General features: G+C 35.0%; 2 protein-coding genes across 5 annotated transcripts; one reads left to right on the top strand and one right to left on the bottom strand.

Annotated features, from left to right (window-relative positions):
* Positions 1-7093: 7093 nt before the first annotated feature.
* Positions 7094-32676, bottom strand: LOC141399427 (kelch-like protein 5). 4 transcript variants are annotated; one of them, XM_073978132.1, is made up of 8 exons: positions 31388-32676; positions 12003-12366; positions 11554-11931; positions 11185-11486; positions 10918-11125; positions 8247-8369; positions 7950-8180; positions 7094-7380 (listed from the first exon to the last, which is right to left on the bottom strand). In XM_073978132.1, the coding sequence occupies exons 1-8, from the start codon at positions 31645-31647 to the stop codon at positions 7303-7305; spliced, it is 1944 nt and encodes a 647-aa protein (XP_073834233.1). In that variant the 5' UTR covers positions 31648-32676; the 3' UTR covers positions 7094-7302. The 4 variants fall into 4 exon arrangements, with proteins under 4 accessions (XP_073834233.1, XP_073834231.1, XP_073834232.1 ...); XM_073978130.1 differs by having other exon boundaries at positions 11548-11931; positions 31388-32662; XM_073978131.1 differs by having other exon boundaries at positions 7094-7377; positions 11548-11931; positions 31388-32662.
* Positions 32677-39321: 6645 nt separating this feature from the next.
* LOC141397427 (transmembrane protein 17A-like) lies at positions 39322-43155 on the top strand. The gene is made up of 5 exons (XM_073973581.1): positions 39322-39461; positions 39536-39639; positions 39698-39811; positions 39868-40059; positions 40133-43155. The coding sequence occupies exons 1-5, from the start codon at positions 39446-39448 to the stop codon at positions 40187-40189; spliced, it is 483 nt and encodes a 160-aa protein (XP_073829682.1). The 5' UTR covers positions 39322-39445; the 3' UTR covers positions 40190-43155.
* Positions 43156-53240: the final 10085 nt, after the last annotated feature.

The raw sequence follows: 53240 nt of genomic DNA, 5'->3' as shown, positions 1-53240 counted from the left end.
ACTAATGTGGAGGCATAACAAATATAATTTGCATATTGCAAGTTAACGGCAAGAAGCTCCTCCCTGAAATTCAATCATCACATTTAACTTTAACTTAACCGGAACGCTATAAATCTGTTCGGTAAATCCAAACTATAACAAAAGAAGACTTATAATAATGGGGGTTAATGTACTATTACCAACATTAATGTCATAAAATTTTATCAAGAATTAAATTAATAAAAACCATCAGAAAGGAAGTCAAATATATGTATAGAAAAGAAGTTACACATAAGTAATTTAAATTACAAAATTATATATGGATAAGATATGAATCTTGAAAGGCACAAATTTACAGTGTTTTGTACGTAGCATAGAAATGATATTTAGAAAGCGGTGCCCACAGTAGCTTGAAGACAGATGGTCCGATCGTCATATGTTTTGTGGGATTATTATTAACTAAAAAATCGAGAGAGGGACTTTTATTAATTTTTTTGACGCTTTTATGACGAAATCGACATTTTCAGTTTCGCTTAAGGACATGAAATTGATCCCACAAAATATAATCTTATCCGTTTATTTGCTTTTGAACTACGTTGGGAATCGCAAACATCTTAGGTAAAAAGAATGTTTTGTAGGCGGGCATTCGTCAGAAAAATATGCAATATTTAGATTTCTTTTATAAAAAATCATGAATAATGAATTTTTTATTGCTTAATAAGTGTCTATAACCCCTTAACAATAGTAAAAAAAACGGTGCCACTTTTTGTGCTACTTTTTCAAAAAACTTGTGCCACTTTTTTCCAGAAACGATACTTTTTGTGATACTTTTTCAAAATTTCCAACGGTCACGCTGGTTGGATTATTGAAACAAAATACATCGTTGACGACTTGGCTCTCTCGGAGAGAACAATAACAGAGCAGAAAACTACTGTGAAATGGATTGTAGAATAAATGAAGTAGAACGGAATGTTAAAAAAGACGGGGAAGTTGCCACTTTTAAATGTTCTTAGAACCAACGAATTTACTATATGATTTCCGTGTAAATCTATAGACATGTTACCATATTGTATAATTAAAAAAATAACGTTCGGGAAAATTTCTATAAATACGCAAAAAAATTGTAAAAATTAGTAGATTCTTGGAGTTCTGGATTAGATTTTTTGGGACTTGCCCACCAAAATATACATATATATCGTTGTAATCAGAATCACATGGACGACCTACCTTCGATGAATATTTTAAAACAATACTCGAACAGTTTTGTCCCGGTCCACACTAAGAATAATTTCACTGAAATTTTGACATGGAAGTAAAAGAAAATGTAAAATAAAATGGTCTGATTGTTTCATATGAATATTGCAACAAAGCAATCTTGCAGAACACATGAAAGTGTGTAAACTAGTTCAAAATTTCATTGAAATTACTTTAGTGTGGACCAGGACTTTTGAAATGCACCTAAGAAAAGTTTTATATTTCTTGACGTTTGAACATCGGTGCGTATTATTCATTTTACTTATAAAAACTATAATGAGAATAATACGCTCTCGTGTTCTAACGTTAAGAAATACAAAAACAACTAAAATCAAATAATGATTTGGAGAGTATATTAAGTTTATCATTCCATCTGTAACTGCTGGAAATTATCATTTTAGATCCCACGTACAATTCTACATCAATATAGCCATGTCTGTGCGTTTGGAGAAATCACTCTAGCGTCCGAACGGATTGAAGTAGGTGGATTGGTCAAATGTATTGTAGGTCCGTTGAAGTTTTGGTATGGAAAATGGGCTATATGACCTATACACGCTTAGCCTGTGTACAAAGTGACGTGTTATACTTCAGATTAAGAAATGTAGAAAGTGTTATTCCCATTTGCCCACTGAATTGGTTGTAATGTGGGATTTTGTATTTCCGTAGCTCCCATATAACGCACCACATGACATGAAAAAATCGATGTCGGCTCATCTTAAAGTACAGGTAGAATAGAATATGTGGAAAAAAAATCGAAACGATTCGAGAGCAAGTCTTAACCTGCACTTTTCTGAAGAGGTGAAGACTGAATATGGACTATATTCGAACATGATCTATGTCTGGTAGAAATATTACGATTCACAAAGAAATATTACGATTCAAATAGATAACTCACTTCGAGAGTTATCGTGTGTATCATTTTTGCGGAAAAATTTTGAACTATTGTAGGAAGGTGTCAGCCTGTGTACAAAGTGACGTGTTATTCTTCACATTAAGAAATGTAGAAAGTGTTATTCCCATTTGCCCACTGAACTGGTTGTAATGTGGGATTTTGTATTTCCGTAGCTCCCATATAACGCACCACATGACATGAAAAAATCGATGTCGGCTCATCTTAAAGTACAGGTAGAATAGAATATGTGGAAAAAATTACGAGTCGATTGGACAAAAATTAGCTGAGATGTGAGCGTTAAAAAGAGAAAATTCATCGTGACTTGTATGTAACATCGGAGTTTTAAACGCGGTTTACTCTAAATGTAATTTTTAATGCGAAAACGGATGATCCAATCTATATGTTTTTGTGGAATTACACATAAAAAGTATGTCCTTATGCAAGAGATTTTTCTTAAAAAATTTTTTGACGGATTTAAGGCTTAATTTGTTGTGGGATTATAATACACATAAAAAGCTTGTCCACAAGCGAGAGATTTTTCTTAAAAAAATATTGACGGATTTATGGCTTATACCCTCCACCATAATATGGAGGGTATAATTAAATTTGTCATTCCGTTTGTAACACATCGAAATATTCATCGGAGGCCTTATAAGGTATATATATTCTTGATCAGGGTAAAATTCTAACCACATTATTATAAGTCTTCTTTTGTTATAGTTTGGATTTACCGAACAGATTTATAGTGTTCCGGTCAACATAAAGTTAAAAGTGATGATTGAATTTCAAGGAGGAGCTTCTTGGCATTAACTTTCAATGTAAAAATTTCATTTTTAATGCCTCTAAATTGGTTTATTTTGCGTTTTCAAATTCATCAGATAGTTAAAGAACACATATAATAATGGCCCTAAGTCGATATAACCATGTCCATCTGTCCGTCCGTCTGTTGAAATCAAGATACAGCTCCCAATTTTTAAGATAGAGCGGTATAGAAGTTTCTATTACTCCTAGAATGTTTGGTATTGCAAATGGGCAATATCGGTCAACGTTTTGACATAGCCCCCATATAACGGTACGATTTTCGGTATTTTTAAGGTTTTAGCTTCATTATCACATCGAAATGACCGAAATTTGGTACTTAGTCTTCGTTGGGGGTATACAACTTTCCCCCCGAGTTTTGTCGGTATAAGCATACGCCTTCATATAGCCCCATTGAACGGTACCTTCCGATTTTCTATATTTTGCAGGTTGTGGCCTCATTATCACATCGAAATGACCGAAATTTGGTACTTAGTCTTCACTGGGGGTATAAAACTTTTCTCCGGAATTTTGTCGGTATAGGTCCACGCCTTCATATAGCCCCCATAGAACGGTACCTCCCGATTTTCGATATTATGAATTGGCTGAAATATGGTGTTTAGTCATCATTTGGGGTATTAGGCCATGTTTATATTATAGCCTTTTGCAGGGTTAACCTTCTTTATGAGGATTTGTTTGACGTATATGTAATGGAATTGACATTTAAAACCCAGTGGGTTTGTTAAATCGGGTTATATATAAACGTACTATAAAACTTCCCATATTAAATTTGTTTTCGTTGGGGGTATTCAATTTTTCCTCTAATTTTGTCGGTATAGGTCCATGCCTTCATATTGCCCCCATTGAACGGTACCTCCCGATTTTCGTTATTTTGAAGGTTATTGCCTCAATATTCCACCGAATTGGCTAAAATTTGGTGTTTAGACATCATTTGGGGTATAAAACTTCACATATGAAATTTGTGGATATAAGTCCACGCCTTTATATAGCCCCCACAGAACCGTACCCAAAAAAGCAAAATTCAATGTCAAAATGTCAATGAAATTACTCTAGTGTGGACCGGGACTTTTGAAATGCACCTAAGCAAAGTTTTTTATTTGTTAACGTTAGACCAACGGAGCGTATTAGTCATGTTACTTAGAAAAATTATAATAAGAATAATACGCTCCCGTGTTCTAACGTTAAGAAATACAAAAACAACTAAAATCAAAAAATTAAGTGACCCAAAGAAACCAAATTTATTATTGTCTTTCAACCGAATTGGAATTGGTACATCCCAGCATAATTTGTATGTACATACATATGTATATATTTGTATATAATTTGGAGAGAATATTAAGTTTGTCATTCCATCTGTATCTGCTGGAAATTTTCATTTTAGATCCAACGTGCAATTCTACATCGATAAAGCCATGTCTGTGCGTTTAGGGAAATCACTCTAGCGTCCGAACGGATTGAAGTAGGTGGATTGGTCAAATGTATTGTAGGTCCGTTGAAGTTTTGGTATGGAAAATGGGCTATATAGGTTCACGCTTAGCCTGCGTACAAAGTGACGTGTTATACTTCACATTGAGAAATGTAGAAAGTATTATTCCCATTTGCCCACCGAACTGGTTGTAATTTGGGATTCTGTGTTTCCAGAGATTAAAAAGCATTTCTACCAAAAATTGTTTATATAAGCCCACGTTTAGCTCCCATATAACGCAGCACATGACACGACGCCTCCCTTTAGGGGATCGAGAAATTAGTTTATTTTAAAGTTCGCAAAACATGTTGAAGCTTTTTGGAAGAAGTACCGAAAGGAGTTGACCGATATGGCCCATTTTCGAACTTGATTTAAGTTTAGACAAAGATAATTTTGGACCACATCCTATGATCAGTTCGACAGTTATTGTGTTCCCCATCTAAACAGACGGACAGGATTAAATCGCATCCAAATTGCCAGAAATGGTTTCAATATGTCGATGAGACACATTTTTAATCGTATCAGCAGGTATTATTAGAATCGAATATAAGAGAAGTTTCCCCTTTACACGAGAATTTTACTTAGAAATTTTATATCGTCACCTGAAATTCCAAAAGACGTAACACTCAAAGGGTTACGTTGAGGGTTACGTCTTTGGGCATTTCAGTTGACGATATACACCTTTGGTATCAAAGGCCCGTTTTTATACCCTCAGCCTTTAGGCTAAGGAGGGTATATACACTTTGATACGATGAAAACGTGCCTCATCGAAATAATGGTTTTAGACCCCAAGTATGTTTGGACAATTTGGAGTCGATCTAGCCATGTCCGTCCGTCTGTCTATCTGTCCTGTTGGCTGGAGCGCACGATAACTCTCGAACGGATGAACCGATTCGGTACAAATTTTGGCTTTCGTAATATTTTGCCCAAACTTAGTTTAAGTTCGAAGATGAGCTACATCGGTCCACTCCTTCCGGTACCTCCCCCACAAAAGTTCGAAAATGTTCGGAAAGTTTGTGCGCACGATAACTCTTGAAGGGGTGACCGATTTGGTCCATACTTTGTATAGTGTAAACTTTCTACCAGAGTAATATGAGGTTCCAATATGGTCTCAATAGGTCCACTCCTTCGGGTACCTCCCACACAAAATTTCGGAAAAATTCAGTTTAGGGCCATCTCTCGAATCGCTTTGATTTTTGTTTTAGCAACTTGTATTCACTGCCCTCCATACCACGGTACAAGTTTCATTAGGGGCAAGTCCATCCTTCCTGAGAAAATAGCCTAAAAGTTGCAAAAACCCCTGTGACACCGTGTAAGGTGGTTGGAGCGCACGATAACTCTCGAACGGATCTGCCGATTCGGTCCAAAATAGGGCCTTAGTAATATTTTGTCCAAACATAGTTTAAGTTTGAAGATAAGCCATATCGGTCCATTGCTTCAGGTACCTCCCCCACAAAAGTTCAAAATTGTTCGTACGGTAACTCTTGAAGTGGCCGAATTGGTCTATACTTTACACATCCTAATATATCTACCAGATATAGATCAGGTTCAAATATAGACTATATTTGTCCACTCTATCCGGTACCTTCCACACAAAATTTTGGATAAGTTCACTTTAAGACCTGATATTGAATCACTTTGATTTTTGTTGAAGCAACTAGCATTCGCTGCCTCATTTACGATGGTAAAAGTTTTTTTAGGGGCAAGTCCATAATTCCTGAGCAAACAGCCCGAAGCGTGTAAAAACCCCCTGTGCGGTCAATGTCGATCCATTCCTTTTAGTATCTACTCCGCAAAACTTTTGATCTTTAATCCTAATCAACATTTTTGTCTTTTCAAAGCCCAAAATTTTTAAAACCCCCTAAATACATACGTATTTTGGGAAAAAATTGTTTCAATATAAACAGGCTGAGGGTATATCTCTCTCGGCAAAGCCGACTGATACTTTTTTACTTGTTCGTACGACTTTTAGATGCTAATTACTTGATTTAAGTCGAAAACACAAACGTTTCAGTAAAGTTTTGAGTCACTTCTGAGAATAAAGCAAAATTCGAACTTTCCCTTCCCTTTTTTTACCAGAAATGACGCAAAACTTAACTCTGGCGTTGTGTTTTCGACTTTAGTTTTGCACATAGTGTTGGGGTTGTCAATTGTATAATTGCGATACACATATAGTAAACAAAAATAACTGTCATCCCAGATCTGTCTCTGGAGGCCTGTCGGTGGCAGTATTGAGCGAAGTGTTGTTATCCAAAACATCACTGGTGTGCATTTGAAACGCAGAATATACACAAAATAACCATCAGGTAGAAAACTGATGCATTAGATAGATTTTGCAATAAAAACGCTTTTACTATGTATGAGCAATAACTGAAACAACGTATCTTTATGACGTTTCGGAAGTCAGTCGTAGTAAGTGAATGTCTGTTTTGAGATTTTCTGATAGAGGTAAGAGAATATATCGATTCTTTAACAGATTTTGAATGATATACATAAATAAGAATGAAGTTCTGCAGAGGTTCTGCATTTAAAAAATCACAACTTCACATCAGATACTCGCCTAAAATATTGTTTTCAAAACAACCCCAATACACAAACAAATATTTAAATGCAGCATATATGTATGTATGTTTGTGGGTCACCGAAATAGGAATCATCTTAAGCAAAAAAGAAAACCAATTTCATTTCCGTGTATAACGTTCGTTCGTTATCTTATAATTGCATGTGTATTTGTTTCTTTATTTAAATTTAAAGATTAAAATTATAAAATATTTTTTTGTTTGTTTGATATATTGCTATAAATATAATACGTATGTATGCTCTCTCGGCTAATACTAAGATAAAATTTTAGAAAAATATCAGCTGCAAGTGAACAAAACTATTCACATTCTTCTTATAGATGATAATAATCCACAAATTCCACATTACGGCGGTAGCAAATGGGGTTCAATCTAACGGGTTTCCATACCTTCTAATGAATTAAAACCCAAAAATATGGTGTAGAAAGCGGAAGAAATACGAGAAAGGAAAAAACGGTGTATTAGATATAAAATTGTTTTGGATCGACTGTGGATAACTCAGGGTTATATACATTCAATAAAAACGAGTGATGATAAATAAAATTATGGAATGTTTGTTTTTTTACGTCCTTTCGTCCATTCTGTTTCAAGTGGTCTGCAAGGTCTGCAATAAGAAAGCACCTAAAGCAAGACATGCCAAATATAATGTTATAAAAAATATATAAAATAAAGCAACAGCAGTGCTATATAACGAAATAGGAAAGCAGCCAGCAAAGTGAGCGAGCGTGTCAATGACCTGTTTGTCTGAATGGGGAAAAACAACACCAAAACATTGTTCTATGGAATTTAACATGCTCGCCTGATAGATTGATTGATCGGTTGTAATATAATGATGAATATATATAAAAACAGACAGAAATGTAGGTATGGTAGACAGTCAGGCGGATAGAGACAAAAGACACAATACAAAGTTAACATTTCAACACAAAACAAAATAAAGATTCAAAACAATCCACTAAACTGTTGAACTGGCAAGAGGCGGTGTCGAAGGAATAATATTTGGAATTGCCACAACGCAGGCTCCGGCGCGGCTATAGGTTAATGAAGAAACTTGAGTCCATTCATTGGCCTCTGGATCGTATTCTTCAACGGTTTTCAAATAATGATTACCATCATAACCACCCACAGCCATTAATCGATCACCAAGTAATGCACAACCAATGGCATCTCTGCCAATGCTTAAGGAACAAATCTGTGAGAATAAAGATTTTAATAAGATATAAAAGGGAAAAAGTCATATTTGCAAAATTGTACTTACTAAAGTCCAGGTATCAGTGCTAGGATCATACCGTTCAACGGTATCAGTACGACATACAGATGGATTGCTGGCGGGACAATCGTGGCCACCCAAAGCATAAATAAAACCATGAGCTACGGCAACCTAGAATAATAAAGCAACGTTTTGTATTGAGATGAAAATTAAAATTCCGTATGATTTTAGAGCAAATGTAATGAAATAAATAAATGTATGTACACGTTTTTGGCGTTTGATGGCGTTTTTATTGGAGTAGCTATTACATTTTGTTTTTCAAAATATCTTTTTTTCGGAAATATAAGAGTGATCAAAGAAAGTTTTCTTTAGCAACCTCATATATCCCGAACATTCGTGTTTGCAAACATGTGAGAGGACGCTTTTTGGGTATAAACAGTTTTTTGTGAAAGATGTTTTTGAAAGATAACTTCGACGGAATGCATTCGCAAATTAAAAACAAGGGAAGTGATTAGAGCCCGAGGCGAGTTCATTAGTTGTTTTAAAAAAATATTCAAACAACGACAATGGGATTAAATAAGACTATTTTGAAAAACAAAATCAATAATGTGCTTCGTGTAGATAATGGTTTTAGACGCCACATAAGTTAAGACCAATTCTGTTTCGGACAATTTTGAGACGCACAAAAGTTTAAAATTCTGACAATTATGGGCACTATAAGATCAAGTCTCGAATAGTTTTGAAATGGTTTTGTCATCAAAATCTGCTTCATCAAAATAATGGTTTTAGAGCCGATTTAGCTATGTCCATCCTTCAGTCTGTACAGTACTTGGACGGCGAACTTAGTTGGTCCAAACATTTGTACAGTCCAAATATGCACCATTTAGACGTTTTGGCAAAGCTTACATGTATTTTGAAGGTAATTTGACATTTCCGGTTATCTATGGACAGAAAACCTCTTCTCAAAATATTTTTCTTACTGATCCATTTTTTAGTGTAGGCGAAGAAGGTTCGGAATTTGAGCTTTTAATTCGATTTCCATGGTAAGTTCCTGTCATTATGAAGATTTCTAGAAACTCGCAAAAATCATGGGTATTATGAACTTTATGACGAATGTTATTTATACCTTTTACCTTTAGGCTAATCCCAAGAATGTTTGAACAAAATTCGTTTTAGATAATTTGGAGTCGATATAGTTATGCCCGTCCGTCTGTCTGGCTGGAACGGATCAACCAAATTTTGCACTTCGTAATATTTTGCCCAAACTTAGTTTAAGTTCGAAGATGGTCCATATCGGTCTACTCCTTCAGGAACCTCCCCCATAAAAGTTCAAAAATGTTTTGTGCGCACGATAACTTTTAAAGGGATTAACCGATTTGGTCCATACTTTCCACATCGTAATATTTCTACTAGACATAGATAAAGTTCGAATACGGACTATACCGGTTCAATCCTTCGGTTACCTCCCACACAAAATTTCGGAAAAGTGCAGTTTAAGACCTTCTCTCGAATCGTTTTGATTTTTGTTGTACCAACTTGTATTCGCTGCCCTCATTACGACGGTACAAGTTTTTCAGGGGCAAGTCCATACTTCCTGTGAAATGACCCGAAAGCTATAAACCCCACTAAGGCACCATGTGTAGTGATTGTACGCAAGATAACTCTCCAACGGATAAACCAATTCGATCCAAAATTTGACAGTCGCAATATTTTGCGCAAACTTAAATCAAATTTTAAGATGAGCAATATCGGTCAACTCCTTTGGGTACCTCCCCCACAACAGTTAAAAACTTTTCGCTAAAATGGTGCGCACGATAACTCTCGAAGGCAGTAACCGAAGGCAGTCATAGATCAGGTTATTATATATCATATATATCCCACATACAATTTCGGGAAAGTGTAGTTTAGAGCCTCCTCTTGAATCGTTTCGATTTTTCTTGCAACAGATTGTGCTCAAGGCCCCTATTACGATGGGTTTTTTGATTGGCAAGGCCATACATCTTGCGAGAATGCTGTAAAAGAACCCCTAAAGTGGCTGGATCGCAGGACAACTCTCGAACCGAATACTGCGTTGGTATTCACTTTGCATATCGTAATATTTCTTCGAATATTAGACAAAATTCAAAGGCGGTGCTTATAAGTCCACTTCTTCCGATACCTTCCCACACAAAATTTCGGAAATATTCCGTAAAATGGTCTGCGCGATATCTCATAAACGGAGCAACAGATTTGGTCCAAACTTTGGATATCGAAATATTATGTCCCAACTAAATTTATGTTCAAAACTGGGTCCTATCGCTCCACTGCTTGGGGTACCACCCACACAAATGTTCATCATCTTTGTTTAAGTACCGTTCGAGGATCCTTTGGAAATTTTTACCGAAAGTACTCCTAGTGTCCCTGTTTACGATTATATGTTTTTCGTGGGCAAGTCCATATGGTGACCAACTTCAATGACTGGTAGGCGCGATATCTATGGAGAGGAATGTCTCCCAAAATAAGACCCACTTACTTTAGGTACCTCACCCGCAACACTTTTGAACTTTACTCTAAATCATTATTTTTATCGGCAAGTTCATACGCCCAAAATTCTGAAACATCCTATATATATTTTTTGGAATACCGATGGCTGATACTTGTTTACTTCTTTTCAGCTCACTCTGGCCAAGCGTGCTTATTTTGAAATTAGAAAAATGAAGTTAGAAAGACTTATACTTACACCCACACCACCTCTTCGCTTATTCATGGGTGCACGCATGGTCCATTTGTTGGTGTGAGGATCATAACATTCAATTGATCTGTGACATACAGAACCGTCACGTCCACCCACTACATATAAACGGCCACCTAATACAGCCACACCAGCTGTGGATCTCATTGAATACATCGGTGCTACATAACTCCAGGTGCGGGCAACAGGATCCCATCTGTAATGTATATTGAATTTAATTACTTTCGAAGTTTTTAAATTAACCTTTTTCAATACCTTTCAACTGTATTCAAATAACTCCAACCATCATGACCGCCCACTGCATATAACGGTCCCTCGAGAACAGCTACACCCAAACCATGGCGGTGTGTTCCCATTGGATTCAATGGTGTCCAAGCTAAAGTATTCAAGTCTAAACTCTCCACAGTGTTGAGGGTTTTAAGGCCATCACGGCCACCCACAATAATTAGTTTATCATCCATGACCGCTACACCAAACTGTAAACGTCTGGCTGACATATTCTTCCAGGCAGTCCATTTATCCAGTCGAGGGCAATAGCTTTCTATGCTTATGGCACCCTGAAATTATGTTCCAACCATTCCAATCACCACCTATGAACAAATCCACAATAATATCTACCTTTACCTTATGGGCATCCATTCCACCAACTGCCAACAGCCTACCTACTGTTGACTTTCGAGGTTTTGTGCGTTCCGAAGAGATCAGAGATCTTCTTTCAGGTAATAAATGCCATTTGAGTGCCTCCATTACCAACTGTTGGCATTCATTGGAGGCACATACACTCTCCACATGATCCATAATGAATGAAGGCGGTAATAGCGGCAGTCTTACCAATGCCAATAGTTCGGGAATGTGTTTTTCACGATTATTGGGATCGTGTTGTATCCATGACATTAAACTATGGAAGACATCCTGTTCAGATGGAACATTGAGATCATCACTTGCCAGTAATTTAGCCAATTGATCGGCATTTAATTGGAAAAATTCCTGATTTTTGCAAACCTATTTAAATGAAACAATGTGACACACATTAATACCGATTATGCTAAAACTCTCCATTTATTTCTACTTACCTGCATAAAATGTTGGCATGTGTAGGCTGTGGCCAACTGCAACAATGTATTACAACTTTGCTGTTCCGCAAAAAATGCAAATCCCAAACAATTTGAGGGATGTAATTGTCTGGCTAGGAAATTACAGCAGGCAGTGACAACGGCATTCAATTGCAGTAGGCAAGCAGTGGCGAGCAGTGTTTCGACCGTGTCTTCTCTCAGTTCTATAAAACCCGTATAACAATACTGCACCAATATTTGCAATGCATCACCATGAACTTCACCCAAGGTGACTTCTTCCTCTTTTGTTTCTCTCAAAGATCCCGTGAACATTGCTGAGAAATATGCACTCGATGCGGACAATACCAAGCGGTGTGCAGGCACGCTACAAAAAATATATTTTTATAATAAAAACATTCAGAGCCAAGCCTAAAGGCCTTATGTGGCTAATATAAAACTATATTACATAAATAAATTAAAATTTTAAAAATTAAAATAAATAGTTAAAAACTAAGAAATAATAAAATATGAAAAAATAAGACTTGTGCTTTAACTATACCAAATTTTTCGTTATTCCTTCAGACTTAATCCTTGTTTAAACAACTTAGTCATTCTTATATATTACTATAGGGGAAATGTGATTGTTTACCAAGATGTTAGGCTGGAAAGGTATATAGTATGGGCACTAGGCCGGGGCGATTTGAAAACCTTAATGGGCCCTTCGCGTTTCTGATTCCTGGGATTGAACTGAGCAAAAAAGTCTACTGGACCATATGTCTACGATGAAAATCGAGCCTCCCGATTTTGACTTTAAATTTTTTATTGACGTTTTTGGGATATTTTGGCATATAACAGCCAAACCATTGGGATTTTCGATCCAACACAAAGACAAACATTGTAGCCAAGACAGTAATTGAAAACTTTCTAATACATTGCAAAAGCATTGGAACGCTCCTTCAGGGAGTTTTGGCCTTAAGAATGTGCAAACTTTTCGGAAAATGTCGATAAATGACATTGTGCTACAAAATTTGACCCGAAAAATATTCAAGTGTTCTGATGCAAAATTATATCGTGTTGGGATCCATGGACAACGACAATGCCTTTATTTCGTTTAGGTCACTTCGTTTTATTTTTTTATGACGGTAAAAGTAGTGCACATCTGGGTTTCTTACATTTTCAAATTTAAACGGGTATATCTTATTTTTTCCACAACGGATTTCTTTTGATCCTTCTTCCTTTTAAAGGGGTGAATAATGTCTTTTGAATAAGCTATTATTGTTTTAAATCGGTTAACTAATGGCTAAGTTATAGTGGTTTATGTCTGAAAACCCCCACAAAAAACCTATAAAGGAATTTCTCATAATTTTCAAAAATATAATGTTTTTTTGTCTTGTTCAATATTTATTTTGAAAATTATGAGAAATTCCTTTATAGGTTTTTTGTGGGGGTTTTCAGACATAAACCACTATAACATAGCCATTAGTTAACCGATTTAAAACAATAATAGCTTATTCAAAAGACATTATTCACCCCTTTAAAAGGAAGAAGGAGCAAAAGAAATTCGTTGTGGAAAAAATAAGATATGTCCGTTTAAATTTGAAAATGTAAGAAACCCAGATGTGCACTACTTTTACCGTCATAAAAAAATAAAACGAAGTGACCCAAACGAAATAAAGGCATTGTCGTTGTCCATGGATCCCAACACGATATAATTTTGCATCAGAACACTTGAATATTTTTCGGGTCAAATTTTGTAGCACAATGTCATTTATCGACATTTTCCGAAAAGTTTGCACATTCTTAAGGCCAAAACTCCCTGAAGGAGCGTTCCAATGCTTTTGCGATGTATTAGAGAGTTTTCAATTACTGTCTTGGCTACAATGTTTGTCTTTGTGTTGGATCGAAAATCCCAATGGTTTGGCTGTTATATGCCAAAATATCCAAAAAACGTCAATAAAAAACTTAAAGTCAAAATCGGGAGGCTCGATTTTCACGGTAGATATATGGTCCAGTGGACTTTTTTGCTCAGTTCAATCCTAGGAATCAGAAACGCGAAGGGCACATTAAGGTTTTTTTGCTTCCACACAAATCGCCCCACCCTAATGGGCACCCACACCAGATCCTCACATCGATCCATTAAGTTTTTTTGTTTGCGAATATATTTCTATCTACTTTGCAATAGCATCTTGAACAAAAAACCTGTTTGTTCCATAGTGTCAATTGTTTTATTGAAAGAGCAACAAAAACAAAGAAATCTTTTCATTACCAAATTTCTCTGACATTCACCCAAAACCGAAATCAAGTCAAACATGTATGCAAGTCTTTTTTATTGTTTTCTGTCAAGATTTCAATCATTGTAGATTCAAGTACTGCAAATGTTGCTAATTATGTAATTAAGATATTAAATGGTTCATGGAGGCTTTTGCAGGGTTGTTGACTGTGCAATTATAGAGAAAATTATATTAAAATGTTTATTGTTAGCATATCGTAGAATATATTGGTCAGGTCCAGATTGCAATAATTTATAAATTTTTACTATTATTTCGACATCATAAAGGTACAATTTTTATCGTAGTAAACATTTGTAGATTCTTCAGGATCTGGAATATAATGTCTTTGTACTAGAAGATTGTTTAATGACTGCTGATATCATTGATACCCCAAGAAGCGAATTATTTTCAGCTATTTCAGATCCAACTTCTTCCTTCTTGTGGGAGCATAAGTACTCGTTATTGAGCGATTATTATATCATAATTTAGAATTATTAAAAATATATTAAGGCCCGTTCTTACATCTTTTCTTTAAACTCAATTTTTGTTATACCTTACTTTCAGAAAAGTAAGGAATAAAGTTCGCATTACAAAGGATTTGTTATTACATCTTCCATTAAAACTAAATGTTATATTTTGTAAATATATGGCAATATCAAGCAAAAAATCTGTATACCTCAAGTTTTCTCAAATCGGATTGGTTGATTTGAATTTGCTGACAATTGGTCTGTTCCTTTACTTCTGAAAATGGTAAAACCGGCAAAAGTAGTAATAGTTGTAAAATGCTCCCATATGAATTGTATTGTGTCTGAAGTAAAGGAACGTTTTTCGAGTAAAAAGTGGTAAAACTTGAAGATTCTTGAACGTAAAGGAACAGAGCTAAGATTTTCTTGCTTTTGGTGCAGCATACTCTCGGGCGCAGTTTAAATTTTCAAAGGAACACAAACAGCCAGTTTCTGTATGTTGAATGAAGAATGTGTGCGAATGAAACACGCCCGAACTTTAGTTTTCGAAATAATTTTACCTTTGCTTTTGCTTCCGAACAAAAAACAAATTTGAAAAACACACAAGAAATTGGACGTGTTTCTTTCGCACACATTCTTCTTTCGACATACAGAAACAGGCTTTATGTTCCTTTTAATTTATCTGACACTTATTCTTTAAGCAAGCATGTAAGAATAAAAAATAGGTTATCTGACCGATACCGGCCAATATTTAACTACAGAAAGGATGTAATAACGGGCCTAAGGGTAACATATTAAATACTTAAGGCAACCTTTTAACTCTATATATGAGAGATGGCGCCGAAGTTATTAATCTGAATATACTATAAAATAATATTTACCTTTTAGAAGGAAGTGAAAGCTAAGAACCTTTCCCCATCTTCACCCAGCAACGAAAATGAACATATCTAATCTCGAATTAATGGGCTCTTGTCGATTAATCCCTGTTTCTTTGGTCGTTACACACACAGAATGCATGAGTTCAAGAACCAGTAAAGAATCACATTTTTCAAGAGCAGTCTTATATCCCAAGTATTTCTGGCATGTAAAGCAAAAAAGGATCGGACACTCGGAACTGCGCATAAGGTATTCGTATTATAGTGGATATTAACATCAGGCTCCTCTTAAGTGTAAATATAGTTTATTTCTGTTCGACAAGGAAAATCTTCGTTCATTTTTGTCGAATCTGTATCTGGTTCAATATCCAGGTCTAGGAATGTGGATGTCTCCACAGGCTGCGACCACCAAGGTTCATAACATAGTTGAGCAGTTGAACAGGTCCATCGCGTCTTGCAGACTTGTGCCGAATGCTGCATACATATTTTGCATCATTATTCCTTTTGAATTGAGACGGCTGTATTATCCGCACCGTCGTTGAGCCAACACTACGTTGTAGAGACAGTTGACATTCTTCTGCTAAGATAGATGCGTAAAAATAAATCCTGTCTTATTGTAATTTGATTTGTACCTCTCTCTAAAGCCACTTTACGACACATCTAAAATCTAATCTCCCAACTGATGAACAGCATATTATTTAGCTGACGTACGGGAGAATTTTCTAATTGGTACACATGAGTCATACGAAGTCACCCTATTTCACTTTCCTCTCCTTTATTTTTGCGTTGCACCACACTGACACCGCATATCTTAATACAGACCGATTTTAGTGCAATCATCAGCATATGTAACGAAATTAAGAGTGGGCGAGATTAGGTGGAGAAAAAACTTATGAAACCCTTTCTACGGAACTTCAGACTTCTTGTTCCTGTACAGATTTCCCCTAAAAGGACGAGGAATCTGCAATTTTGACTTAAATTACGGGCGTAAATTAAGGTCAAGTAAATCGTTGTTGGCGGGAAATGCAACAACTAAACAAAACAGCAAATACACAGAAAGGACACCACAAGTATTTCAAATATACTTACGTGGTGTAATTCAAATGCAATTTAAAATTGCCACACAAGAATAAAAACAAACGTTTCAAAATATGGACGCAGGCGGTCACTAATTAAAACTTTTATTTTTTGGTTTTGTGTTGACGATCAAGACGATCTTGCTTATCCCCAATTAGGTTGACAAGTAGTGATGGTAAATTATCGATAAGGCAGCCATGTAATAGTCGAGTTTGATAACATTCAATATCGATATACTAGTTTGGTATCGGGGTGGCTCAAACCTCGACATGCTCCCCCCCCTTGCACGGGTGCAAAATTATTGATTTGTTAGGGCGGGGTATTTGGAACTTTCATCCAGGCTTTTCCGTTGTTGACCCTTCTGTCGCTGCGATCTGATTTTTGACTTATTTCCACTCTTCACCATAACTTTTCTGCAGTGGTCATGGATTTCTGATAAGTATTCTTTTCCTAATTTTGCCGGGTTCTTCGATATGAACTCAGCCAACATAGTGTTGTACTTGCAATAAACAGCATATCCCACGTGAAATCCATGAATATTTCTGAAAAGATACTTAAGGAACAAAGAAACAGAAATTGACCATACGATATATGGCCCGTTAGTTATGTTTTGTTCGTCTTTGCACCATACATATGCAATAATTCGAACCAAATTAACAAATTTCGTGGATGTTATACCACAGACTTGTTCCTTGTAGGTATTTCTATTCGACTTAGAAGCCAGCTGATCCGCTGGAACAGTTGATTTGCTTTGTGTTGCGATTGCAACAGTGATGACATCATTATCATGCAATTCAGCATAGAACGAATAGTGAGGATAAATATCAAATGGAACATTTATCAAATTTTTCTTCAACGGAAATTCGTTTGATTTCCTCGTAAATGTCAAAAATATAAATTCCAGCCGATTTGCGGAATCGAATAGTATTTCTTTTGCAAGATCAGACGAAAGATGTTTGTTCAATTTGTCATAAAATAAATATTGAGAATATATATTAAGAAAATGAACGATCGTTATTTTCTTTAACGGAAATCCGCTCGATTTCCCCGTAAATGTCATATATTCTAGTGCCGTTAAAGCTAAATATCTTGTGTGACCGCCTGCTAACATGTCAACCACATATTTTTTTCGAAGTATATTTGCTGCTAGCAGCCGGTCAACTTGCCATTCTGTGGCCACCTGCAATAACGTCTTTATTGCCAGAAATGACTCACAGTTAACACCAAATTTAAAATTTCCATAATCTACCGAGGGACCGTGCATGTCCTTTCGATACAAAATACTCTGACACGGAATATCAGATTCGTGTGTTAATTTTTGGTACATCTTCTCGATGTCACCGTTATATGCGCACATGTAAATGTACTGTTTTAAATTTGCTGAAATCAGTTCGTTGCTTTTAATTACTTTAGCATTGAGTGAGTAAGAACGTTTTGATTGGTATAAGTCATTAATAAACATACATATTTTACTGGTACTTTCCACGTTCGTACTGTGGAGTCTTGTTCTGAATCGGGACGATTCTAAAAACAAAAATGAAAATTTTACTTCAGGCTTTTCGTCAGGTCGACGGTTCGTGTTTTCATCGTAAAATTTTTCCACACATTCTTCATTATCATTAGGTAACATTTCGAATCGAGGCGATTCTGAAAACGATAATGGCATTTTAGCATCTGATTTTCCGTCCTGTCGACGGTTGTTTGTTTCATCGTAAAGTTGTTTACGGGATTTTGTTAGAATAGGAGCCCGTTTGACTTCCTCTTTTTCACAGAATTTGATTGATTTTATATTTGTATTGTCTTCTTCTATCTTTGAATATTCCTCGTTTGGGGCCGACACGATACTGTCGTATGTTATTGGTCCGAAAATAAACCAACCGTAAACTGAATTTTGTGCTATCATTTTTCCGAGCACATTCTTTCTTATACCATTTAGTATTAAGGAGGGGAGTATGTCACTTCCAATTAACATATCCACCTGTGCTGAAATGGCAAACTCTGGATCAGCAAGATTTAAATCTACCACTTCACTTAAATTCAAGTTAGGGAGTGATCTTGTTGGCATTAAACCAGTCAGATTTTGAACTACTATCACCTCGGTGTGGAGTTCGAAATTGTGTTTGTCGGCACATAATGCTAGTTTACAAGATTTGTTAGCATCAGCCACCATTGTGCCACATAATCCACTAATGTGGAACTCGGCCTGTTTAGTTTCTATTTTCAAGCGCTCTGTTAATTCATTCGTCAAATACGATCGTTTAGAAGCTGAATCAAAAATAGCTCTTATAGTAGAAATTTTACCACGATGTTTAATTTGTACCAACGCAGTTGGCAACATAACATCATCGTTACTCAAAGTCATGTACGTTTGAGTATTGGTTTCGGATACCGAACTGGAGGAGCAAGGCAATTCATTCTGCTGTTCACCAGTCGTGAAGTGTGTTTCAGTTTGTCGACTCATTCGTGGTTGAGGAAAACTGTTTATTTCACGCGCTACGGCATTAGCAGTCGATTGTTCTTGTGATGCGTTTGTCAAATGAAGCTTCGTATGATGTTTCTTGCTGCAATGCATACATCTATGCATGCTGATACACTCTGGAGTAATATGTCCACTTGTTAGACAATTATTACATAGTCGGTTTTCTCTTGCCACTTCAATCCTTTGGAGTGTGGCCATGCTATTGAACTTTGAACAATTTTTCAACAAATGATTTTTTCCACATAGGACACATCTATTTGAATTTTGGTATATGGAAGTTTGTTGAGTTCCGTAATCAAATCTAGAAGGTTGAGGAACTGTCTGACTTTTGAGGCGATCAATTCTTTCCAACACCTGATGCCTATTAATAAGAAACTCTTCCATTTGAGACCACTTTGGTAACTCGGAATGAGATTCAAGAGATTGTTCCCACAATGTCAATGTCTCTATAGGAAGCTTCGTAGAACATAAATAAATTAATATCGGATCCCACTGACTCACACTGATTTCGTGAGCCTGAAGAATTGCGAGACAATCGCTAATAGTTAATTGGATCCGTTTTATATCTTCACTGTTCTCAGATTTTGCAGGTGGAACTTCAAACAAAAGTTTGAGTTGATTGTCTACTAACACCCGTTTATTTTCGTAACGTTTCTTTAATGCATCCCATGCTAGGGTAAAATTTAAATCTGTCAAAGGAAATCGATCAACGATTCTCCCAGCTTCACCTTTTGTTTTACTTTTTAGATAATATAATTTTTGCGCTGATGTCAATCTGGCATGAGTACCATATATGGCCGTAAACATATCCCTAAAAGTTGGCCATTCTTCGTAACTTCCGTAGAAGTCTTTCGTATCACAAGGTGGCACTTTAATGCACACCTCCGACAAATCAAAAGTTGTGGTTGGGGGAAACATGCTTGAACTATGAAACATTGAGGGATTTGTAGTGTCTTCCCCCACTACATTATTGGAAAGATTTCTTCTCTTTTTTAAAATTTCCATTAAATTGGCTTTGGTTGTTTGATATTGTTCCCGAGCGGACGCAAAATCTTCCTTTGCTTTCTTTTTATATTCACAGTTTACTGCCATGTCATCGGCAAGATAAACGCTCTCGAAAGCGGTACGGACGTTATGCCAATCCTCATCGATTGACTCTAACTTAGTTTCTATCAACGATTCAGATAGATCTTTTTCCGGGGTATTTAATTTCTTGGCACATGATCCCACCAAATTATCCCGTTCGTATTCGAAACGTGTGCAAATTGTTGATCCCATTTCAATATTTGTTTATTATTATGTTATTATACAATTATTTTTTATTTTATTATTTGTTATTTTATATGTAATTTATATTAATTTTTATATATTTTATATTATTATTATTATCACTATTTGCCTTCTTTAACTATCAAGTTTCTTTCAAGATAAAGAGACTGAAGTTATTTAATTTATTTTATTTTGGCTTTAATAGCTTTTTATAAATATACTCCTCGAAAGTTTATTTTTTAAACTTTGGGAGTAAAATCCACTATTTATTTATATTTATTATTAATTATTTATATTTTTATTTTATTGATATATTTTAATTTATTTTTTACCTTTTAATTTTATTTGTGATATTATTTAATAATGAAATGGAATACAATGAAATGCAATCACCATATCGAATTACGTTATGTTACGTGTGTTCTGTTACGTTAGGTTACGTTTTCACTAACTGACCTGTTATTTTAATATGATCACTGATATTCAGTAATCGTTACTTATAATGTGTATAACACTATGTAAACAAACTGACCGTCTGTCCGTGTTATTTATTCACAAAATAAAATAGAAAAATACGAAATTTAATGTGAAGTGGTGATTTTGTTATAAATAGGAAAATTTTTAAATATGTTTTTCGCAATTTGTTTTATTTTTATTTGTAAATTATAAACGAGCAATAAATATTGCAAAACCAAATGTATGTTTTTTTGTTCTTCTTCTTGACTCAATGATAGTGTTGAGATTTGCCGTACTTTTTGCATAAATTAGAAGCAACTGGCGAAATGTTTCAACACTGATGGCAAACAAAATGATTTTTATTTTTTGGAAATTTTTTAATTTAAGTGTTAATAATTAATGGCAAGTCTAGGCCGCTAATTTGTTTAAAAGGCTCGAAGGACCATGTACAGATTTCCCCTAAAAGGACGAGGAATCTGCAATTTTGACTTAAATTACGGGCGTAAATTAAGGTCAAGTAAATCGTTGTTGGCGGGAAATGCAACAACTAAACAAAACAGCAAATACACAGAAAGGACACCACAAGTATTTCAAATATACTTACGTGGTGTAATTCAAATGCAATTTAAAATTGCCACACAAGAATAAAAACAAACGTTTCAAAATATGGACGCAGGCGGTCACTAATTAAAACTTTTATTTTTTGGTTTTGTGTTGACGATCAAGACGATCTTGCTTATCCCCAATTAGGTTGACAAGTAGTGATGGTAAATTATCGATAAGGCAGCCATGTAATAGTCGAGTTTGATAACATTCAATATCGATATACTAGTTTGGTATCGGGGTGGCTCAAACCTCGACAGTTCCAATTAAGGCATAATTGAGTATCCTGCGTTTCATACTAGAGTGCAAGATGGTTTGCCCGATGTCGTCACTGTGTAACTTCTGATGGCATCAAATGCTTTTGTTGGACCTGATCCACCAGCACTGTTTGTGCCACAATCTAACTCCTCTATGACATACATATCTCTTTAGGATGAAAAATCAATATTATATTAACTTTTTTTTATAAATAGGCCTTTTATTAGTGTTGTGCGGTTGTTGGACTGTGGATAGGCAAATAGATATATCTCGTACTCTATACACATCGAATGTTCTTGTAACCACGATATTTAACAAGTAAAAAAGTGTCAGTCGGATTTGCCTACAGATATATACCCTCAGCCAATGTGAAGCGAAACTTTTACCTCTAGACAGATCGAATGTATTTATGGTCTCTTCAGAATTGTGTGTCCCTTTTTGGACATTTGAACTTGCCGACAATAATGTGGAATAGGAATTAACTGCACTAACACACAAATGTTGGACTTTTGTAGGGCTGGTACCCTTAGGGAGGACCGATATGGGCCATTTTAGAAGTTAAACTAAATTTTGATAAAATATTAGGAGATTCAAAGTTTGGACCAAATTGGTTGCCCCATTCAAGTGATATCGTCCTAGCATTTTAGTGACATTTTTTAAATATTGGGGAGAAGTAACGAAACTTATGGACCGGTATTGCCCATGTAACTAAGTTTGGATATAATATGACGAAGACCAAATGTTGGACCAAATCGGTTGAACAGTTCGAGAGTTACCGTGTTCTCCGACCGCCACATATGGTGACATAGGGGTTTTTTTACACCTTTCGGGCTTTTTTTCCCAAGAAATATGGACTTGCCCCTGAAAAAACTTTTACCGTCGTAATGGAGGTAGCGAATGCAAATCGCTTCAACAACAATCAAAGTGATTCGGGAGCAGGTCTTAAAGTGAACTTATCTGAAATTTTGTGTGAGAGGTACCAGAAGGAATAGACAAATATAGTCCATATTCGAACCTGATCTATATCTGGTAGATATATTAGGATGTGCAAAGTATGGATTACATCGGTCACTCCCTTCAAGAGTTATCGTGCGCAGAATTTTTCCGAACATTTTTGAAATTTTGTGGGGGAGGTACCTGAAGGAGTGGACCGATAAAGCCCATCTTCGAATTTAAACTATGTTTTGATAAAATATTACGAAGGCCAAATTTTGGATCGAATCGACAGATCCGTTCGAGAGAGCTCCAACCGCTACAAAAGGTGTCACAGTGGCTTTTTGAACCTTTCCGGCCATTTTGTCAGGAAGTATGGACTTGCCCCTGATGAAACTTGTACCGGCGTGTGGGGGGAAGTGAATACAAGTTGTTGCAACAAAAATCAAAGCGATTCGAGAGCAGGTCCTAAACTGAACTTATCAGAAATTTTGTGTCGGAGGTACCCGAAGGAGTGGGCCTATTGAGTCCATATTGGAACCTTATCTAAGTCTGGTAAAAATTTTACGATGTGCAAAGTATGGACCAAATCGATTACTCCCTTCAAGAGTTATCGTGCCCACAAATTTTCCGAACATTTTGGAATTCTTGTGGGAGAGGTGCCCGAAGGAGTGGACCGATGTAGCTCATCTTCGAACTTAAACTAAGTTTGAACAAAATATTACGAAAGCCAAAATTTGAACAAGCCAAAAAATATTATTATTTATTTATTTATTTATTTTGTTGTTGCGAAGAAGCCATTTGGCCTATTAATATCACAACATGCAATAACTACAAATGTGGTCTTCGAATCAGGAAATGTATCTTAAAATATTACAATTCAAATCTTATAACTATAAGTATAATTAAATGTACATATGTGTGAGCGCTAAAAAACTACAAGGCATGAATAAGGCTCCCCAGCCAAAATAAAAAAATAGTTAATATATACCTGTTGGTAATAACAAAATGAATCAATGCACCAGAATTCCAATACAGTAGACTCTACAAAACAAATGACAAGTTTTATTCGTGACAATAATATTACATCAGCCCAACGTATTATTAACTGCAAAGCTTTCAAACCTTTGTCGAAATATACTTCTGGAAAACGAAAACTTTCGTAGCTCTGCAGGAAGATGATTCCATAAACGAAGAGAGCGAACAATAAAAGATCTTTCGTATAATGATGTTGAAAAACGTGGAAATATAAGTTGTGTGTTTCTAGTAGATCTAGAGAAAGCAAGCCGATCTCGCAGGAGACCGGGAAGTTCAAAAATTACCGATTTATAAAGAAATGAAACAACTCGTTGCTGAACAAAAGTATTAAACGGGACTCCTAGGAAAATCATTGCCTGCTCCGAAATATGGTCATATCGGCGCATGTTATAAACATATCTTACAATCATATTGAACAGCTTTTCTACTTTTCCAAAATGTTCATGCGTTGTACCCGATATAACTTCTATGCCATAAGAAATGATAGATATTAACATAGAATAAGCAAGATTTTTCTTGACAAAGAGAGGCAAATACAATTCAGTAGAATACAATTTCCGGAGAATATTAACTACTCTAGGGTATAACGCGTCTATATGCGCTGAAAAATCAAGTTTTGTGTCGAGTATAACTCCTAAACATTTTAAATGATCAACAAACTCAATCAACATTCCATTAAGTTGTATATTAATACCATTATTTAGGCGACATAAGGGACCCAGAACTATATCACAATTTACTCGTACATATTTTTCCGCATATGTTCCGCGAGCGTTGATTTCTACTGACAGGTTTCCCGGTCGCCGGGGTCCTTTTAGTTGATATGGCGAAGCTCATCATGCTCATTTAATGAATTTGAATACATTCTAACAAACTTTTCGCTGAAATAGCTGTTCCAAACACAACGCAATAAAATTAAATGTGGCGAATGAGCAATACGTTGTTAATACGCCACAGGTTCCGCTTATAAATATTTCACAAACAAAAACAGCAATATGAATTCTAATTTATACAATTCTCTCTCATACTGGTCGACCCGGAACCGATCGTTGTCAAGTGGTTTATGAGAGATTTCTGATATTACAAAAAACATGTAACCGTTCTTTCAGTGTAATAAAACCATCTAAATAAAAATACAGTACTCATTGTTGTGATACGGAAATAATTTGTATTTAACTTCTCAATTCAGCATCACAAAATGTTATTGTAAAATAATCTATGATTATGGATATTGAATATCCCTTTGAAATGTTGCATACAATGATATTGATTGAAGCGTGACATTTAAAAACATTACATTCAATATTTATTTTGCATTACCTTCAGATGGTTCAAAAATTCGACGATTTTTAAAACCCCACAACAGTTAATGCTTTAGACTTTATATATTTTCACCTTCCTCCATGTCTGTGGAAATTGTTCTTAATTCTACTGACATAAAATTGTAATTCGCAACGCAAAAACGAAAAACAATTCGATTCCTATTATGGTAAATAAACAAATATATATCCATAAATTCAATCTATAGATGATGATGGTACACCTCTACTAGTCGGTCTTTGTTTGAAAAGCATGTGCAAAAGTTGTCTACAAGAATTACAAAAACAGCAGCAGCAACAACAACAAAACCTCTCGACAAAGAATTAATAAAGTGAATGAACGACGACGATGACTACAACAAGCTAATTGATCATTCCTAACACGATGGGGGGAATGGATGGTAGGTAGTAGTGGCATACAACAGCCAGTGGACACAGACAATATGTGAATGTTTGTGGTGCGGTGGCATGCATATCTAGCTGAATGTCTGCTGTAATAAGTCTCAGAGCAACCAAAAACAACAAATGAAATAAAATAAAAACTGCGACATCAAGTACACACCATCCAGCGACCCCAAGCGACGAACATCATGCAAAGTTCTCCAGCAGCAGCAACAGCCCGTAATAGTAGTAGTACCACAATTCATTTTTGTCGTTGTTGCTGTTATTGTTAAAGTACAACAACTACAATTCACTTTCTACCGATGATCATAGTCTCTTTTTCTCATTGTTGTCAATAAAAACAACATCGGCAACTGCCATTCGAGCGGCTGCAGCAGGCAACAGCATCCATAACAAGAGGAGGAAATCCCAACAAGAAATACAAACAAAGAAACTTACAATTGTGTTTTTCAAGATTTCATATTAAAACAAATGCGAATCAAGCGAAGAAAAACAAAGAGATGATGCTGCCCGGCCGATGAAGATGACGATGTTGTTGAGGTCTGTCCGCCGTTTGCTGCAAATCTCTTAATGTGGGAAATTAATGGATTTGTTTGTTTAATATCCAAGCGGCAAACTGACGGAAAAAACGACACAATAATAAAAGAAATGCCAAACAACGACTAAGATACATGCTGGGAAATATGAAAATCTGTACATGGATCTTGGAAAAGTGTAAGAGAGGTGATATGATTTGCAACCCAGCAGATTGGTATTTCCCGTGAAACTATAAAGGATTGAAAACTGCTGCAGTTAGACAAAGAACATTTTTTTTAAATTCTTTGCACTGATCCTTTTTTGTTGAAACTCGACTAGTGTCAATCATTTTGTGACAACAACTTCTTCTTTGTTTCCATTCTTCAGTCACTTTGCTTAATTAATGAGCTGGTTTAGTTGTTAAATGATATGTCCTTTATAAAGCAGACTCTTAACATGTCTTTAATGTGTTATGCAGTTAAAACCCAGCGTATTTTTTATTCTTTTAGGAAAGAAATTTCTTTAAATTTCGAACTTTTTTTCGATGCTTTTAGGGGTGGAGTATAGATTTATTGATCGAAAAAATGTTTTAAAGAAAATACTCTTTTTTTAACTTTTTCATAAGAATAAGGCGTTTGGAAAGGCAATGATTTTCAAATATTTAAGAAAATTGAGAATATGTATTCGAAGATATAGGAAATCGCGAAATTATGCTTTTACATCTAGTTTGAACTAAGATAACTAGACGTAGACCTTTGTGCCCATTTTGATTATGCTTCATTTGTGAGAATCTTAGGATCGTAGAAGTAAAATAGAAATAAAACATTTATGATGCCCTGGACATGGCCACGACACCTTCCAAAAACAAAAGCGAGGGAACTACTCCTTGAGGGTGTGTGCTTCAAATGACGACTTTTCTTTTGAACGTGTTGTCTACCAAATTCAATGATTTGTGGATAGATACAGTTTGTAAAGGACCCAGATTATACTATCGTCGTGCAATGGTTAGTCTTCCCGGGTTGTTCATTTTCTTAACGGGTGTGGCATTAAGCCCAACCGAGAGCTCAAGATAATCACAATGAAGGCAAGACAGGATAATAAGAAGCTTTTACAAAATCTACAAGGTTCATGATACATGGGACTGAACCATCAGCGTATAAAATACTAGAATTTCAGCGAATAATTTCATTAGCAAAAAAGAGGCTAGGAAAGACACTGAACTTGCAGTATTTAGGGCATCATACATATCTCTCATTTACTCAAAGAGTGACACATCTCAAAAAATCCAGTTTCGAGAAAAACACGTTTTAAGTTGGCAATTGAAAGTTTACTTCCCAACATAAAAAGATAGTTACACAAAAAATAAAATAACTACTTGGACCATATTTTGCAAACAACTAGCCATATATCAGTGCTAAATTTCTTGCTTGGTAAGCAGGCGAGGCAGCTTATGTACGCAGGCCTTTAGTGCTTTTGTTGAAATATGTCAAACCCGTAGGTAACAAACTGCAACTCCTTGTGTTTTAGAGGTATGATCATGAAAATTTTACACAAGATAAAGTAGAAGTCGTAGAAACAAGTAAAAAAGTATCAGTCAGCTTTGCTGACAGAGATATAACCTCAGCTTGTATTGAAAAAATTTTTCCCCAAAAAACGTGGGGGTTTTAAAAATTTTGGATGTATGAACCGACAAAAATTTTGATTAATATTAATGATCAAAAGTTTTGCGGAGGGGATACTTAAAGGAAGGGCCTACATTGACCATTATGGAAGTGAATCTCCAGCCACTACATATGGTGCCATAGGGGTTTTTTACACCCTTCGGGCTGTCTGCTCAAGAAGTATGGACTTGCCCCTGAAAAAAATTTTACCATCGTAATTGAGGCAGCGAATGAAGGTTGCTTCAACAAAAATCAAAGTGATTCGATTGTAGGTCTTAAAGTGAACTTATCCGAAATTTTGTGTGGGAGGTACCGGATGGAGTGGACAAATATAGTCCATATTTGAACCTGATCTTTATCTGGTAGTTATATTAGGATGTGTAAAATATGGACCATTTCGGTCACTCCCTTCAAGAGTTACCGTACGAACAATTTTTTCGAACATTTTTGAACTTTTGTGGGGGAGGTACCTGAAGATGGGGACCGATATGGCTTATCTTCGAACTTAAGCTATGTTTGGACAAAATATTACTAAGGCCAAATTTTGGACCGAATCGGCAGATCTGTACGAGAGTTATCTTGCGCTCCAAGCACCTCACACGGTGTCATAGGGTTATTTTGCAACTTTGGGTCTATTTTCTCAGGAAGTGTGGACTTGTCCCTGATGAAAATTGTACCGTCGTATGGGGACAGTGAATATAAGTTGCTACAACAAAAATCAAAGCGATTCGAGAGCAGGTCCTAATCTGAACTTATCCCAAATTTTGTGTGGGAGGTACCCGAAGGAGTGGACCGATTGAGTCCATATTGGAAACTCATCTAAGTCTGGTAGACATTTCACGATTTGCAAAGTATGGACCAAATCGATTACTCCCTTTAAGAGTTATCGTACGTACAAATTTTACGAACATTTTCGAACTTTTGTGGAAGGAAGGAGTGGACCGATATAACCCATCTTCGAACTTAAACTAAGTTTGGGCAAAATATTACGAAAGCCGAATTTTGGACCGAAACGATTGATCCGTTCCAGAGTTATCGTGCGCTCCAGCCAGCCAGACAGACAGACGGACATTGCTCAATCGACTCCAAATTGTCTGAAACACATTTCGTCCAAACATACTTGGGGTCTAAAACCATTATTTCGATGAGGCACATTTTGCCCGTATGAAAGTGTGTATACCCTCGTTAACATAAATGCTGAGGGTATAAAAATAGAATTTACTAACTCAGTAATCACATTTTTGAGTTATGACAGTCTTTGAGTAAATGAGCGATATGTACTTACCGAAGCTGAAATACGACGATTTGTGCAGGTCGGCAGAATGCCAATCAATCGACTGTCAGAAACAATGCTTTTTGGAAGGAAAACTCAGGGAAGGGAAATTTGGATGAACAAAACATATTGACGGATCGCAATGCAGAGCTCAAAACCAGTGGAACAACCTACACGGTACCAAGATAAAAAATAACTAAATAAACCATTTTTGAGAATATGGGAATAAAGCAGATTGGTCTGTAATTTCTCGGTGTTGTTCTTGTTGTAATAGCATAGAAGCCTACGTAGAATCATATGTATAAGCCTGGTTTGGAAGCCGCTGGCCGAATCACTATGATTTCGGGTCAATTCGGTAGAAAAAAATCCGCTGCCGTGGGATCGCATTCGGTGTTGTGAACGTTATCGTAACCTATGCACGGATTTATAGTCAAACTATCAGATGATGACAACAGTTGTCTGAATGGAGTCACCCTTGATCTCTCATTGGAAGCCAAGTAACTCGGCATCATTCTGGACCACAAATTAGCGCGGAAAAACTGTCGAGGAAAGCGGCAAGGGAGGTAGCTCTGTATTCCTACAAGAATTCTATTGACAAGAGCTAGGGACTGAGATCACGGAGCTGAATTTATGGCGCAGTTCCGATTAGGCCATGCTGCGATTCTACAATGAATAGACTGAGCTCGGAGAAAATCAGTTATTATATATGACCACAAAATAACTTGGAGCCAATAAATGTACACATACCGCACAGGGACACTATCACACCACTCCTAGACGACATAGAGATTTATACCGATGGGAAGTGGAACAGGCATATATTGCGACTCCCTCACCTAACGGCTCTCATGTAAGTTAAACGAAAATGTTATGTCTTCCAAACTTGTCTGCGAAACTTAAATTGCTCAGGTTACTCTACAGTTTTGGATTGTACGAATGGCTTGGGACCTTAAATCAATTGTAAATTTATGTTGAGCCCCTGACCTTTGCAAGAACGAAGGGAATTAAATGACGGATGAGCTGGCATGTTGCGAATTGGTTGAGGTCACCCGATGCTGCTGTCGATAACTCGATGAAGTCACCCCTTTCGCCAACTTCGTGCAGCTATTAGAACAAGGCTATTGGAATAAAGCTAGACAGATTTGGCACAACGAACCACAACGAACTAAGATTTTCAAGGCAATCTAGCCAATCCTCTCCAAAACGAAGAACCTATTTACTTTCTCTGAAGAAGTCCCACCTGAAATTGGCAGTAGAAATAGTAACGGATCACTTCAAAATCAGAAATATGTCTTGAAAATTGCCGACTACGAAAGGCTATGCGAAAATGAAGAAGAAACCGAGGGATTCCAGCTATTATGATGTCGCTGTCAAATGCTCACGAGGAAATGCTGGACCAACAAATGATCCAATCTCTGACAGCCTTCCAAGGCAACTTCAGAGGTCCACATCTTTGAATATATCATTAATGAGTGTAAATTGTTGTGATCAATAAGATTCACGGTGCTCTTGAATCAAATTTAAATGGACGGTTGTTTAGGTTTTTGCGATTTTGCTTGGAAACCGCAAGTCCCATCAAAATGGGAATAAAGAAAATGTTGTAGCTATCAAAACTCTCTACAAGATTGACCTTAATGATATTTTCGTAGGTTTTACAACTTTTGAGATGTAGAAGTTGAAATTGGGACAATTCAAATTCAATTCATTTCTGTATCGTCTCCTTACAAAACAATGTCATTACTGCAATTTCCCAACTTTAACTTATAGATCTAAAAAATGGTACAACCTAGGAAAAATTACATAAGACAGTCTTGTAGAGAATTTTCACAGCTATAAGATTTTCTCAGGTCCCAAGCCGATAAGACTTGCCGTATTCAAGCAAAATCGCGAAATCCTAACAAAAAACCTAAAAATGTAAACTGAGCTTATTTATCTCAAAAATGGTACAGCCTGAGAACAAATCATAAACGTCAATCCTGCGGAAAATGTTCACAGCTACAACATTTTCTTTAGCTCCATTTCGATTGGACTTGCGGTTTCCAAGCAAAATCGCGAAAACCTAAAAAACGCCTAAAAATGCGAATTTTGACAGCGATTTATTTAAAAAGCGCTCCGGAGATTTTTTTGTTTTTTGATTTTCCTCATCTATGAACATTGTAGTTTCAGAATCCACAAAAACTTACCAGGTGTAAGCACCTTCCATTTAAATTTAATTCAAGAGCACCGTGGATTATTTCTACGCCCAATGTGCTATTATGAAACTTTTCTAAGTGGAGCAAGTCCTGCCTACTTGTACATTGCCAACGATCCCAGATGAACCCAATGTAGAATATGTATCTATCTTATGTTTCTAAATACTTTTTTCAATAGCAATTAAAATCCTTTCTGTGGTATATGAAAAAAATTACTTTTAAATTAAATTACAGGCTGACCCATTTTTATGATTCATAAAACTGCTTTCTATCTTTTCATATCTATTTTATTGTCTTTATTGTACGATATAATGTACTTACCGTCTGCCATCAATGCCTGCAATTAAAACAACATCACACAATTGATGATTTTCCAAATACAATTGCATTCGTTTTAAGACACTCTCTGCATGATCGGTGCAACGAAAGAACTCATCTTGGCTTACCGCCGAATTTAAGCTACCCAAACTAAAGTCGCGTGAGAATGATTCAGCATCGAGTAATGATATGCGGGCGGAAGATGAATTTGTGGATTCCCGTGAGGGACTCTCTTTGTTGGTGGCATTACTACTATTGGCCATGGTATTTTGGATTTTGTTCACGACGCAAATGCAAACAAATGCTATGAGATCAACAAATCATTGGTTTCGGTTCTGCTGCATAAAATATGCAATGGGCCAGTTATCTTTATCTGCGTTTCCGGTAGGTAGTATCACTGTTATTGACGTTTTAGATTTTTTTGCTATTAACCTTGTGTAATTTTTACTTTCAGTAAATATTTGAAATTAAAATGTTAAAATCTCACAGTTGCTTGTTTTCTAGTTTTTTTTTATTTAATTTTCAATGTGCAACCAGCAACAAACAATGCAATTCTTAACTGAACCGTCGTCCCGTCGCATTGGAATAACTAAAAGAACTAACCAGTACAACCAGCATTCTTACGTGGTAAGCTCTGCTGATCGTCCGACTGCACCTGGACTGGCCAACTGACTGAGTGACTGACAAAACAAAGCAGTTTTTCTCTATGCTCTCTGCTCCGTTGTTACAATACCACCAGCCTAGTACTCAAACAAAGACTAACTGATGAAAAATACAGCGTAGTCGTTGGTTCTATGGCAAAGACAGACTGCCGTCAATTCAATTTACTGGCCTTTGTCTCCGCCAACCTCCGCGTCCAACGTTGTTTTAATGTTCAATATTATGGAAAAGTTGGGTACGGTGTTGGTGGGGAGAAATGCAATCGAGAACAGATAAATTTGCAACCACAGGCGAGGGTCGCTGATGGCTGATGAGTCCAACTAAATCCTATTCTTTTTTGTGTTGTTTTACACTTGACTCGTAGCTGTTAATGTCATTGTCACTTTTTTCCAAGCGTCCAAACGTTTCTTTTTCCATTCACCGTTCCGTTGTTGTTGTAAACACCATCTTCTAGTGAACACAATTACAATTTTATTATTTATTTATTTATATTTTGTTGTTGTTAATGCAGAGAGAGCTTTTTTCGTCAACAATTAATTTGTTTATATCGCGAATTTTTTCCGTTTATTTTGCTCGCTTTTGCTTGTGTTGTTTTTTAGTGATGGTTAAGAAATGGGTAATCGGTAGTCAGTGTTGTAAATTTATATTAAAATGGGTGAAAGGTATTCGTCGGATTTTTAAAAAGGAACATTTTTGAGAATATTGTGTATTGATATATTCAGATTCTCCGTTTCTTTAGTCGCGTTGGCTTAACTCTAGTTTAGTAAAAACTCTCCGATTTTTTTGAAAATTTTGCCATTACAAATGGAATAGTTCGAATCATGGTAGAATAATTATAAGGTAGGCCAGAACTAACAGCTGATTACAATTTTTTTCTTATTAGCTGTGTCTGGTTACCCTAAAATTTGTAACAACTTGTACCAATTGTTGCTGGAAGTCGTCTGTTAACACAAAAAACCAGCAAAAGAGAGCGATTCGAGAGAGACATTTTGACAGTTCTTTCACTGAGAGCTTGCAAATTCTTGCTGGACAAATTTCTTCTAGCAAGCACTTGCTCTTCTTCTTCCTGAAAACAATTAATCAGCCGTTTTTATTTTTTTGTTGATTTATGTTTGTGAACATTAAAAACAATTTTATTGCGGAAATAACATAGTCTAATTGTATTGTAAGTGGAAAAATACTATTTTGTTTGATTTTCTTTTTTATTTTTAATAAAATACAACTTCTTTGCTTCCTTTGTTGGCGGACAAATTGTTCTGTTTTGGCAAGTCAGCTGATTGCTTGCTGGTTTTTGCTGGGAAGGTGTCTGTTTCATGGTTTAATAAGAAAGGTTAGCCAAAGCTTTATGTCAATTTAAATTTTTTTCATTCGAGTATGCCTAAAACTTCAAAACAATATAAACAAACTGTGTATGTGTGTGTGGTGTTTGAATAATATGCCAAATAATTTTAAAAACAATCGAATTCAATGATTTTTAAAATTGTTTTTAGACTATTTGTATGGAAGAAATTGGTGAGATTTGCATTGAAACAATCAGTTTATCATATTCACAACTCGATTATGTGGAGAAATCTTAACTCTTCATTCATTTTTCGCGTTTTTTTATAATATGCTCAAAAAATACATTGTAAACAAACCCACTTGTTGCTTTTATTTTGAAGTTTTAGGAATTCAAGAAAAACAAGGGTTCTATAGATTTTTTTCATTTAAATCTACCTCTTTACTTATACCATGGTCTGTTTACTTTTTACAATTTTCTAGCAAAAGAGAATAAAAACCCCTTACTCTCTGAGAAAGTTCTTGCTGGACAATTCTAGCTGGGAAAGTAACCAGACAGACTTATTAGCTTTGTTCCTTTACCTGCCTGAGGTTACCATTTCTTACCATTTTTAACCTGCAAAGCGTTTCTTTACTTTAACATACATACATACATGCATACGATTTATATGAGACCAGTTCACCACTTTTACCATTTTTTTCCACTGTTACCATTTTTTAAAGTAAAGGAACAGACCAATTATGGCCTATTCTGTCAAATGCAGGGTTGAAGCCTTTACCTAATTAACTGCGTGTTGCGTGTGCGTTCAAAAATACAAAAACAAAATACATGTATTTCAAATTGAAAACAAATACATATATTTTGTTTTTGTATTTTTGAACGCACACGCAACACGCAGTTAATTAGGTAATGGCTTAACATTTGTTATTGTAGTTGACATCATGGTACAAATACACAGGTAGCCGCATCGGCAATTGTTGGCAACATAAGATGTCAAAATTTGACATCAATTCAATGCAATTGACACATTATGTTACCATCAGCTGGCATGATAATGCTACCTGTATTATTGTACCATGGTTGACATTATGTAATAATAAAGGTAGATGCATCGGTGAATTGTTCCAACAAAAAACTTCTGCTGCAACGCTATATCTTAAAATTAAAAACAAGTCGAAACGATTTTTATTCGCATGGTAAAATTAAATTGTAAATTTTTAATATTGATATTTAAATTGTAATTATTTAATATTTATTTTTTTTATTTATTTATCAACTTTACAATAATTCTAAGCCATCGGGCCAATTTAAATGAATTACATTATATTACATATGTGTATGTAATCACTACTCAGAGTGCATATAAAACTAGGTATATGATATAATCCTATAATTACAAATACTCCAAGCCATAAGGCTAAAACAAAATACAAATATTTATTTGAGTAGTGGGAATATAAAATCAAAAATCAAATGCCTGCCGGAAAGTCTGTATAGCAAAAAATTATTTTGGCAGGTCTCTCTCTTGTTAATTTTTTAAATAGAAAAATTTGAAAATATACTGAAAACACCAACATTTTGAGAAAAAATAGAAAACATGAATGAAAATAATATAATTTAATATTGAGATACAGTAATTTCTGGTTACCTGCATCTTTCATAGCTGCATTTTGGCGTTACCTGACCAAAAATCTGTTTATAGGCAACTATTCTCTAGGTACCGTTCAAGATATTATGTTTTAGTGAACATTTAATAGCTGCATTTTCGGCATAGCTGCATCTAAATTTTGGCGATTTTAATTCAGTTTGGTTGTAGAATTTACATTAGGCCGGGGCGATTTGAAAACCTTAATGAGCCCTTCGCGTTTCTGATTCCTGGGATTGAACTGAGCAAAAAAGTCCTCTGGACCATATATCTACCGTGAAAATCGAGCCTCCCGATTTTAACTTTAAGTTTTTTATTGACGTTTTTTGGATATTTTGGCATATAACAGCCAAACCATTGAGATTTTCGATCCAACACAAAGGCAAAAATTGTAGCCAAGACAGTACTTGAAAACTCTCTGATACATCGCAAAAGCATTGGAACGCTCCTTCAGGCAGTTTTGGCCTTAAGAATGTGCAAACTTTTCGGAAAATGTCGATAAATGACATTGTGCTACAAAATTTGACCCGAAAAATATTCAAGTGTTCTGATGCAAAATTATATCGTGTTGGGATCCATGGACAACGACAATGCCTTTATTTCGTTTAGGTCACTTCGTTTTATTTTTTTATGACGGTAAAAGTAGTGCACATCTGGGTTTCTTACATTTTCAAATTTAAACGGGTATATCTTATTTTTTCCACAACGGATTTCTTTTGATCCTTCTTCCTTTTAAAGGGGTGAATAATGTCTTTTGAATAAGCTATTATTGTTTTAAATCGGTTAACTAATGGCTAAGTTATAGTGGTTTATGTCTGAAAACCCCCACAAAAAACCTATAAAGGAATTTCTCATAATTTTCAAAATAAATATTGAACAAGACAAAAAAACATTATATTTTTGAAAATTATGAGAAATTCCTTTATAGGTTTTTTGTGGGGGTTTTCAGACATAAACCACTATAACTTAGCCATTAGTTAACCGATTTAAAACAATAATAGCTTATTCAAAAGACATTATTTACCCCTTTTAAAGGAAGAAGGATCAAAAGAAATCCGTTGTGCAAAAAATAGGATATGCCCGTTTAAATTTGCAAATGTAAGAAACCCAGATTTTCACTACTTTTACCGTTATAAAAAAAATAAAACGATGTGACCCAAACGAAATAAAGACATTGTCGTTGTCCATGAATCCCAACACGATATAATTTTGCATCAGAACACTTGAATATTTTTCGGGTCAAATTTTGTAGCACAATCTCATTTATCGACATTTTCCAAAAGGTTTGCACATTCTTAAGGCCAAAACTGCCTGAAGGAGCGTTCCAATGCTTTTGCGATGTATCAGAGAGTTTTCAAGTACTGTCTTGGCTACAATTTTTGCCTTTGTGTTGGATCGAAAATCTCAATGGTTTGGCTGTTATATGCCAAAATATCCAAAAAACGTCAATAAAAAACTTAAAGTTAAAATCGGGAGGCTCGATTTTCACGGTAGATATATGGTCCAGAGGACTTTTTTGCTCAGTTCAATCCCAGGAATCAGAAACGCGAAGGGCTCATTAAGGTTTTTTTCATTCCACACAAATCGCCCACCCTAATTTACATATATCTGCACAAAAAAAAATTAAATTTTTTTGCGAACTCAGAACAAGGATAAAATTCAACCACTCTGATTTTGTATTGATAAGAAGTGTGCAAAACAAATACAATACAAGAAAAGATAATGAATTGTAAAAATGTGTAACGTTTTCTCTCCCGAACTTGAAATATCTCTCACTTTATTATTTCAACATTGCTTATAGCTGCACATCTAATGCACGTAAGTAATATTGAAGATATCGGCCTTGTTGGGCAGGTAAGCGAATTTAAGCTTCCTGCATTTTGGGGATTGCTGCACAAGAAGTCGTGCAATTTTTGGTTGTGCAGGTAAGCAAAAAATACTGTATCTGTAACAAGGACAAATATTTGTTCAGTTCAAATCACTAAATTTTACTCGTCTTTTGGCTGAAACTTTCTTTAAAACAAACCCGTTCGTTGGTATTGATATGGTTACGAAGTTTTTCGGCAAATCACACACACGCGACCCGAACGCAAAGTAAGAGAGCAAATGTTTTGATTTGTTACTTCAGTCTTGTACTGAATGTCATGCAAGCAGGTTGATGCCGCTTTATTTGTTTTTTTTTTCTTTTTGGGTACACTGAAAAGATTTTGCAGTTGTACAGCAAATATGTGGAGGGAAGAATTTGAAAATGATTTTTTTTTTGTTTTGTATTAATATTTTTAATGACGCGGAATGCCTCGTCTGCAATGCAACAATAAAAAAATAACAATAAATAACAAAAGTGCTAAAACCCTAAGAAATCCTTTTTGCTTCGTAAAACTTTTAGAGTGGATAATTTTCACTGTGAGGTAGAAATCGATGTTGTTTAACAATTTTTATTTTTTTATCTAAATTTACCCGAATTTCGTTAATTTTATTATATTTAAGTTAAGACCCTAATGTAAAAATATAAAAAAAAGAACGAAATCGCTATCATTAAGTAACTCTTAGCAATCGCAGTTTTAATAAAAGAAACTGAAGTGGATACTTTTGACTGTGATTCACTGTATATTATTTTTAATTTTAGTCATACAAAGCGAACCCGCCAGCAATATATTTTTTCTATTTGAAATTTTTGCCTTTTTAGGCGAAGAACATTTTTAGTATTAATTTTTTTTTAATTTATTAATCGAGCTTTTTTATGATCTATAATGCAAATAAAAAAGGAAAGCCGACGATTCGAACCCACACACCCACCACTATGTTTGGCTCTGAACGCTAACACGCCGTGACAACTTTTTTCCTGTGTTTTTCAATTCACACTCAATATGAAAATCATCACCCTGTTCTGTTCTGTCAGTGTAATTTTACCCACACATAAACAATTTTAGCGCTCGCTCTTCTTGGTCGGCTATGCTTTAAAATCAGTAAAACTATGAAAATATGAATCATGTTGCTATGAATTGTGTACCATGTCGTATGAACTGGTTAATTCGTGTACGTAATTATGAGAACGAAAGACGTCCCTGCCAGCATTTGGAAGTGAGTTTCTCACTTCCTCTATCAGAAGTAATCGCATTCTGAACTTATATTCTAGAAAATAGCGATCCTTTATCATTTTACAATAACAATTGCATTGCTGTCCCTTTTTGAACTTCTTGAATAACTAGCTAGTGTCAGAAAAGGAGATCGAAATTCTATTATTGTTTTTTTACACTAACAATGCTACTACATACTTACGACTATCGCGTGGACAGACACATTCTCTGGTCAATGCAGACACTTCGATTGTTTACGTTCATTTGAGGCGTGTACAACCTTGAACTAATTTAAGAAATTAGTCTATCCGATTTTTATATTGTGCGGTGGTGCAGTGGTTAGCATGTTTGCTTTGCATTCTTAACGTCATGGGTTTGATTCCCAGGCCAGGCAATATCACATTTTTAAAATTACAACATTAATGTAGACGACAGTTCCAACTAAGAATAGTTCTTTAAAACCTTGGGTACTTTGGAAAAATAATTCGAATAATAAAAAAGTAAAAAGAAAAAAAAATAAAAAACAAAATAAATACAATTTTTTTTGTCACAACCAATTTTATCGCTAAAAGACTCGAAAGCGGCATTTAAAAGTAGTGTCGTGGACGTGGTTCATTTCTTCCCGAACGGTGTGTCTACTTCAATTAGAATGCGAGATCGCGGATGTGCATTTCTATCGCCTGGGAGTGACTGCTTCGGGTAATGGGCGATAAAAAATGCTTGCTGGGGTTATTCAAATGCTGGTATGAACATGACATTACATTTGCTTTTTGCGTCATTTGTTTACATATACACACGCATGCAAAAACGCATACACACGCACACAACACACAGACACGATAATTCCCAGCAAGCAAGAATGTGACAATTGCAATCTTATGCTTGGTTTACATTTACGAAATCCACTCGATTTCAACTGTCAATTCCATAGATCAAACGTCAAATGAAATCTCATCTGGATTTCATTTGACGTTTAACCTATGGATTTGACAGCTGAATTCGAGTGGATTTCGTAAATGTAAACCAAGCATTATCCAATTAGATCAAGCACACGGGAAGAACTGTGCCACTATCATATGAAGTTATTTGTTAAAAAATGTTTAAAAATCTTAAAAATATAATTTTCATAAACAATTTTAAGTTTTCTCGCAAAAAAAATCTCGGGCATAAAGGACAAGGACATGTCGAGTCCAAACGGGGTGTCGGACGTCACAGATCACGACTGAAAATACACAAGAAATGTAAGCAGCGAGCGAACTTTTTACATTATAGGCTGTCGGTAAATCCGAGTAATTCTATTTTATTTGTTGTCCCGATTGTATTGAGGGTTAGGCTTTTGGTTTCCAATAGCAACCAATTATTCTTTAATTTTGTTCAATGCGGCAGCAGTCACTTCAAAGATGAACAATTTAAGGGGTGAGTTGTTTTGATTTTGTAATTTAAATATCTCTAATATTTTTCCAATCAATGCTATTATTTTTATATTACAGAAGTGCCCTATAAACCGAGTTTAATATTGCAAATATTAATGTTTTGTAATGTTTATTTGTCCATATCATGGAATGTTGTTTACGGTGTTTATATTCTATACAAGGTTGGACAGGACATTACCATTGAAATATAAAAACATAAGAAATATCCATTTGTTACAGCTTTCCGATCTGTTTGACCTACATGGTATATGTGTGATCATTGCCTATTTAATTGGTTCCCTGGCGGAACTGTATCGTTTGCGTATGGGTTATAAAGGAAATTTACAATCAAGGGTAATTAGCAAAGGACCTATTAATGTGTGAATGCTAAGTGGTTCTTCTCATTCCAGCCTGGTGATTTGTGTACATTTCTAATACTCTCCCCTCTGGTCCATCTGCCAATAATGATTTTCCTCTTACTTTCGGCCAAAGAATTTGTCACCTTACTTTTAACAATTGCCGTAACAACATTGAGTTTAATGTCGTTAGAATTTTTAATTTGTGTTGTCATACTTTGGCCAAAATCGGAACGAACGGTTTTGGTAAAAAAATAAATGTCCATAAATTTTACTTTTTTCTAAAAACGTTGTTTTTTTATTTATTTACTACTTACAGCTAGAAAACATAAATAATGCAAAAATTGAATTAACTGGCCACAGATTAGGAAAATAATACAAAAAATGGAAACCTTGCCATGCTACACTTTACTTTTATCATCCAAATTGTGTTTCTTCAGCAAATCATCAATGCGATTGAGATGGCCACGCATTGTGGGTAGATATGTGGCTAAGACTTTAATGTTTTCATAGTATATATATGTATATAAATGGAAAAATAATGAAAATTTGTGTAACATAAAAGCCATTCCCGTATAACAATCTAAATGTTTTCAAGTGTATAGATCATTCTTGGATCATGTCGCTTACTGCTTATCTGTTATAGTACAAAGTACGCATTCATCACTACTTATGTAAATTATTACTACTACTACTACTACTGTTGTAGCAATGGTAATATGAGTTTAAAAAGGTGTAATATTTCTAGTGGAATTAACAGTAATAAACTTCCTTAGTACTGAATAAGTTCGTTCGGTATAATATTTTAAAAAAGTTTTAAAATTTTAATTCGTTGTTTTTTGTATAGTACTTAAAAAATGACTTTTCTCGGAGTGAAATATATCATGTTTTGCTTATTTTGTTGTGGAAAATTGACACCCCAATTCAGATGGATTACTGTGATGTGGCAAGAGGAATTAATGATGATCCGTACAGTGTGCCCCAAAGATTAGTAATTATGACAAAAGTACTCCTATCTAAGAGGGGTTATGCTTTAGATGTGATAATTCTGGGAACTAAAACACCGCCAATACCGGTGGTTCATAGTTGGTATCCGAGAAGTAGTATTGGATTCGCGGAATCCACAAGAAGGAAATTGTCTTCTTACTTCGCGTACATGGGCATCATTCACGATGGCATAAAAAAATGTGTTCTTAGTTTTGACCAGTTACATATAACACGCAACGGAATAAAGACCAATGAATATGCGTTTATGTTAAGCGCCCTTCAATATAAATGGAAAATCTTAATCGGAGTGGAATGGCGTGAACAATACGATCTTCACGAAATGATTCAAGAAATAGAATATGCTGCAGCAAATATTGGTGTGGAGATTGTTGCGTATGTCGGCGATGCAGCAGCAAACCATCAAGCATTGGTGTCCGATTATAATTCTAGAAATATACGTTATGTATGACGCCGCTCATATTCTTCTACACATAACTGAAGCATTTGTAATTTCTACATTTTTGGATAGAAAAAATAAAAGAAACATACCCAAAGCTTTTTCGCAGTGATCTACATCCCGCTATAACATAACATATCCCAATATATCTATATTGAATCCATTCGTCGCCAACAATCGTGTCCAACTTGGCCAACAATAGTGTCCAACTTGGCCAACTAAAATTAATGCAAGTAGTGAAAAAAATAATGCAGCTGGCATTATAACTACAATAATAAAAAGCCAAAATACTTTAATGGAAAACATTTTTAAAAGGCAAGCTGAAATGGTAGAAAGGTTAATGGCACCAACAACCTCAACCTCCTACATTATCTCGAGCGAGGAGATCACCCTGAATGATACCCCGGAGATCACCCTGAATGATACCCCGGAGATAACCCTGAATGATAACCCGGAGATCACCCTGAATGATACCCCGGAGATCGGAGAAGATACCTCGGATTTTGGAGGCGATAGTGGTGGTAAGTACATGGAATGGAATATTCTACGTCGTCACCTAAAAAAAATATTCTAAATCCAATGTCAAATTCACTTTCAGCCACTACAGACCCAAATTATAAAATACCAGGACAAAAGGAGGCAGCAGTAAAAGCTGCAATAGCAATTATCAAATCGGGAAATTATACCCAAAGAGGGTTATCAAGACGTTTCAAACAGAACAACCTCCCCATTAGCCACTCGTGGGATGCCAAAAAAGAAAGAATAGAAAACATACAACAAATTCTTAAAAGTAACCAACAAACGGGGGACAGCTTGAGAAAGCTTGCAAAAACTACAAAAATACCCTCATCTACATTGTCTTACCATGCCAAAAAAACAAAGGTTACAACGCAGCATTTAAAAAGGAGATCATCTGTTGATGACTCCCAATATCAATTAAAAAAAAAGATAAAGATACCATCTCATTGTAGTTTGTTTTTGTTTATTTTCTAAAATAAATGATGTATCTCAAAATGTATCTCAACTCAAAACGAATTTTTTCTGCATATTTTATTTCTTATGTTGTGAAAATTTATGTTGATATTTTAAAATTTATTCATTGAGTTGTACACACAAAAAAGAAAATAATATTTCCACAATGTACCTCAAGCTGAGCTAATTCTGTGAAACTTAAATAATATTTTACGACAAAGGTTAATATCACTATACATTAGGGCAGGGCGATTTTAACATCTTAAGATGCACTTTTCGTTTCTGATTCCTGGGATAGTACTGAGCAAAAAAGTCCACTAGACCATACGCTTACCGTGAAAATCGAGCCTCAGGACTTAGGTTTGAAGTTTTTTACCTGACTTTTGTCAACTTTTTTTCGAATATTTTGGCTATTACTAAGAAAAAATGTAGCCAAGATAATAATTAAGAATTCTCTAGAAAATCGCAAAAGCATTTTGGCCATTGTTCATTCTTTATTTCTTATTCTATTGTCATAATGAAATTCTGGAATTTTATCCCCAATGGCGTATGATTTATACAAATTATTTTATTTATGTTATAGTAGTTATACGCTAATGTGTGTACCCATAATAATTTCATTTTATTTCAAAAACATTTTCAATGAATTCCTTCTAAAGGGGAGTACACACTATCATTCAGAACTGACAGTCATCGTACTTTTAGGACAATTTTTCGGCAAATAACAACTTTAATTTAGCTAAAAACTTTTGAAATACAATATATGCGGTATTATTTAGAGATTACAAAAGAAATTTTTCAGTTCAGCTTTGATGTTCAAAACTGCCAGTTTTGCTTTTTTTTATACATAATTTTTTATAATTATTTATCGATTTCATCCACCCAAAATAAATTGAAAACTTGGAAAGGTTTTTTTTTTATAGTAATATTGTATTTTTGCCGATAAAACGAAATTCAGTGGTTCAACTCAAAATCGGGAAGCTTGCCTTTAATGGTCTTGTGTATTTTTTTCTTCAGTACAATTTTGAATATGATTTATCATTGATGGATGCTGCTGATGATGAAGCCGACGCCGCAGCCTTGGGAGATGATGGACTCTTAAGACACCCTTTAGTGTACTCCCTGTTACGTTCTTTGCGCTGCTGACTTCCCGAGGCATTTCCAGATTTCTGATTTCTGGCAAATATTTTCATCATGATCTGGACCTTGACCGAATTACTGGCTTCTGGTGGGAACCCAAATGTAAATAATCTAAAAAACACAACAACAAAGAGACTATAATAAGCAAAAAAGATTTCCACACAAGCCCATATCTCTGGAAGTATACATTTCCGCAACAAAAGCAATACATCGTTGAATTTGGTGTAAAAAGCACTATCTGTGGTAAAAAAGTAGAACACATGTATTCTTACTGCTAAACCTAAATAACGACGGGACGTACACAAATATTTCACCTTTCTACCACAACAACGCTCTCTAAGCGTCCGTATTACCCAAATACGTTGAGTAAAAAAACGCAAAATCCGCGACCAAAACTCATTTATATGTTCTCATTTGTAAAATAAATCATTTTCCTTTGCAATTAATTGTATTTCAGGTTTACAAAAAGTATACGTTCGACGTATCTCGGTAGTTCTCACAAGAATACATTGGTCATAGTTTCATAGTTTTCTGCGGTGGTTTGCCAAAATTTCCTATATTTGCACCCGTCAGTAGGAGAAAATCTTATATCCGCCGCCGAAGGCCAGCTGTGAAAGTTAGATACTTTGACCCTCAACTTCCTCTGCACGATCAAACACTGATGCTAATTGGCGCACTCGCATCTCCTCTACAACTCCCTCTGCGGAGACCGTAATGTGGGGATCGCCGATGGGCAGCGGTTGTTTTTGGCTTGCTCGCTTTGTCACATCCTAATTTATTGCTCTTACTGGAATAAATTGTAGTTGTATTATTATACGACATGCAAATTTTAGCGCTACGCAGTGGAAGAATATTGAAACCTGACTCGGTTGCAGATTTGTAGACAAAGAGGAACCACGAAAGCGCTAATCGATTCTCTAAGTCATTCTTTTTTTACCGACAAAAATAGTTAAAATTTAAAACTCAAAATTATGAATGAAAAGTACCAATAGCTGTTAAATTCGTTTCATTAATTGCCGAAATTATAAGCATTCTAATTTTACTGATTTATGTCGGTAACCAAAAAATGAAATAGAGAATCGAACTACGATGTACACACGAAGAAACATACAGTGAATCACAGTCAAAAGTATCCACTTCAGTTTCTTTCATTAAAACTGCGATTGCTAAGAATTGGTTAATGATAGCGATTTCATTCCTTTTTATATTTTCACATTAGGGTCTTAACTTAAATAAAATAAAATTAACAAAATTGGTGTAAATTTAGATAAAAAAAAAATAAAAATTGTTAACATCGATTTCTACCTCACAGTGAAAATTATCCACTCTAAAAGTTTTATGAAACAAAAAGGATTTCTTATAGTTTTACCACTTGGTATGACATCCTTTACAGCTTTTAGCATTTTTGGCAAAGATTTAACTAAGTTTTCGGGGCAAGATATCGGAATTTTTCCCCATTCTTCTTGCAAGGAGTATTTTGGAGACAAATATAAAAAATCGTAACATCTAAAGTATAGGAACCCTGAAATACCCAGCAAAATGTTCGATGACAAAGATGACATTCAATCATGGGTGCAAGTGATCTAGCATGTCATCTTTTTAGCATCTTCATCGATGAATTTTATATGAGCGTGGACCCCAAAAGATGACGTTCTTTTCTGGATCCTAAGCATGTCATTTTAACCAATGCGTTGACATGTCATTTCCACCAATGATTTGACATGTCATTTTCACCAATGCTTTGACACGTCATTTTCACCCATGCTTTGACATGTCATTTTAACCAATGCTTTGGCATGTCATTTTCACCAACCCCTTGGCATGAAATTTTCATATTGTTTGGAAAATGGAAATGCTGTATTGAAATATGGTTTTCATGAAAAACAAAACTCTTTATTAATTCAAACGAATTCATGAAATAACTACAATTAATTTATCAGTTTAGTTTTTCAAAAGTTTACATCCAAAATTGCAATGTAATCACCACCGCTGCAACGCAAAAGATTACTTCCTCCGTTCTCCGCAACTGATATTCTTTCATCTTACAAAAGGTTTTTCAATTATCTTCCCATCAACAGTTCAGATTTCGACATGGACCCCAAATGCACTCCTTTAAGTATTTTTATTTCGTAAATTACTTTTATTTTATAATTTTGTTATTTTATAACAACATTTTGGTAATTTATACTCTTTTGTTTAGTGACGGAAATACAGTATGCAAAGTTCATATTCGTACACCTCTAAAAAATGAATAAAATCGTTATTAATTCCATATTTTTATGTGCAAATATGAAATAATTGATGGGAATTACCATAACGAAGAAAGATTTGAGAATAACAAAACAAATTTTTAATTTATTCCGTCATTTAGGTATAGATGGCGCCTGTGTGGGTGGCAAAGTTCGTATTCGTACACCTATAAGCACTATATATTTGGAGTTTTTAAGGATTTTCAAAGCAAAATACCGCAGATTTTTGTTCTTTTCTTCTTTTGGAATGCATCTGCTATAGAAATATGTACAAATAACGGTAATTTTATTAAGAAATTTGCATGAATAAAAAGTCGGAAGAATATTTGAAATAATTAAGAAAAAAGTGCTAGATATGATTAACTATTGCAATTTATACCCGAATTTTGGACGAAAATAGCTAATAACAGTCCTTCTGTACAAATATTCGAGGTCTAATATGAAAATAAATGTTGTCAGCGTTTGGAAATTCAAAGAAACGTAATCCGAGCTTAGGTAAAGTAAACACATTTTTGGTTTTTACTTGGTGAAAATCGCACGTTTAGTTTTATATTTGACATTAAATGTATTGAAGTTTTAGAATACGGTTTCGAACATCATTTCATGTCAAGATATATCGGAAATTACGAGGAATAATAATTTTTTAAGGATGAAAATTTCCCCGAAAATAATGCATTTCTTCAAAAGGTTACCCCACGTTCTTTCCTGGACAATTTACTTCATTCTTTTGACATTTTTGCACTAATTTTGGATCCTTCGTTAAAGAAATATAATTTTCAAGAAATAAAAACCATTATTTTCCCAATTTTGGCAGCCATAACCCTCGTTCATAGTAAGCGTAGAATTTCAGTCGTACGCGGACAGTATGAAAACTTGTACAGTTTCATTTTTCTTCACAATTTCTCACAGTTTTTGACATAAAATGATTTTCGAAACCGTATTCTAAAACTTCAATACATTTAATGTCAAATATGTAACGAAACTTGCGATTTTCACCAAGTAAAAACCAAAAATGTGTTTACTTTACCTAGGCCCGGATTACATTTCTTCCCATTTCCAAACGCTGACAACATTTATTTTCATATTAGGCCTCGAATATTGTTACAAAAGGACTGCTATTAGCTATTTTCGTCCAAAATTCGGGTATAAATTGCAATAGTTAATCATATCTAGCACTTTTTTCTTAATTATTTCAAATATTCTTCCGACTTTTTATTCATGCAAATTTCTTAATAAAATTACCGTTATTTGTACATATTTCTATAGCAGATGCATTCCAAAAGAAGAAAAGAACAAAAATCTGCGGTATTTTGCTTTGAAAATCCTTAAAAACTCCAAATATATAGTGCTTATAGGTGTACGAATACGAACTTTGCCACCCACACAGGCGCCATCTATACCTAAATGACGGAATAAATTAAAAATTTGTTTTGTTATTCTCAAATCTTTCTTCCTTATGGTAATTCCCATCAATTATTTCATATTTGCACATAAAATATGGAATTAATAACGATTTTATTAATTTTTTAGGGGTGTACGAATATGAACTTTGTATACTGTATGTAGGGATCTACAACCCGGCTTGCTTTAGGGATCTCTAAGAACAAAATGTAACGAACGGGGAGGAGAGACTTTTTATGGAAAATACCATTTATGCTTAATTAATTTATTTTTAATTGTTTCTTTCCAAAAGTAGTTTCTTCTTTATTTTCAGATTCTTGTTCCTTTTCGTTTCGGACTTTTTTTTCAAATTCCAAGAAGCGAGATTTGATTGATTTCATTCTATGTCAGATTTAGAACAGACAAGGGAACTTTTAAAATAGCAATGTGTGCAGTCCGATTCTATTTTTAGCTCGATGGTTGGGACTTCATATAATACCAATTGTTTAGAAGTTTTAGTTGTTTGATATGCAGGAAATGTAAGACAACATCACGACGACAGTTCTAACAACTTTGGTCTGTTCCAGAAACTGCAAGAATCTACTTATTTTTACTACCATAACAATTTTTCCTTTATGTTATCGGAAAAAATAGTAAAAATTAGTAGATTTTTGCAGTACTGGAACATACCAAAATGAAAATAAACAGGTGTGTAAATAAAAACACAAACATCATCTCTATTGGATCGATGGAATGGGTACAAATGCTGATGAAAAGATCGGATCTTTCACGACTTCCTTAGCATTGGTTCAAATCTTAATGAAAAGATCGGATCTTCCACGACTTCCTTTGAACCAATGCAAAAGATGACATGAAATCACGTCATCGCAAAGAACCTCTTCCGTCAAATTTTGCTGGGTATGCCTTGCAAGAAGAATGGGGAAAAATTCCGATATCTTGCCCCGAAAACTTACACAGTCTTACATAAGTATACGTACGCCCCATAAATCTCGGGTTTTAGAAAAAGTAATGATATTTATGAAATTCCAAGTACACAGGTTTATTTCGTCTCACTAATAAACAATACTTAATATAACAAAAGTATATTCCATAATATAAATAACGGTAAATTTTACAAAAACCAAAAAATGACACAAAAGTATACACATAGCCCAGAAAGTCTGCGTTCACCTTACTACTTTTCAAAAATGATGCTAAAACTTTAATAAATAGGTAAATGAGATCAGTTTTTCTTTCATAAATATGTTATTGGCACTCTTTAGTACCAGAATAAAAAGAAAAATTCCAGAAAATATATTATTATTGCGAAGATAACGATAGAAAAGTGTTACAACTGCTAAATTAGAGCCCCAAAAAGTCTGCGTTCACTTTGTATGTTGCAATAATACCGTTAGTTTTTTTTGCATTTTTTTTGAAGTTTTCTCCCATTTTTAATCAATATTGTCACAACTGGTCATTCTGTGAGGTCGCTTGCACACTTAACTTAAAAAAGTAAGTTATTTCAAGAATGGAAAACAAGGGCCAAGAAATTGGCATCGATAAAAGGAAAATTCTAGGTAAATTTTGGAAAAAGCTATCGAAATATTGGCGAAACTGTAGGTAGAACATATTAGTCCATACATAGAGTGATAATTAACTATAAACAAACCAGAATTTTTACGTCAAAACCCAGATCTGGGCATTATATAGGAGCCAAAACCTTACAATCTCAGCAGTATGCTTTGAAACGTTATGTTGTTGCAACCAAAATTCCGTAGTCCTTCTGCATTTTGGTTCAAATTGCGCTTCATGATGTTTAGGTAACCATACTTGTCCATTGTCGATTCAATAAATACAAGTTGGCCCACTCCAGAAGCTGCTACACACCCCAAACCAAAACGCCACCCTCGCCATTTTTTACAGTGGAAAACAAGATTTTGTTTTTCAAGCGCTGTTCGAGTTTTCTCCACACAGTTTGAAGTTCTTTCATTGCAAACATGTAGAACATGCTTTCGGCCAAAAATATGACTTGATTCCGGAATACTTGAAGGCTTGTTTATGTATTCATTAGCAAATTCAATATGCTTCTGCCTGTTCACTAGTGATATGTACGGCTTTCGCCGTGCGACTATACCATGATATCCAGCTTTATGCAGTATTTTTCTGGCGGTTTGTGCACAAATACTTTTTTTGGATGCCATTTTCACATTTTCAACAATTTTTGAAGTAATTATCGGACTGTTTGTTTTAACTTTACTAGTTATGTTACGCTCCTGCCGTTCTGATAATATTTTTGACCGTCCAAAACTGAGCTTTGACCGTCCAGATCTGGGCATTGACTTCAAAATTCCGATTTTTTATAGTTAATTATCACTCTATGTATAGACTAATATGTTCTACCTACAGTTTCGCCAATATTTCGATAGCTTTTTCCAAAATTTACCTAGAATTTTCCCTTTATCGATGCCAATTTCTTGGCCCTTGTTTTCCATTCTTGAAATAACTTACTGTTTGAAGTTAAGTGTGCAAGCGACCTCACAGAATGACCAGTTGTGACAATATTGATTAAAAATGGGAGAAAACTGCAACAAAAAATCAAAAAAACTAACGGTATTATTGCAACATACAAAGTGAACGCAGACTTTTTGGGGCTCTAATTTAGCAGTTGTAACACTTTTTTACCGTTATCTTCATAATAATAATATATTTTCAGGAATTTTTCGTTTTATTCTGGTAGTAAAGAGTGCCAATAACATATTTATGAAAGAAAAACTGATCTCATTTACCTATTTATTAAAGTTTTAGCATCGTTTTTGAAAAGCAGTAAGGTGAACGCAGACTTTCTTGGCTATGTGTACGTACGCCCCAAGAAAATATGAGTATTCTCGTACAATTTATGGAATTAGCAGCAAAATTTATACATTTTATTGTTTTGGCGAATGTATCTGGGTGTCCGAGATACATACAGTCAACCAAAAAAGTCTACATACACCTTATAAATCTCGGGTTTTAAGGGTAAGGAAGCATTTTTATGAAAATCCAAGTACATAGTTCTATCTCATATTCCTAATAAACAATAGTACATACAACAGAAATATATTTCATAATACGAATAACGGTAAATTCTATAAAAATTAAAAAAATAATAGGGAAAAAGTGTACATACACCCAATGAAATATTAAGATTACCGTAAAATTTATGGAATAAGCAATACAAATTTTACATTTTATTGCTTTATCGAATGTCTCCGGTTGTCTATGATATATATTAGACAAAATAGGAACATATTTGTGCTTTAATTGACGTTATTTAAGGTCAGACTTCGCGTATAGCTCGTTAAGGCGGACCCTTGCAGATATCTTTGAGTTTTTCAGTCTGGTAGTTTATGAAACCCCAGGAAATATAGGGTCGGAAAGTATCGGATAATTGTACATTTCTGATTCAATTGGTGTCCAAGGATTATATAACACCATATTAAAACACAATTCAAGGTCTTCTTCATGTAATTTGAGCCAAGAATTCTGAGGAATCTATTAACTTTCTGAGATATCCCAGGAAAAATGTGAGTTTATCGACACCCAGGAAGGTGTGTAATGCACAAGGTCAACTAAAAAGCTTTCTAGGATCTCAAAATTTATAATCTGACACTAATATTGTGGCTTTTGTATACTCAAATACCTAAATCGGAAAGAAATCAGCAAGGGTCCGCTTTAACGGGATATACAAGAAGTTTGGCATTAAATAACGGCATTTAACACCCAAAAATTGTTTTTTTTTTTTTCTCTAAAATATATCTCGGACACCCAGACACATTCGCCAAAACAATAAAATGTATAAATTTTGCTGCTAATTCCATAAATTGTACGATAATACTCATATTTCCTTGGGGCGTATTTTGTTTTTGTAAAATTTACCGTTATTTATATTATGGAATATACTTTTGTTGTATTAAATATTGTTTATTATTGAGACTAAATAAACCTGTGTACTTGGAATTTCATAAATATCATTACTTTTTCTAAAACCCGAGATATATGGGGCGTACGTATACTTATGTAAGACTGTGTATATTGATAAAATTGGAAAGTTGTCCCAAATCCCATTTTTTCAGCGCCTAAATTTCAAATTATCCTTTCACAATTTCAAAAGTAAAGCACAGATTAGACTCTGTTGTGGTATGGCGTTGTATGAGTGCTTCCGGTGTAGGAAATCGTGTCTTTATCGAAGGAATTAAGGATAAAATGTATTATTTAAACATTCTGAAAGGATAATTTGAAATTTAGGCGCTGAAAATATGGGATTTTGGGACAACATTCCAATTTTATCAATATATGATCCCGAGCACAAATCACATATTTTTCCAAAATGGATGCTATGTAACTGTCCAAAAGTAATTCAAACAACTCCCCGATCCCCGGATTTGAATCCTATAGATAATTTATGGAGTATTTTGGAGACAAATATAAAAAATCGTAACATCTAAAGTATACGAACCCTGAAATATGCCTTGAAAGAAGAATGGGGAAAAATTCCGATATCTTGTCCCGAAAACTTAGTTAAATCTTTGCCCAAAAGGCTAAAAGCTGTAAAGGATGTCATACCAAGTGCTAAAACTTTAAGGGAATCGTTTTTTTGTTTCATAAAACTTTTAGAGTGGATAATTTTCACTGTGAGGTAGAAATCGATGTTGTTTAACAATTTTTATTTATTTATCTAAATTTGCCCCAATTTCGTTAATTTTATATTATTTAAGTTAAGACCCTAATGTGAAAATATAAAAAGGAATGAAATCGCTATTATTAAGCAATTCTTAGCAATCCCAGTTTTAATGAAAGAAAGTGAAGTGGATACTTTTGACTGTGCTTCACTGTATTTGCATTGCAACAACAACAAATACTTTAAATCAGCCAAGATCACCCATATACATACGTTAACGTGACTGCAACAACAACATACAGTTAGTCAACTATATTATTGCAAACGATGAATTTTTAAAAATTTAGATGTTTAATTAGGAATTACTACAAGAAATTCTTTCAATAATGTTGGGCTTTTTGTAAATATCTGTTAATTTACCTGTTAATGACAACATCAAGCCAACAAATTCAGAAATCGGTAGGAAATAACAAAAACAAAGGGCAAAAAGGATAGGTACCTGTTTTTTGTGGTTTCAACTAAATAATTGCAAAATGAATGAGTGTGCAATAAAATCGTGGGATTTCCCCTGCGATTTTTTCCAATTAAGGATTTTTATGATCTTTATGGTATGTGGACATGTAGATCCTTAATTTTTGATCATAAATTAATTTTTGTGTGTGTAACATAGACAGTATAATCAGAAAAAGAGGAAGCCAGGTAAACGGTTTCAGAAAATATGCTACATTTGGTCTATTCCAAGTATAATAATGGTAGGTTAGGTTAGGTTGAAAAGAGGGGCGAATATAAGAATCGCCACATGCCCGTATGGGGCATACACTTAAGCCAGTATAGGCCTGTTGTGCGCTCTAATTTCGGAAGCCTAAGGGGAATAAATTTTTTATTGCTTAATTTATTGGAAAGAAAATAAATTTATCAGTTAAGAAATTCTGTGCCATTGACATAATCTCTTAAGTTTTTGAACTCGCTTGCCCTAATTTGGTGGAGTTCTGGTATAGTGTTATTTCCTAGAAATTGGTTTCTTAGCGTCGCGAAGGCTGGGCAATGACAGAGATAGTGTTCCAACGTTTCGTCGTCCTCTCCGCATGCTCTGCATTCGCTGCTTTCTGCACAACCGATTTTGTGCAGGTGTGCTTGTAGCCCTAGGTGTCCTGTAAAGATGCCTGTCAGTCTACTAATGTCTTTTTTACTCATTTGCAGGAGTTCCTTTGTTTTATCCTGGTCTGGGTTTCCCCAGAGGATTTTTGTATTTTTCCCTTTCTCTTCAGTGTTCCAGAGGGATGTATGGGCGTTTTCTGCCCATGCTTTTAACTCTAGACGCGTCGCTTTTAAAGGCTTAGCATTATCTAGGCTTATCGTAGCTTGCTCTCTGGCTTGCCTTGCCAAGGAGTTGGCTATCTCGTTACCCCTAATCCCTTTATGTCCTGGTACCCATATAATGTTAACAGAACCATGGTGGGAGTAGTCGTTGATTGATTTTTTACACTGCAGGACAGTTTTTGATTTCACCGTCTTGCTTGTTATTGCTTTAATCGCTGCTTTACTGTCCGTTAGGATGTTTACAGTGATTGGCCTTGTGTTAGCT

Source organism: Musca autumnalis, unplaced genomic scaffold (assembly GCF_047663935.1).
Source record: "Musca autumnalis isolate F117 unplaced genomic scaffold, ASM4766393v1 scaffold_3, whole genome shotgun sequence".
In the NCBI taxonomy this organism is placed as follows: Eukaryota; Metazoa; Arthropoda; class Insecta; order Diptera; family Muscidae; genus Musca; species Musca autumnalis.
Note: the sequence above shows the minus strand (reverse complement) of the source record. Positions and strands in the feature narration are given on the sequence as shown.

Excerpts from the sequence above, each read along its gene's own strand:
- LOC141399427 (XM_073978130.1), bottom strand. The coding sequence starts at position 31,647 with ATGGCCAATAGTAGTAATGCCACCAACAAAGAGAGTCCCTCACGGGAA. Across the intron at positions 12,367-31,387 it reads GCAGGCATTGATGGCAGACG|CGTGCCTGCACACCGCTTGG; the intron begins GTAAGTACATTA and ends TATTTTTTGTAG. Across the intron at positions 11,932-12,002 it reads CATGCCAACATTTTATGCAG|GTTTGCAAAAATCAGGAATT; the intron begins GTAAGTAGAAAT and ends TCATTTAAATAG.
- LOC141397427 (XM_073973581.1), top strand. Across the intron at positions 39,640-39,697 it reads GTGTTTATATTCTATACAAG|CTTTCCGATCTGTTTGACCT; the intron begins GTTGGACAGGAC and ends CATTTGTTACAG. Across the intron at positions 40,060-40,132 it reads AATCGGAACGAACGGTTTTG|CTAGAAAACATAAATAATGC; the intron begins GTAAAAAAATAA and ends TACTACTTACAG.